Source organism: Notechis scutatus, chromosome 13, assembly GCF_049901735.1.
Source record: "Notechis scutatus isolate UNSWTSFEM ecotype Mainland chromosome 13, rNotScu1.2, whole genome shotgun sequence".
NCBI lineage: Eukaryota > Metazoa > Chordata > Lepidosauria > Squamata > Elapidae > Notechis > Notechis scutatus.
In genome coordinates, this window is record NC_142021.1 from 9,947,223 (window position 1) to 10,008,170 (window position 60,948).

Here is a 60,948-nt window from a genome sequence, read left to right on the forward strand (position 1 = left end):
CATAGCCCTCTTTGTGGGCATGCACACCATCGCCAGCTGCTCTTCTGGTTTCCGGTGCTCCAGCGCATGCATGCACGTGCATGTTCTGGTTCCAGCGCTCAGTGCCAAAAAGGTTCACCATCACTGGTATAGGGTTTCCTGCCTGAATAGGGGAATGGACTAGAAGACCTCCAAGGTTATTCTGTTATTCTGTTCTATTGCATTGCATTGCATTGCATTGCATTGCATTGCATTGCATTGCATTGCATTCTATTCTATTCTATTCTATTCTATTCTATTCTATTCTACTCTACTCTACTCTACGCTACGCTATTCTATTCTATTCTACTCTACTCTACTCTACTCTACTCTACTCTACTCTACTCTACTCTGTTCTGTTCTGTTCTAATTCTATTCTATTCTATTCTATTCTATTCTAATTCTATTCTATTCTCTCTTCTCTTCTAATTACATTCCATATATTCTATTCTATTCTATTCTATTCTATTCTATTCTATTTTCTATTCTTATTCTTATTCATTTTTATTCCATTCTAATTCTAATTCTTAATCTTAATCTATTCTATTCTAGTGAATGCATGCATCTTAGGAGGAAGAATACCTGGTGAAATGAAGCTTGCTGCCCACTTCTTGGACGTGTGGTGATTGAAGAGTTCCACGGAGCCTTTGTGTTCACCGAAGAAGACTTTAAATCTATTAGAAAGCACCTGATCCCCATAGGCCGGGACAGGCTTCAGCTGATACCCTTGAGTCTTCCAGAAAAAGGAAAAAGTCACGCCTAATAGAAACAAAAGACACAGAACAAGAGTTGTAAGATGCATTTTTTAGACCTGGAGAAGTGGATGGATGGATGGATGGATGGATGGATGGGTGGAGAGAGAGAGAGAGAGAGAAAGAGAAAGAAAGAAAGAAAGAAAGAAAGAGAGAGAGAGAGAGAGAGAGAGAGAGAGAGAGAGAGAGAGAGAGAGAGAGAGAGAGAAAGAAAGAAAGAAAGAAAGAAAGAAAGAAAGAAAGAAAGAAAGAAAGAAAGAAAGAAAGAAAGAAAGAAAGAAAGAAAGAAAGAAAGAAAGAAAGAAAGAAAGAAAGAAAGAAAGAAAGAAAGAGAAATACATACAGGTAGTTCTTGACTTACAACCACAAGTGAACTCAACATTTCTCTTGCTACGTGAGACATTTGTTAAGTGAGCTTGGCACACCCAGATTGTTGGGGGCAAGAGGCTGACTCTGTAAACCACTTAGAGAAGGCTATAAAAGCACTTTAAAGGGGTATATAAGTTTAAGTGTTATTGCTATTGCCCTTCCTTCCTTCCTTCCTTCCTTCCTTCCTTCCTTCCTTCCTTCCTTCCTTCCTTCCTTTCCTTCCTTCCTTCCTTCCATCCTTCCTTTCCTTCCTTCCTTCCGCCTACTGCCAGCAGTTCGAATCTCACCAGGCTCACGGGTGACTCAGCCTTCCCTCCTTCCGAGATGAGTAAAATGAAGACCCAGGTCGTTGGGGGAAATATGCTGACTCTGTAAACCGCTTAGAGAGGGCTGTAAAGCACTGTGAAGCGGTGTATAAGTCTAAGGGCTAAGTTCTATTATAAGGTTTTGATTGGAGAAAAACTCCCTCCTTCGTCATCTTGGGAAGAACACCCTGGATTAACAAAGCCATTCTAACTTTAAAAGCAAATTTACGGGATGTTAGCCTGGATCTTGACAGAAGCAAATAGATGCAGATCCTTAGAGATATCTCATGCTCAGAGCCAGCCCTGTTCTTATCCAGCAAAGTTAATAACTTGGCCCATAAACAAGCTAAGATAGTCCTAAGGGGAAACGCCTTGATGATACATTAAGACAGATCCAAGGGGAAGAGATTACAATCCACAGAGGAAACTGCTAAACCAAACCATTAGCTGTAAACTCTTGATGGACTCTGTCTAGGGAATTCCCAATCCTAGGGCCATTATTTTAAGCCCGTGGTTAGTTACAGTCATAAACAATTATGCATAATTTATTCAGCAGGCTGCTTTGCCATTTCCTAAGCAAATAATTTGGATGTAAACCCGTACCAACAATTTGCATAAGCGCTAATGCCTGAAAGAGATTTTACGATTCCCTTAAAATGCAGCTCAGAGAAATGTCCTTCTGCCCCTTCCCCTTCCCTCCCCCCTTTCCAGTCACGTTGCTAGAATAAAATGAATAAAATAAAATAGGAATGTATATCAAAACCACGGCGGTGGGGATAAAGTCTGACTAACCTTCAGGCTCACAGAATTCTTGGTTAATAACGCAAGAATTTTGATAATTTCCAAAAAGGAGAAAGGTTGCTCCCTTGATGTTTGGGATATAGACACCTTTGTTTACAATCCCTTCTACGATATCTAAGGAAGAAAAGGGGAAGAAAAACATTGAGAGATACAGCTTTTAACATATTCTGGTTGGCCCTGCCACTTAGAAGGATGACCAGAAAAAAATTGTAATTTTTTTTTTCTCACCCAATACCAGGAATCCTGTCAAAGGTGTTTTTTTTTCAAAAGGCAACTGGACTGTTTTTTTCCGAGGAGGAGGAGGAGGAGGAGGAGGAGAGGTGGAGGAGGAGGAGCGGGGGGAGGAGGAGGAGGAGGAGGAGGAGGAGAGCAGGGAGGGGATGGGGAGGAGGAGGAGGAGGAGCAGGGAGGGGGAGGAGGAGGAGGAACGGGGAGGAGGAGGAGGAGGAGGAGGAGGAGGAGGAGGCAGGGAGGGTGAGGAGGAGGAGGAGGAGGAGGAAGAGAGTGGACAGCCGCTTGTCTGAAATAGTATGGGGTCTTCTGCTTGACTAGCAGACCTCCAAGGTCCCTTCCAGTTCTATTCTGAAGAAGATGTTTCATTTCTCATCCAAGAAGCTCCTCCAGTTCTGAATGAAAGTGAAGAAGAATTGATGAAGCTTCTTGGATGAGTATCAAAACTTCTTCCTCAAGGAAAAAGCAGTCCAGTTGCCTTTTGGGGGGCGGGGGGAAGCACCTTTGAGACAACTACGACCTGGATGACTAAGAATCTTCATAGGCACCAGGAATCATCCTTCTTCTTCCAGCCATTCATGAGAAGCCATTCCCAAATTGAGGGGGCAGGGTTTCCCCTAAATTTAGCAGAAAGATACAAGGAAACATGGTCTCTAACAAGAAACAGGCTGGCTGAAAGGAGAATGAAAGACTGTGGACTTCTGGTGTTGAATTAATATAGGTCTATTTCCAATCAAATCAAAGTTGGCTTTTTTTTTTTTTTTTTTTTGAGGCTGAGGTTCTTGAAGGACCCATGCTGGCTTGACTTGTGCATCACTTTAAAGCATAAATCAGGAACACAAAACAAATAAGGGTTGTGTTTTTTCATTTTACAGGATTTTGACAAGCCAGAACTGCAGCAGCTATGACAATACCAGATCATCAAACAGATCATCAAACAAAGGATCTTCTGTAGCTTTCCCTTGGATTGTTTAGTTTCTGTTCTCTAAGAACTGCCCCGAACCTTCTTTTAGCTCCATGTTAAAGAAAGAAAAGAAGTTTATCTCCCAACCAAACTGGATTTTAAGATCAAAAGGCTCTTCACAATGACGTGGAGAACACATCCTTAAGCCGAATGGCCAAGCTTGACAAATAGAAAAGGGTCGTGTAGAATTCTCACCTACGGTCGCAGAGAAGTTAGAGTAGGCAGAATCATTGGTATAAACAAAAGTAGAATTATGGTAGTGAAGCACAGTGAAGCTGTGGGATCTTAGCACTGCATGAGAGAAGAAAGAAAACAAACAAACATGGAATGGAAAAGCAACACCATGAATATATGCAAGACGGATATTAATCAACCAGATCATGTCTCTCAACCAACATCATTGCAAAACGTGCCAAAAATTCCACCTTCCTGGGTTATAGCTAGAAAAGAGCTAGCTCAAATGGAAAATTAAACTGGCCTATTTGAGAAACAATGGTTCATTCTTAAAAAAAGAACCCAAATAGAATCTCACACATAGGCAAGGAGAACATAGGCTTGAGACAACTGAATCCTTGGTGTCTGATTCTGGTTTAACTAGCTCCTCATGTGGGTGGGAGAGATGGTTGTTCTCCAACTCCTAAAGACTTGATTCTACCAAGCAAAGATTTCAAGATTACCCATGTTCGTATCATCTAAGCCTATTTTTGGTAGAAGGACTTTAAGTTAACAATTGAATATCTTTTGGGCATTAAAATCCCCCATATGACACCACATTGCTCCAGCAAGAGCTGGGAAACATCTGGAGACCAGGATCTGGGATCCAATAGTCTTCTGGGTGTTGTTGGACTAAAAAAAATCTAGGAGCCAATACCGTAGAAGATGCTATTCGACAACATACTGAGATTTCTTCATCTCCAATGGAGACAACAATTTTTCATCTCCAATGTAAGCAATACTGATCTAAAACCCACTGGGAATTGGATACATCCTAAAACTTCTTAAACTTTCTTCAGCCCCCTCCACAATCTTCAGTAATAATATTACAGGAAAGACACTTCCTGAAACATCTGTCTTACAAAAAGAAAATTACACATAGGTCTCTGAAGCTGAAGATTGACTTGGAAAGAAGGTCCGCTGGACCTTGATAAATGAAAACCAGGTTTAGTAAGTATGTGTGAAATGTTTGCATGTAGAAAAATAAACACGATGGCCACATAACCATCAGTACCCATCACTTAAACCATCTGAAATAGAAGGAATCGTTGCTAATAGATTCAGAATCTCCCATTTATGTTTCATGGTCTGTCACTATTAAAGCCTTTATGCTAACAAAAAAATTGCCAGTACATAATAAATTATGAGCTGGGATAGCCATAACAAGACGTAAGCCAATGGGAACTGTTTGGTGACTAAGAAGCAGCTCCTTAATAAATATAGCTTCTGTGATTATGATTTCTGGATTCTGAGTTCTGGTTCTGACTTCTGCTTCATGGGTATTGTATACATGCATCATACCGTATATTATTGTGTATAAAGAAATTTCTTCTATAAATGAATCCTGCTGAATTATTTACTTGTGTGCTGTTTGGATTGCTGCATACTCTTGACAAAATTCTAATTCTGCAATTGTTCTGCTGCAGCAAAAGGATTACATGAGTATCGTACGGGGATCTTGTCTGGAAGCCAAGCTGAAAATGCCAAAAAAAAAAAAGGCATGCCACTGAGAGAGAGACAGAACTGGAATTGGCTTCATGGAAGGTGCCAAATACAACCACACAAAACGGATAAACATGGCAGGCAAAGTTGATGATGGTTCAAAGATCGATGAGTGACAAAGGCAGCGTGAATGGCATGAATGCTTGATGGAAAGACATGACAAGGATGGGTAGAAATATCAATGGATGCTCTCTCCCCCAAAGATTGAGAAATGCACCATTTGGAGTGCAAGATCACAACCAGGGATGAGTAATCTCTGGTAACAATGGACCAAATCTGCTTCATCTTTGGGGTCCAGCTTTACTGCCAAAACAAGGCATACAGTCCAATTTCAAGATTGCTCAGAAATAACCCAAGTGGCTTGCATGGAGCAACAGTCTTGGGACCATCTGACTTAAAAGATACATCTACAGGAAAACGGTTACATGCAATACAACATATAGGTCTATAGAACACATAAATTGGAAACTAAATGGTCCCTGCTGTTTTTTTCCTCTCCACCAGCCAACTTCGACAGCATTTTCTATCATGAAGCAAACTAAAGCATTTCTTTTAGCCTGAGAGAAAGTTTTCACATCTGGAAAAGGGGGAAAGGAACAGTGGTTGAATCCCAATTCTCATTTTTCCACTGGATCAACAGCTCAAGGCAAAATGGTATTCCCACAGCCCCTGCTTTTCCATTTTCTGATGCTATGGCTTTCACAAAAATCATAACTTGTGAAATCCTCTGAGCGTAGTTGTTTTTCTTGCAGTTTCATTACCCAACTAGGCAACATCACCAATGCTCGAGTGGGAATTGTGGGGGGGAGAGGAGGAGGAGGAGGAGGAAGGGGAAGAAGATTATGTAATTCTTGGTGCTCTTTGAGCTTGGTGGGTTTTTTTGTTTCCCAGCTGAGTCATGAAACATCTGCAGGAAAACTTCCAAGCTCTGATAGCACCAAGGACCCCAAAGTTCAACCTTGAGCTACAAATATTCTTTTCTATTGTTATCATATCTTATTCTTGGAGACCATCCTTCTTCAGGCTACCTCCGTCTGTGTCCTTTAATTCGCGAATTCCTTCTACAGTCTCCAGAGGCCAATAATGCGATGCTTGAGCGAGAACACGGAAACCTATCAAGAAAATACAGCAGGACCAAGGTCATTCCCTTTGTGGGAACTCAAACGATATTGTTCTGTTTGTCTTCCCCTCCCCTCTGCTTTGATCTATTTTGGGTTTTCTTGAGTTAAACTTTAAATTGAAAAATGCTTGGGTCGTGGACCTGAAGATGGGAGAAAGTATCCTCCCTTCCTCCGTTTTTTACTCTGATACGATGTACAGTATCTTTTGAGAAGATTCTAAGCATATCCTATCCCACACAGAAAATTATTGAAAGTCTTTGGCCTTCCAAGAACCATTGGATAAAGCAAGGTGACAATTAAGGTTGGAGACTCTGGAAAAAGTGCAGAAAAAAGCAACAAAGATGATTGGGGGCCTAGAGGCTAATTGGATATATCTAGTATGAGCCATGGTGGCACAGTGGTTAGAAGGCAGTACTGCAGGCTACTTCTGCTGACTGCCTGTTGCCAGCAGTTCGGCAGTTCAAATCTCACCGGCTCAAGGTTGACTCAGCCTTCCATCCTTCTGAGGTCAGTAAAATGAGGATCCAGATCATTGGGGGTAAGAGGCTGACTCTGTTAACCGCTCAGAGAGGGCTGTAAAGTACTGTGAAGCAGTATATAAGTCTAAGCGCTATTGCTAGTGCTATAATGAAAAGGATTGGGGGTGACATGATAGCAGCGTTCCAATATCTAAGTCCTCCCTCCATGACCAGCCCATCTTTTGTCAAGCAACATCGCTGAGATGTTTTGGAAAATGCTGAGGTATTTAGGCTGGTGAAATCCCACACTCAGGGCAAACAGCCTTGAAGAAGCTTGGCACGAACCGGATTCCACACCGCTATGCTTTTCTTCAACTATTCCCCCCCTCCTCCCTAATTCCTACCTTTGAAGCACACAGATTTATTGCCCCTGTGTTCCCCCATTTTCCTCTCCTTTCCCCATTGCATTGATGGCAGAACAGCAGCGAGGCGCCGAGCCAAAGATGCTGGTTTTGAAATCAAGGCTAGATGTGATTTCAGTCACCCTAAATGAGGCTTCTCCTGAGCTGTGTATGCAGAATTTCCAACCAACATGGAAGTGGTCCTTAGTACAATACATTTGGAGACCATCAGGTTGGACAAAGGCGCATGTGTGAATACAGTAAGGATTGAACATGGGGACTTTGCCACGGGAGGCAAAAACGGATGAAGTTCAGATCTTCCCTGTCTCCTCCTGCTCTGCTACCAAGTTACAGTCCTTCTACTCAACACTGAAAGAACTCAACCCTAAGAAGCAGAGATTATACAAGCAGTAGCTATGTAAGCTGACTAAATACTTCCATGTGCAGTATAAACACTCAAGAACACAAGTGTTAAATCAACAACTAGTGAGGTAGAAATCTTGAGCTGGTAAAGAGAAGCAGAAAATAGTAAATCTTTGCTCTCAGGTGTTCAGTGAAGAACCCTGCATGGTTAGAATAACGGAATGCACTGCTCTCAGGAACAAGGAGGAGGGCGGTAGCACCCATCATCCCCCACCCTTGAACATCCTGGCTGGGGCTAATAGGAGTCAGAGTCCAGCACTATCCAGTTTGCTACAGGTTCCTCAACTTTGCCTAAAAACAGTCGGCTTCTTGCCATGAATATTTTTAGCATGCTCCTGAAACGATTGGCCTATGTAATAGATTCTCCTTAAATTTTGGCTTTATGGCTTGCTCACTTCCTGGCAACTCAGAAGGAAGCGTGGACAAGGATAGAAAGCTTGCTAAAAAAAATATATGGTTGTGGATTAAAAGGGGGAAAGAAAAAGAAAAAAAAAACCTTGTAAGCAAGTAGCAACAGCAATGGAGCCATGAAAGTGTGCTGCCAAAGCATTCCAGAAAGCTTGTAAAAATGTGAATCTCCAAGCTCTTAAAAACCATAATTTTATTTTCTCTGATGATTGGGCCCCTTCCTGTAATTTATGGAGGCTGGTGCCTATGAGGTAGGAAGTGAAATGGTGAGACAGATCCTCTTGCAATTAAAATAGGTGTAGGGACCATTAGTTTCTCCATTTTAGAATTAAACACCAAGGTAGCTTTATGCTTAGGAAGGGAGTAAAACAACAGAATAGCAGAGTTGGAAGGGATCTTGGAGGTCTTCTAGTCCAACCCCCTGCTTAAGCAGGAAACCCTAGACCATTTCAGACAAATGGCTGTCCAATCTCTTCTTAAAAACTCCCAGTGTTGGAGCATTTACAACTTCTGGAGGCAAGCTGTTCCACTGGTTAATTGTTCTCACTGTCAGGAAATTTCTCCTTAGTCCTAAGTTGCTTCTCTCCTGTATTAGTTTCCATCCGTTACTTTAGGCCAGCCTTCAGGTGCTTTGGGGAATAGGTTGACCCCTCTCTTCTTTGTGGCAGCCCCTCAAATATTAGAACATTGCTATCATGTCTCCCCTAGTCCTTCTTTTCATTAAACTAGCCAGGCCCAGTTCCTGTAACCATTCTTTTTATGTTTTAGCCTCCACTGCCATAAAAGCTACTTCAACATCTTGTAAGTGCTTATCGTGAACAAAAATAATCATTCTTGGTTTAGAGAAATTAGGACAGGGAGAAAAAGGCTAGTAATTTTCATGAGAAAATTCAGTATTACTGGACTCTAACATCATCCAATCTCAAAATTAGAAGCTCACATTACCTAACGGTTGAATTGGCCCCAAAATAAATCATTTTAATAAACCCGCATTCCCTTTTATTTATTGCAAAAATCAAACCGAGATAACAAGAGGAAGCAGACTTTCAGACAAGTCAGTTTAAAGCTTGAATTTGAAAGAAAAACCTTTAAAAATATTAATACTTGGTAATTTAGCATTGGGATCCAGGATAGAAAATTTAAAAATATCTCCATGGTGCCAAAATTGTTTGGCCAGGCACCAAAGATGGATCTCATTGTGAGACAGAAAAGGCAGGTACAGTTCAGGCACACCTGAAAAGGTACCAGTTCACAATTCCTGCTTTAAAATGGATTCTGGGATTTGTTTGCTAGCATTAATGGTTCCTTCATTTTTCTTGTGTTAGGACAGTTGCTTACTGTCCAATCTTTGCAGAGTTGCCTAACTTACACTGTGGTTCTGCGGAGAGTTGAACTCACAGCGCCCGGTAGATTAGCACTGCCAGCACATCCCTGTTTTTGGAGACCTTCTTGAGAACTTCCAAATTCCTCCTATACTGACTTTCAAGCCCTAAAAACAAAGCCCCTGTCTTGCTGAGACCCAACAACCTTCTCAGTGCTATTTCTTGTTGCATTTGATGTTCCTCAACAATATATCTAAGCATGCTTTTGTGAGAGATGGGGAAATCAAAGGAGAAGGATGCAGCAATCGTAAAGGTTTTCAAAGTTTCGAGATAGCAAAGATTCCTTACCAGGGTTTTTTTGTGGCCAAGTACGAGTCCTGTAAACCTGCACGTTAAAAAATATATAACAGATACGTGAATAGGATTCAGAGCAGTAAACATTTCCAAAAGAGGAGGGGGAGAATAATAAATGCCACAGGTTTTTGAGATCATTACCTGAAATAAAATCCACAAAAAGAGATAGCAAAGCTTCACCAGACAATTTGCCATGATCCTGTTGCAAACCAGAAAAAAACGACGCTGGGACGAAATCTCAGGTCACGGTATTCATAATATCAATAATAATAAAACTTCCAGTTTTCCATCATCATCTGGTCTTTTTTTTCTTTCAAAAGGGTGTCTTCTAATCATCCATACAACAAGACCATTCTGTCGATTGGTTTTTTGTGGGAAGGGGAAAAAAAAAAAAGGAAACGAAATCCAACTCTTCCCTGAGGTCTAAGAATTAAGGTTTCAAAACGTGGAGTTCTTCTGTGTCAGATAAATCCATTCCAGAAAGAAAAGGGGGGAAAAAAGGAAGAGGAATAATGAATACGGGGGAAAAAATAGTGAATAAACTGGGGATGATTGTAGATGCAAGCTTCTCTTCTCCAACTTTCGCTAACAGTTTTGCCTTTTTAGATTTGCTTTCAGATGTCACTGGGTGGAAATGGAATTTGGCTTGCTTTCACACACACCCAAAAAAAAAGAGAGAAAGAGAGAAGAAGGTGCCTTGGAGAGTAAAGATTTCAAATATTTCTTCTCTGGGGCAAACAGAGAGAGGGATTTTGTGGCGAGAGGTTGTTCATTCTTAGGAAAACCTGACAGCCTCGGGGATACACACCTCCACCCTTGTCCCGATGGAGTGTAGAGCAAAATCAAAGTGATGTCAGACTTTCTCCTCAAACTTTGTCCCATTTGGGTATTCTATTTATATCACATTACCAACAAGTGGCTTCCTCTTCTGGGTCCTAGAACGAGTCAGTTCAAAAGAATGAGATTCAGAATTGAAGAATGAAATTCTAGTGGTGGAAAAAGGAAGGTTCTACACTGAGGTAAGAAAAACAAAAATGCACAGGTTCGGTATATGTGGTGACTGTGAGTCCTAGTGGACAACCATTTAAATATGAGCCAGCCATGTGCAGCAGCTGCCAAAAAAAAAGTCAATACAGTTCTAGGCTGCATAAACAGAGGGATACTTTATAAGGCCTTGGTAAAGCCAGACTTAGAATACTGCATCCAGTTTTGGTCGCCACGGTGTAAAAAAGGATGTTGAGACTCTAGGAAAGAGGGCAGAGAAGAGCAACAAAGATGATTAGGGGACTGGAGGCTAAAACATACGAAGAACGGTTGCAGAATTGGGTATGTCTAGTTGGATAAAAAGGAGGACTAGGGGAGACATGAGAGCAGTCTTCCTATATTTGAGGGGCTGCCCCAAAGAAGAGGGAGTCAAGCTATTCTCCAAAGCTCCAGGAGGCAGGATAAGAAGAAATGACTGAAAACTAATCAAGGAGAGAAGCAACCTACTACTGTAGAACTAAGGAGAAATTTCCCAATGATGAGAACAACCGACCAGCGGAACGGCTTGCCTTGGGAGGTTATGGGTGCCCCATCACTGGAGGCTTTCAAGAAGAGATTGGACAGCCATTTGCCTGAAATGGGATAGATTCTTCTGCTTGATGAGGGGGTTGGACTATATGACCTCCAAGGTCCCTTCCAACTCTGTTATTCTATTCTATTCTATTCTATTCTATTCTATTCTATTCTATTCTATCCCTTATTCTATTCTATACTATCCCTTATTCTATTCTATCCCTTATTCTATCCCTTATTCTATTCTATTCTCATTCTATTCTATCCCTTATTCTATTCTATCCCTTATTCTACTCTACTCTATTCTATTCTATTCTAATTCTATTCTATCCCTTATTCTATTCTATCCCTTATTCTATTCTATTCTATTCTATTCTATTCTATTCTAATTATATTCTATTCTAATTCTATTCTATCCCTTATTCTATTCTATCCCTTATTCTATTCTATCCCTTATTCTATTCTATTCTATTCTATTCTATTCTATTCTATTCTATTCTATTCTATTCTATTCTATTCTATTCTATTCTAATTCTAATTCTATTTCTATTTCTATTTCTATTTCTATTCTATCCTATTCTATTCTAAAGTTGTGAAGATAACCAGGGAAGCAAAAAGACACAGGCAGAGGACAAAAGAACTAAGAGGAAACCTTCAGGTTTTATACATCGATGACTTAGAAGTGAGTTAATATCATGTCTTTGATATGTAAAAAAAGACGCTGAGGCTCTAGAAAGAGTGCAGAGAAGAGCAACAAAGATTATTTTTGTGGGGGGTGGAGTCTAAAACATAACAATGAATAGTTTTGGAAACTGGGGGTGTCTTGTGTAATGAAGAGAAGGGCTAAGGGTGACACCATCGTCATCTTCCAATACTTGAGGGGGGCTGTCACCGAGAAGAGAGGGTGCATTTCTTTTCCAAAGCACTAGAGGGCATGACCAGAAACAATGGGTGGAAATTCTTCAGAGGTAAGTCCAACCTTGAACTTAGGAGAAACTTCCTGACAGTGAGAACAATGAATCAATGGAATTCCAGAGGTTTTGGGCGCTCCATCACTGGAGGTTTTTAAGAAAAGATTGGACAGCTATTGGTCTGGAATGGATTAGGATCTCTTGCTTCTGTAGGGGGTTGGAGTAGAAGACCTCCAATGTCCCTCTCTGTTTTTGTTTAAGGAATTTTATTTATTTTCTATTGTTTACATTTTGTTAGTGCTTAACAAACATCGTGTTGTCTGGGTTATTCAATTTGCTTAACAATACAGATTTGATTAATCACCTTTTTTTCCCCAAACACTGGTAAAATAAAGTCCACGTTTGATAATATTCTGTGTCTTCTGTTTAATCTTCAGCGTAAGCCTGCACCATCTAATCTTTTCCTAATTATCTCTTTGTCTTGTCGTGTTTCTTCATTTTTCCAATACTGTGCAAATATAATCCTCGCTGCTATTAAGACGTGCAATATTAAATATAGTCTGCTTATCATGTTTTTCTGATATTATACCTAATAAAAACAATTCAAGGTTTAAAATCTACATGTTTTCCTATCATCTTTTCTAACCACTTATGTATTTTTGCCCAATTTTTTTTTGGTTTTGTTTTTACCCAAATCCACTACATAGGATAATAAATGCCGTCCAATGTCTCTTCTAACTCTGTTAGTCTAACCAAAAGAAGGACTGGGGTGACATGATAGCAGTCTTCCAATATTTGATGGCTTATGACACAGAAGAGAGGCTCACCCTACTCTTCAAAGCACCCGAGGGCAGGACAAGAAATAACAGGTGAAGATCATTTAAAGAGAGATCCAGCAAGGAGCTAAGGAGAAATTTCCTGACAGGGAATACCAATAATGACTGGGACAACTTGCCTCCAGAAGTTGTGGTTGCTTCATCACTGGACATTTTCAAGAAGAAGTATAACTTTTAGCTATACAATTTGGGATGGACATCCTTTGAATGGTGTGGGAGTAGCAATGGATTCCCAGAGGAAAAAAAATTGCAGACTACAGGAACCATTTGTACCACTCAGGTGACCCTGAGGACACAGATGAACCTCCAAGTGCAAATACTTGGTGTGGCTAGTCTAGGGAAGAGAAGGACCAGGGGAGACAGGAGAGAAGTCTTCCAATATTTGAGGGGCTGCCAAAGAGAGAAAGGGGTCAAGCTATTTTCCAAAGCACCTGAAGGCCAGACAAGGAACAACGGATGGAAACTGAACAAGGAGAGATTCAACCTGGAAATAAGGAGGAATTTTCTGACTGTGGAATTTTCAACCTGTGGAACAGAAGTTGCCTTTGGAAGTTGTGGGAGCTTCATCACTGAAGGCCTTCAAGAAGAGACTGGAGTGCCCTCTGCCAGAAATGGGGCAGGGTCTCCTTGGGCGGGAGGTTGGATTAGATGACCTACAAGATCTCTTCCAACTCTGTTAATCTGTATCTGTATGACCTGGATAACTGAGAATCTCTGTAAACGTTTAGCTATCCAATTTGGGATGAACACCCTTCGAATGGTGTTGGAGTAGGAATGGATTTCCAGAGGAAAATTTGCAGACTACATGAGCCATTTGTACTGCTCAGGTGACCCTGAGGATACAGATAAACCTCCAAAGTGCTTCAAAGACCCTCTGAAAGGATGCAAATGACCAGCTGTCTGAAAGGAATATAAATCCTTCCATTCCCCACCATCCAGCCAGAGCCGAAGAAGCTTCTTGGGGGAGAAGCAAAACATCTTCAAAAGGAAGATGTTTTGTCTCCTGAAAAAAAAAGCACCTTTGGGTGACTCTAGAGATTACACCTGCAGGTTTTTCTGTTGTAAATGACCCCAAAATCCCAACTACCTGAAAAGCAGCATGGCCCCCGGTTTCTTGATTTGCATTAGGACCAACATCCTTGAAGTTTCGCTGCGTGCATATTATGCATAAAGCTTGTTTAGCATCTGAACGTTTGCCAGCTGGGGCGAATGATCCAAATTGTGTCTGCTTCATTAGTTGCTCAAGTGCACCACCTTCAGGCAGAATCGTGTAGGTACAGATTAAGGAAAGTTGGGGGGCGAACAGAACCAAAATAGAAGTTTATTTTGCTTTCATTATCCGGACAGGAAACCTAAGGAGTTAGTAAATAACAGAATAACGGAATTGGAAGGGACCTCGGAGGTCTACTAGTCCAACCCCTTGCTCAAGCAGCAAATCCTACATCATATTTCAGATAGTTGTGTCCAATTAATTCTATGTTTGTCTCAAGACCTACAGGGGCACAAGGTGTTTCTTATTTCCAATATGCACCAGTCAGCTCTCAAAGGAGTATTCAGGAGCAAGCAGAAACAGGAAGCTGCTAAACTAATGGATAGTGCAGCGACGATTCATGGTGAATAGAACTCACCATTGAGTTAGGTATAGTACCAGAAAATTTCTGTTTAATATTGCATGTTTTGATGGCAGCAAGAATTGTATTTGCACAGTATTGGAAAAATGAGGAAATGCCCAGAGATGATGATGTAATTTTAAAAAAATATTAGATTGCACAGAAATGAATAGATTGACATTAAAGGTAAAAGAGAAGGAAAATGAGAATACTTTCAAATATGGGATTTGTTTTATAAACAGTTGGATAATAGAAGTAGAAATGAGGAGGTGGGAAAGCATTAATATGCAAGCAATTGACCAGACAATGCTCTATTCACAAAGCACTTAGGTATGTTAAATGAAAATGTACAAATAAACTATTTTTTTTAAAAAAGAACTCACCATTAATACTTGGAAACTTCCAAAAGAGATTTTTTTTTTCATCCTGGTTGCAGGAAAACCAGTGCAACATACCATATTTTAAATACGGAATATTTACAATGAAGCTCAGAAACGTGGATTTTTTTTTTTTTAAAGGGTAGCTTGCTTCCAGATCCAAGGTGCACAGGCTACTTTAAGGCAAACAGATGTGCATTAGAGAACCTGAGAGGTTTTATATATTGATGACTTAGAGATGAGGTAATATCATTTCTTTGATACGAAAAAGATGCTGAGACTCTAGAAAGAGTGCAGGGAAGAGCAACCAGGATGATGAGGGGACTGGAGGCTAAAACCTATGATGAACGGTTGCAGGAACTGGGCCTGGCTAGTCTATGGAAGAGAAGGACCAGGGGAGACAGGATAGCAGTCTTCCAATATTTGAGGGGCTGCCCCAGAGAGGAGGAAGGGGTCAAGCTATTCTCCAAAGCACCTGAAGGCCAGATGAGGAATAATGGATGGAAACTGAACAAGGAGAGATTCAACCTGGAAATAAGGAGGAATTTTTCTGACAGTGAGAGCAATCAACCCACGGAACAGAAGTTGCCTCCCGAAGTTGTGGGAGCTTCATCAATGGAGGCTTTCAAGAAGAGACTGGACTGCAATCAGTCAGAAATGGTGTTGTAGGGTCTCCTGCTTGGGTGGTGGTGGGGGGGTTGGACTAGATGACCTACAAGGTCCCTTCCAACTCTGTTAATCTGTAAAGGTTCCCTGAAGATGGGCTCCAGCACGAGTCTGAAACCTTGAAAGACAAAACCACTGGTTACAGCGACCGACCCAGATTGGACCCTCCATTAAAGAGCCCGTTTGGTGCAGTGATTAAAAGCAGCAAGCTAGAAACTTGGGAGGCTGTGAATTCTAGTCCCGTTTTGGGCACAGAGTGAAGGGCGTGACCTTGGGCCAGTCCTCCTCTCTCAGTTTTTGGAAGAAGGAAGCCAGGGCAAGCCACTTCCAAAAATAAACTTTGCCAAGGAAACAGCTGGGACTTGTGGAAGTGATCAGTAGGAGTCCACAGAACTGGTAATCATTCTTTTTTGAATCCCACCACTGCATCCATCTTCAAGTTGTTTGAAAAGCACTCTGTTCGAAGATGGTCAAGACCCTGTGAAACTTTATAGTCTATGATTTCAAAAGTCTTTTGGGAATAATCCAGCTGAGATGTTCTTGCGTTCTGAGAAAATCCATGAGGTTTGTGCAACTAAGAAGTTAGTAACTTCTAGAGGCTTTGGCAACACAGCCTGTTGGGTTTCGGAGAGAAATTGACAGTCACGGTGAGTGGTGTTTCCTGTTTATTTCTAAGAAAAGAAATGCAGGAAGCAAACCTTGGTTGTTGTGTTAAGATTCTCTAGAACGCACCCCTCCCATTAGTCTTTTCCTCCACGTCACATTATGTCATCACCCTGGGAAGGAACATGAAGACACTGAGAACTAGACCAAAATTGGGTTCTTTTTTAGGATATGTATTCTGTCACTGAGATCCAGCCCTTCCTCCTGCAAACATATGAAGAATGGTTGCAGGAATTGGGTGTGTCTAGTCCAGTGAAAAGAATTAGAATTAAAGTAGAGTAGAGCTGGAAGGGACCTTGGAGGTCTTCTAGTCTATGATACTGCTGTCCAGTCTTTTCTTAAAAACCTCCATTTTAGAGTATTCACAACTTCTTGGAGGGAAGATTATTCCACTGATTAATTGTCATCACTGTTAGGAAATTTCTCCTTAATTCCAGATTGCTTCTCTCCTTGATTAGTTTCCTTCTCTTCTTTTCTCATTTCCAGGTGGAATCTCTCCTTGATCAGTTTCCATCCCTTATTCCTTGTCTGGCCTTTGGGAGCTTTGGAGAATAACTTGACCCCTTCCTCCTCTCTACGGCAGCCTCTCAAATATTGGAAGACTGCTCTCCTGTCTCCCCTGGTCCTTCTCTTCCCTAGACTAGCCAGGCCCAGTTCCTGCAACCGTTCTTCATGTGTTTTAGTCTTCAGTCCCCTCATCATCCTGGTTGCTCTTCTCTGCCCTCTTTCCAGAGTCTCAACATCTTTTTTATAGTGTGGGGACCAAAACTGGATGCATGTCATGGTTGTCCCAAGGGTGCTTTTTCAGGAGGCAACTGGACTTTCTTGTTTTTTCCTTTTGAAGACCTTCACTTCTCACCCCAGAAGCTTCTTCAGCTCTTGAAGAAGTTTCCTAAAAGTTCGGCCTCTTAGCATTTCTGGTTCGCTCTACTGGGATGGGAAGAATCCGCTCGCATCGCGCTTTCCCTTGTGAATATGCACAAGGCCGTCTTTCTAGCTCGTACAGATTCTCTTCCCTCAAAACGACACTATAGAGCACTGCACACCAGAACAACTAGACACAAGAACTGTTTTTTCCCAAATGGCATCACTCTGCTAAACAAATAATTCCCTCAACACTGTCCAACTATTTACTAAGTCTGGATTACTATTACTATTAATCTTCTCATCCTTCCTTTCACCCATCTCCTCCCACTTGTGACTGTATGACTATAATTTTGTTACTTGTATCCTTACGATTTATATTGACTGTTTCCTACTATGATTTGATTGCTTATTGTACCCTATGATTGTCATTAAGTGTTGTACCTTATGATTTTTGACTCTGACTAATGTATCTTTTCTTTGATGTACACTGAGAGCATTTGCACCAAGACAAATTCCCTATGTTTCCAGTCACACTTTGGCCAATAAAGAATTCTATTCTATTCTATTCTATTCTATTCTATTCTATTCTATTCTATTCTATTCTATTCTAATTCTATTCTATTCTATTCCCATTCCCTATTCTATATTCTATGATATTCCTTATTCTATTCTATCCCCATTCTCCTGTTCTGTTCTGTTCTAGTCTGTTCTGTTCTAGTCTAGTCTAGCCTGTTCCTGTTCCTGTTCCTGTTCCTGTTCCTGTTCCTATTCCTATTCTATTCTATAGGACAATGCTGCATTTTGGAACTGGAAACTGCTGTGTTTAAAGCAGCTCTCCCCCAACCCACACTCCAGGAATTGCAGGGAGCAAAGCTCATCTGATGTGACACCCAGGGCCTCCTTAGAAAAATTGTGTTCTGCCACGAGAGGAGGAAAAACTCATCTCCTTGCCGTTATTCAGATCGGCTCAGGTCCCATCAAATGGAAAGAAGCTAACTCCATCGGGGGCCGTTGCTAATTAAAATGGTCCGTTGTTTTTGCATTAAAGAGGTGGGGACCATGGCAAGGCTCATTGCAGGAGGCAGCCCAAGTCAAGTTTCACAACCATCGGCAAAAGGCTGCCCAAGCTCTGCACATCTCCAATTATCTCCAGCCAATATGGCAAATGGGGTTCCTTAATTCGAAACATGGAGAGGTCAACGGGACGGCGAGGCTGATGGCTGTTTTTTCCTCTTAAATGCCCCCTTGTCACCAATAAGAGTTGCATTCCTTTTTTCCCCCCTTCGTAGTCTTCCTTCTGTCTGTCGTTGACGTTTCCAATCGAGCTCTTTTTTATTCAATGCGATCACGCGCAATTGATTCTGCTAATTCTTCGCTGGAGGGCAGCCCGTTAATTGCAAGGCAGATCGAATTTCTCCTGGGCCGTTTCCTATGTTTTGGGGTCTGATGGGATAATGGAACTGGAGAAGTTGAGAACGGGCATTCAAGTTGCGATTAGTGTCCCTCCTTCAACGGCCAGGGATGGGCCGTTTTATTACTAGTATTGGCAAACATCTTTTTGACAGCATTAAGTGTTAAAGGAAAGCTGCCCGATGTGTTTATCACAGACGTAGGCAGAATAACAAGAGTTGGAAGGGACCTTGGAGGTCTTCTAGTCCAACCCCTTGGACTAGACCTTATGTTATTTTGGACAAATGGTTGTCCAGGTTCTTTTTGAAAGCCTTCAGTGATGGAGCAGCCACAACTTCTGAAAGCAAGTTGTTTCACTGGTTGATTGCTCTCACCGTTAAGAAATTTCTCCTCATTTCTAGGTTGGTTCTCACCTTGGTTAGCTTCCATCCTTTGTTTCTTGTCTTTTTTTTTTTTGTGCTTTGGAAAATAATTTGATTCTCTCGTCTTTGTAGGAGCCCCTCAAATATTGGAACACTGCTATCATGCCCCCCCCAGTCCTTCTTTTCATTGGACTTCTCATACTCAGTTCCTGTTTAGCCTCGTCTCCTAATAAACTTTGTTGTTCTTCTCTCCACTCTTTCCAACATCTTTTTTATATTGTGGTACCCAAAATTGGATGCAGTATTCCAAGTGTGGTCTTTGTAAAGCAGAACTAGAACTTCATGTGATCGTGGTCCTTTCCCTCTATTAATCATAAGACAGGAGGTAAAATTTATTGGCATGCTGCTGTGTGATAAGCCCTGGCTGGTGTAATCTTCTGTTTAATAATACTGTGCCTTTTGCTGTTGGTGTTCTTAATGATTAATCTATGCTAATTGCTTATACGCCAGACTTCGTTAAGAAGAATCTGTATTAATTGGATGCTTTTATCTCATGTTCCCAGCCAGTTTTAAACATTTTCACAATGTTTTGCACAGCAAGAAATTTGGAATTTATTGATTTTTTTTTGCTCTGGTTGAACACCAGATTTACCCAGCTGTGTGAATACATTCACCATGGTCTGCAAGCTAGGACTGATATGATAGGCCAGATGTGGCTTGTTCAACCAATGTACTGAGTAAATCCTGTCCTGGAGTACAAGGGATATAGATTGCTGGTAAAAAGCTGATGAGGGGTTCAATTCTCCATAAAAGTATTGTCTAGAAGCATTGGGCCCATAGATGTAAACCAGTGGTGGGATTACAAAAATTTTACCGTACTACCGGTTCCGTGGGCATGGCTTGGTGGGCATGGCAGGGGAAGGATACTGCAAAATCCCCATTCCCTCCCCACCTCACTAGCCTGCTTTCCAGCTCTGTTCTCCTGTGCAGAGCAACCAAAGAAGACCCAGCCGATCAGCTGGGACTCAATGGGAGACAGAGAATAGATGGGGTTGGCAGGGCCAGTCACAGGCAGTATTGGCCGGTTCTCCAAACTACTCCAAATTTCCGCTACTGGTTCTCCAGAACTGGTCAGAACCGGCTGAATCCCATCTCATATGCAAGCATTAAAAGCAGCGGTCTGGTGCATGAAATGTTACCTATTAGACTTGGGGGAGGGAGATTTTGGGATGGAAGGAGGGAAATGCTTTTGGCAAACCAATTTGGAAAGAGAAATTTCTTTTTCAGATATGCAGAGTAAAGAGAATAGCAATAGCTCTTAGTCTTATATATCGCTTTATAGTGCCTTCCAGCCCTCTCTAAGCGGTTTACAGAGTCAGCATATTGCCCCCAACAATCTGGGTCCTCGTTTTACCCACCTCGGAAGGAGGGAAGGCTGAGTCAACCTTGAGCCTGGTGGGATTCGATCTGCCAAATTGCAGTAGGAGTAGCTCACAGTACTGCACTCTAACCACTGCACCACCAAGGCTTGATAAGAGAAGATAGGCTTAACGAAGAAAGATCCAATCGAGAATTAAGGGGAAATTTCCAGACAGTGAGAACAATCAGAGGGACTGGTTCCCTTCAGAAATTATGGGTGCTCCATCCCTGGAGGTTTTCAAGATACTGGACAGCCAGGATAATAGAAGTCCAGGATAATAGAAGGCCTCCTGCTTGAGCGAAAAGATTGGCCTGGAAGAGCTCCAAGGTTTTTTCCAATTGTTAATTCTGTAATTCTACATTTTAGCTTGGACGTTATCAGCTACTCTCAGCTCTGAACTCAAATGAGCTCAAAGTGCTTGTGCTGCAGCAAAGAGCATAATGCTTGAATGGAAGCAGAGCACCACCGTGTGGTCTTTACACTATTTGTGAAGACGAAAGCCACAGAAGTCTCTCCTCCTCTTAGTTGATCCAGGCAGTCATGCAAGCAGAGCCAAAGGGAGGAAAAATAATTGGCTTCTACGACGAATACAATGATTTAACAGAGATGCTCAGGGTCCATTAGCTCAAAAAGAATGATTCACTTCCAATTCCATGATGTTAAAAAAAAAAAAATTAAAATCCCAGAATCCAAAGGGAAGTTGGTCACGAGGAAGCTGAATCACCAATGAGTAAGTTGGTGACTCCAACTTGAGACTCCAAAATTGAAATATTAGAAGAGGTGAAAGCCATCAAGGAACTGTTATACAGTAGATGGTGGAGAGCAGACTTCAAAATTTGGGAGACTTCTGGATAAGAGTTTTCTTTTTATTTGGACATTTGTGACGTTGAGATTGGGGTGTCCTTATGGACTGACTTCAGTAGACAGTTTAGACCAGGGCTTCTCAACCGCAGAGCAACTCAGGGCAACGCTCAGAATTTCCCATCTAACATGGATGGGCCTCAACTTCCAAATTTCCCAGCCAGCATGCTAGTTGGGAAATTATGGGGATTGAAGTTCACCCATCTTCAAGTAGCCAAGGTCGAGAAATGTTGGTTTAGACATTACAAGTGGGCTCAAATGGGCCTTAGGTCCTTGTGATGCATGGAATCTTTACACAGATGAAACATATATAATGGATTTTGTACAAACGCGTACATGGATCTCTGGGATATCAATGTCCAATTCACATTTCTTCTTGGTTGGATTCGTATTTTGGAACAAACGACATGAAGCAAACATTTTACTGTTTAGGAAGTGGCTCAAAAACTTATTTCCCAAGCCTTTTAAATGCTGTTCTGGTTTATTTTATTGGAAGGTATATTTTTATTTGGCTCTTAAGCTGCCTGGAACCACTAGGAGTAATTTAGATCCTCCCAAGTAAATAACTCTATTCCACCATCTCCCTTTGAGTAATGTTGTGCTTTTAACTGACAGAACTATGAGCCACTTCACAAATTATAGGTTGCCATCTCGATTGGTTGAAATGCAAGTCCCATTTTCAAGACACAAAAAGTAACCGTTTCAACTTTGTTAAGAGATAAGGTGCCTTTTCAATTTTTTTTCGTCCCCATCTTTAAAAACATATCATTTACCTGAAATTTTACTCCATTTCTGAGATTTAAGACCAATTTATGAGTGAACAATAACCATCAGGGGGGACAAGTTTCAATCCCCACCCTTAAAACAGGATCCGCCATAAATTTGATGAGTGTGCAATGCTTCTTCTCTGCTTCTGTAATTGAGCAATTTTTTTTCCTGAACATTCTCCTAGTTGAGACCATTTTTCCCCAAGCTTATGTTTTGTGTAGTTTTTGTTTTCTAAAGAAATATTTATATCCTGTTGTTTCACCAATGACAGCATTTCAGGTAGCTCAAGATGCAGCACGATGCAGACCCTAACTTGGTTAGGCGTTCCGTTTTGTGGATTAAAAGATTCAAAGACTGAAATTGTATCAGGTTGAGGTGGAACATAAAGGTTCAAGCCTAGCCAGGCTGGGATCCCGTTGCCTGTGGTATTTAAACATAGAACACGTTTACCAATTCTCTTGAAGGCGAGACGAATCAGAATCAAGTCAGACTTGCTTTCTTCTGCCTCAGTTCAGTTCAAATATGCTGCTGCTGTTTTTTCACCTACAACCAGAATCCCAACCAACAGCTGTTCAACTAAGGCAACTGGGTTGCTATTATAGGCAGCCCTGCCCAGCGAAAGCCTGTCCCTCTTTAATAGAGGAAGTGTCTGGTCTCAAAACTGGATTTGCAGTCAGCGAGGACTGCTTGGATCATAAGCCAGGTGGTTTTCATGCCATCATACAGCAGGAAATGCACAAGACTCCTTGGCTTTGGTTGTGCCCACTCAACCTCCATATTTGCAACCCTTCTCTTACAAAAATATTAGGCGAGCAACTGGCCAAGAATAGGTTCCTCGTTCCTGCTCTAGAGGCTGAAGATGTGGTCCTAGCTGATCAGTTTAGCCAACCTTTACAGAAGACAATCATGTCAAACTCACAATGCTACACATCTGTCCTTTTTCTCCAGCACCAACAGTACCTACAGGTATCTACCTTGGTGCCCGTAAGGATCTCTGCTTTTTAAAATTGCTTGATATGAGATGAGATGCTTGCATGTTGAGGCACCAGTCCTCGGTAGGATCTCTAAATTTATTTCCAGGGCTGGCAGTAGCCTCTCTGGCCTGCAATGATGGTTTGTTATCCTCCCTTTAATCAGCTTCAAGAAAATGCACCCTTCCCCTTTAACCAGACATTAACAATTAGCAGCATGTCAGGTAGGGTTTAGTGGTTGCAGGCAGTCACCAAGATAGAAGAAATACACCTTCAGACCTAAGAATCATCCATTTTTAACGACCCCTTAATCCCTTGCGGGGTGGAGTCTGGGCAACTGAATGGAGCTAGCAGTGTTTTAATGCCCAGATGCCCTTCCTGTCGCCAATGCAGTTTTGTTCAGCAGATATATTCTCAATGTGCCCAGAGAGAAATATCTTCCTCTACCTAGGATCAAACTCACAGCCTCCTGACTGTGAGGCAAGAGCTCCACCTCTAGGCCACCGCATCACCCTTTAGACCCAAGAATGTTTCTCAAAAATTAATCTGACTGAAGCAGCCCTTTCATAATTTCATCTAGCATTCAATGATTTGCCTCAACTCTAGAAACCCAGAGGGTGGCATCTATTGTACACTTCGGATCTACCTGCAACAATTATTTAGGCCAAACCAAAATGAGACTTAGGCTCATAAATTCATTTAGGCCAGAAAACTAGCTTAAAATTTAGATGCTGAACTATGAGCTTGAGCTACTACCTGTGTGGAGAAATCTTTTAGAAGGGAAGTGGTTTATTTTTTTTTAATTTCCAAATCTTGCTCCAAATAATTATCCTTTGAAAGAGCCGCTTGATTGGGTACTTGAAATACAACTTTATTATGATCTAAACAAAAAGGAATGGGAATGACAGTAACAAACAAGATTTACCACTGAATACTGTGATGAGACTGCAGCAGTCAGATTTGTAACTCAAATGTGGAGTAAATTTGCAGTCCAAAACAGCTAAATATGCAGGTCCAAAAATGAAGGAATTTTATTTTAACTTCCACATTCACACACCAAACCCCATTCTCTCTTTCAGCATCCCAAAGATTGAAGCACATGTTCTGGTCAGCTAGAATAATAAAGTGGCAAACACGCTGCACCACTGACATCACAGGACAGTTGCCTATAAAACTAGACTTCTGACGCTGGGCTCCAGCTTCGTCTCCCTCACAGGTCGTCATCTTCGTCTGGCAGTGCGGTGGTCTGAGCAATCTGGAAGACGGGAAAAGAAAAGGGTCAAGAGCTCTGGGAAAAATGTCCAGGCCATAGGAAGGGGGCAAAGGCCTTTTTTCTTTTTTTAAAGGGCTACCTGTAAATCTTGCTCATACTGTGCTGCCAACGCTGGATCCATAACAACTTCTGGGGGTGCGAGAGCAGGCATGGCAACAAATTCGAGGTTGGGATCTCCAATGAGCTTTCTCGCCAGCCAAAGGAAGGGCTTCTCAAAGTTGTAGTTACTCTTGGCTGAAATGTCATAGTACTAAATACAAAAAAAAAGGTTACAGAGAGGGAGCTTGAGTTAGCAGAGATTAAGGTATCTGTTATCCTCTGCAGGTGACTTCTCTCACTTCTACGGTGCATTGGCGGTTTGTGTTCTGAGAAGATGCACTTCGCTCGTTTGACTTACTTTAAATCTTATCACCCTAAGATAGGTGCCCACTTTTATTGGAATTGAGAGTTCAGAGTAAGCAGAGTGGAAGAGAAAAATCACTTCAGGAATCATTGCCAACTCAATGAAAGATCGATAGAATATTTTTAGCTCAGGATTGAACTGGGGTGGGGTCTTTGATGTTCTCTGAGCTATTTTTCTTGCAAACCTTTCATTGTGAATTTCGTTCTATGTATACTGTGTATATACACGTACAATGACAATAAAGAATTCAATTACCAAAGTAGGTAACACTGATGCTTCCTAGTTGTGTAATGAAACGCCTGCATAAATCAATTATGGGTATTATTATTTTGCTTCAATGACATTACATAATCTATAAAAAGGAAAGAGGGCTTCCCCCCTCCCCAATACAAGAAGCACTTAACAAATGCTTGTTGAATTAAACTGCAGACCTTCCAGAATTAAAGCTGCAAAAGAGGCACCTTTGGCAAGGGTGTGTGTGTGTGTGTCCCTGGTGCTTTCTGAGCTTAGCTGTTTTCTTGCAGACGTTTCCTTACCCAAACTAGCTCACATTAACATCTGTGAGCTAGAAGAGATTCTTCTTACCTGCAGGTTCTTCTTCCGGTGAAAGACAATGGATTTTGCTTTGACTTTCCTATCTTTAATGTCCACTTTATTACCGCACAAAACTATGGGGATGTTCTCGCACACTCGTACCAGATCTCTATGCCAGTTGGGTACGTTCTTGTATGTTACCCTTGATGTTACATCGAACATTATGATGGCACATTGAGCTAGAAGGTAAAGCCATGGGCAGTATTAGTCAATGGGATAGCAGCACAATTTACAGTTCTAATATTAAAGCAATTTTTATATAAAAGTGCATCCAAATGTTTGCATTGTTACTTCCACAGTATCTTAACCTTAATGCAGATTCATTTTGATGTAGTTTCTCACTAAGTTTCAAAATATAGGATACTCACAGGTAATAAATCTTGAATTACTATCATCTTTTAACATAAATATGAAAACACAATTCTAAAATTTTGATAGAAAACAGAAATGGGAACACTTAAGTTATTGAAGTTTCAGACTGAAGTAGCATAGTCTTTATTTCCTGTTCACAAATACTTGTTCAGATAACCTATTTATTTACTAAATGCATGACACTCCTGTCACTCTTGAACTGACCTTGAATGTAGTAACCATCCCGCAGACCTCCAAACTTTTCTTGACCAGCTGTGTCCCATACATTAAATTTAATGGGACCTCTGTTAGTGTGGAACACCAGAGGATGGACTTCAACTCCCAAAGTAGCTACAATAAAACAAAATGTTAGTTGCTATACTGCATGTGAAGGTACAACACAAAGCTTTCAAGGATTATTTCTAAGTTATTTATCTATCTTGGGCCTGTCTGCATCTTGTCTACAAATTGTTACTAAGCAACTTTTCTTTAAGTTATTTGCTTTTATTTTTAAGATGTTTTCCCCAGCAGTTTCACCCCTTTTTCTCTTTTCACTCACCCCACTCCCTGATCCACCAGATGAAAAAGCTAATTATGGCTCAGATGTCTTTTCAGCTCAAAAAAATATGAGACCCTAGACCCTTCGAATGTACAGACCATATAACTATATAGATATCTAGCATTTTACACTCCAGTTACAGTTTAGATCTGGTCCTCTGAAAGGTAAGACAGGTATCAAAATCATTTTAATGTGTCTAGATGACTTAAAACAGTTTACATACCTACATACTTCTTCTCAAATTCACCAGTCAAGTGGCGCTTCACAAATGTTGTTTTACCAGTGCCACCATCACCAACCAAAACAAGCTGGAAAAAAAAATGATTTTTAAGAAAATTGTCTTATGCTAATATTTTTTCTACCGGTATCAATCTTACAAAACAGAAATATATACCAACTCTGTATGCTGTAATTGTTACAGAATATAGCATAAAGATCTAGATGTAAATTTTTGTAGACATAAAATTGGCTAGGCTAGTAACTCTGATACTACAATTAACCAGATGTATCTACAAACTATTTACATAAGCCATCTCGTCCAAAACAGGATTATTTCAAAATAAAGCATTGATAATAAAAAACTAAAATATATTCAAAATTTCAGATATATACCTTGCAAGCTATTCAAGTTGTGGCAACAAATTAGCAGAAAAATGTTTCTTGAAATAAACAGTAGCTAATTGATTTATGTTATATATTTTCCCATCTTGATGTTTTATTGGCAAACATGTATTAATCTAAGAAAAATCTAAGCAAAAGAATGGTTTATATAGAGAGCTATTAACTTTGCTTTATTTCCATTTCTTTGTAATTATTCAAAAGGACTAGAAAACTCACATCTAAATATTTCTATGTACTTGAAATAAATTATAAAATTTATAAAATTTTACAATTAAAGGCACCCACCAGTTTGTAATAGAATAGTGAATAACCACTATTTGGAAAATATTAAATTATAGTACATATAGTATGTATAATCTTTCCTATATTTACAAATACAATTCAACTTTTAAAAAAGTTTACTAATCTACTAAAAGCACTACCTTCACTCTCCAATAGGAATGCATCAAAAGAAACTCCTTCAACATAAATAATCAGATAACATGATTCATTAAAAATTACAACATTTGGATAGCAATCTGACACTCTGTGAGTTGGGACTAAACTGTGTATTCCAGCATTAAAACCTACAAGTACATAATAAGAAAACAGGCATACAGTGTAGACCACAAGCCTATTTGGGAATCAGATTGGTCATATTTTACATATCTGTCTTCTAAGAAACCATATCAAATTTCTAACAGCCCTCAACAGAGTTAAAATAAATTTACGTTCCATCTAGAACAGGCATTTCTTTGAAGCAAAACAACAGCCCAAAAAGGAGCTCAGCATAAGCCAGAAAAGAATTCCTGTGGATTTGCAAACCAACAAAGAAAGTCTGGAGGCCCGGCTTGCTATGCAGGTTTCCCCCAGGCCAAAATCATTAGAAAAAACAGGGTGAAAAGGAGGCCGCTAAGCCCTACCTTAAACTGCACTTGGGGTTCTCCTTGTGGGGCGGCCATGCTGCGTCTGTGGGAAAGAGCAAAGCATGAGTGGGGAGGCGGCAATAGACACTCTGAAGCGCATGGCTGGCTCCGCTCTCCATCCGGGTCGAGGAGGAGGAAGCAGCAGTAAATGGCGGCAGGCAGGAAGGGAGAGGGCTGGCCAGGTTTTTGCACGCATTTCCTCCCCCACACACACCTTCCAGCCCTTATAAAAACAACACACACAGCCACATTCCACACAAAACTGCACAACCAGGGCCTTGTCAGAGATGATGAAAAACAGACTGAAAAAATGACTGGACTAAGGAGAGAGAAAAGGGGAAAAAAGGGGGAGAATGGGCCCAGCTGCAAAATCAAATCACCTGTTTTCCTTTTATAGGAATATGCACCTCCTCCCCTCTTCCAGGCACCCCAAGTCTGAAGGCAAAAGAGAGAGTGCCCTTAGAAAAGGACCCCCTCCCACCTTTCTTGGCACCCCACCCAAGGCAAAAGTCTGGGGGGCAGAAAAGAGTCCCCCTTTCCCCTTTCTTGGCATATCCCCCAAAGGAAAGTCAGGAGAGAAGGAATTTTACAAGGGAGCCCCCTCCCACCTTAATGGGATCCCCTGAAGGGGCATCTCCCCCTAAAGACAAAACTGCGGAGGACACAAGGGAGCCCCATAAAGGGCCGGCTCCCTTTCTTGGCATTCCCCCCCCCAAGGTAAAAATCTGAAAGGTAGAAGAACCCCGCTTTCTTGGGATCTCCCCAAAGTAAAGTCTGGGGGATTAGAAGAGAGATTTCCCTTATTGGGGGGGGGTGTCCCCATCTTTCAAGGCAAAATGCCGAGGGAGGGGGCAGAAGAGAGAGTTCCCCCAAAGGCAGCTCCCCCACCTTTCTTGGGACCCGTTGAATGAAGAAGTCGGGACTGGGAGGGGGGAGGCAAAACAGAGACACCCCCCCTCCAGAAGTAGGGCGCCTCCTCCCACCTTTCTTGGTATTCTCCCCCAAGTAAAAAGTCTGGGGGGAATCAATAAATAAAGAGCCCCCGCCTCAAAAAGAGCACCTTCTTCCACCATATAAGGAAACAGTCTGGAAGGGGTAGAAGAGACCCCCAAAAAAGCGCCCCTCCTCATCTTTTAGGCCTCTCCCCTTAAAGGGGGGAGAAAACCACATGGAGGCTGAAGACTCCCCCCTCCCCGAAAGGCGCGCCCTTTTTCCCCAGCATCCCCTCCATCCACCCCCGACCCCTTTTTCGACTCACCTCCGAAGAAAGAGAGCGAGCTGCGTTTGGGCGCCCATTTCCTTCCCACTCCCCGCGCATGCGCACAACGCCCTCTTCGCGTTCTCTCTCCCCCCCCCCAGCCGCCGCCAACGGCCTCCCGCCAACCGCCGTCTTTCGCCCACCCGCCCCGCGCGTGCGCCTCAGGGGCCCCCTCCCTTCTTTCCTCGCGGCCGTGTGGGGGGTTATCCGGAAGGCCTTTCCCGCCCTTTTGGGGGGGGCGGGTGGAGTTGGGGGGGGGGGGGTGAGGAAAAGAAATGAGGAGAGGCAGGCCTCGCCGTTCCCCGCGAGGTGGGCGAGCCCGGCCGCGGCCTTCCTTATTCCTCGCTTTCGCCCGGCAACCCACCTTCTCGGGGCGTCTCGTTTGCTTGCTTTGCCTTCCCTTCCCTTCTTTCTCCGCTGGCGGTTGTCGCTGTTACTGAGGGGGAAGCGGGCGGGCGGGCGGGCTGCGAGGGAAGATGGCGGAAGCGCGCTAGTTCAAATCGCCCTGAAAGAACCACCACCAGCAGCAGCGGAGGACCGGGAGCGAGCACGCCGGTCACGTTAGTCGCGCGTGGAATTAACCAATCAGAGGGAGGGGCTTAGCGTCACGCCTGCGCAGTGGGAATGCCTCAGAAACTTGGCCCAGGCTCACTTTTTTCCTTTTGCTCTCTCGCTGCGCAGACCCGACCCGCTTTTCTCGACTGAGAGAGTGAATGCGCGCGCCTTCTTCGATAACTCCGCCCACCCGTGTTGGGGTGCGCCTGCGCGGTGGCGCGCGGGCGTTCTGGCGCGAAAAGGGAACGTTTCCCCCCCCCCCGCCCTGAGCGCGCTACTATTTTAGATTTAAAATGCTACCCAAAAGGAGGAAAATAATCGTAATATAATATTTTTTTAAAAAAAACCAGCAATGCAAAGGGCGATGCAAAAAGCTTTGGGCATCAGCATGGTGCTTCTTTCTTGCCACCTTGTCTGATTGCAAAATGAGGCTTAGCTTGCCTTGGGATGGAAGATGGGCTATGTAGTCCAGCATTGCAAAGTTGGGAAACAGAGGGACTTCGGGGAGGGGCTGCTTTTTTCCCATTCGTGGGGTCTTTTCCCCATTCATGGGGCCTGGGAACCAATCCCAGGTGGGTGTCTGAAAACAACACCTTTTTTTAAAATAATTTTATTTGTAATTTTTTTCTTTAACATCCATAAGTGCTTAGTGGACAGTCAATATATTTTGCATACAATTCCATAGGGATATTACCATTTAGATATACATAATACTTTTTCAGCTGCTAACATTTGTGTATACATAGTAATCATAGCCTGTGCTATTATAATTCACTATACATAATATTTCCCCAATTTCTACTTTCTACTTCTTTTTTTCTAACACTTATTAGAATAACCGCCATGTTAAAAAGTATTCTTATGTCAGGACAAGAAGCAGTGGGTGGAAACTAATAAAGGAGAGAAGCAACTTAGAACTAAGGAGAAGTGAGAACAATTAACCAGTGGAAAAACTTGCCTCCAGAACTCCATCACTGGAAGTTTTTAAGAAAAGGTTGGACAACCATTGGCCTGAAATAATAGAAGGTTTCCTGCCTAAACGGGGTTGGACTAGAAGACCTCCAAGGTCCCTTCCATTTCTGTTATTTTATTCAATTCTATCCATCATCTCTTGCCCTGGGGGAACTGAGGATGGGTACTCTAGAGATCCAACAGCAAGAGACAGATGCTGTGGCAAGGGAAATATTTAGATTAAATAAAAATGACAAAAGGAATTACAAGATACCAGAGGGAAAGCAGGACAGATTCACCAAAAAGCTAATAAGAGTTGAAATTCTAAAAAAGGCAAAACTCTCAATCTGTTGGCACCCAAGATCATAATTTATTCTCAACAATTAAAATGTTTCTTTCTGGGAATGCCTCAGTTGGCCTCTAGAGGTCAGAAAGGAAGTTTGCATTTTATTTCATCCCATCATTTCTGTACATTGTTCTGAAAGCCTTCGAATCATTTATGTTTCTCTTCTAACTTTGTCCTCTTAGGATCAGTCCATTAAAATGTAAATATTTTCTGCTGTGGCAAGGCACCAATCCTGTTACAGGTAGTCCTCGACTTAACAACAGATCATTTAGAGACCAAAGTTACAACGGCACTGAAAATAAATGACTTATGACCACTTTTCACAGTTACAACCATTGCAGCATCCCTATAATCATCATCATCTTTTAATGACCCCATAATCCATTGTGGAGTGGAGTCTGGGCAATTGAATGGAGCTAGAAGAAATTTTAATGGCCGGATGCCCTTCCTGTCACCAATGAGGAGTTTTGTTCAGCAGATAAATTCTCAGTTTGCCCAGAGAGAGAAATGTCCACCCTACCTAGGATCGCACTCACAGCCTCCTGATTGTGAGGCGAGAGCTCCACTTCTAGGCCACTGCCACCACTCTGCAGCATCCCTGTAATAATGGGATCAAAATTCAGACACTTGGCAACTGATTCATTCTTATGACGGTTGCAGAATCCTGGGGTCACGTTGATCCCCTTTTGCGACCTTCTGACAAGCAAAGTCAGTGGAGCAGTCAGATCACTTAACAACAGTGCTCCTAACTTCACAACTGCAGTAATTCATTTAACAACTGTGGCAAGAAAGGTCGTAAAATGGGGCAAAACTCACTTAACAACTGTCTCACTTAACAATGGAAATTTTGGGCTTCATTGTCGTATGTCGAGAACTACCTTTACTTGATTTTTTTTTCTTTCGGCAATAAAGATGCAGTTTCAAAAAGAGCAACTTTCATGGGTAGCCTTATTTTTTCCCTCACTGCTTCTGATTTCTTTACTAGAAATGAGGAAAGAAACATTCATTGAAAGCATCTGTTTGGCTTTGCAAAATGAACAAGTCAACTCCAATCTATGTTGAATAAAGAGATAGAAAAGGAAGTTTAAAAAAATGCAAAGAGTGGAGAAGGGGTGAAAAAAACCCACACACCTAAGTCATAACATGAATATTTTTATTTATTCAGTTTTTATGCCACCTATCTCACTGATAGCAGCCACTCTGGTTGTCTTACAACATGATAAAAAAATTAAAAGCCTCCTACAAGATGATTAAAATTAGAGGAATTAAAATAGAAAAGCTAAAAAATAATAAAATGAGCATTCCATGTTTTTTAAATTTGAAATGTTGAATTTTTTAAAAAGCATCTCTAATATTCTACTAAGGATTTTAATGTAGTCTCTTAGCCACACCCTCTTGGCCTGGACTAAATAATAAATTTGCATAGCTCCGCCTTTCTAGTGTAGGCGGCCACGCCCCATCCGTTGGTCTCTACATCTCTATAGCATTTCACAATTGATATGAGCTTCGCCTGGATAGAACACATATTTGCATAGCTCCGCCCTTTCTTTTTTTTAAATGCCACAGCCCCACCCTTGGTCCCTGTTGTAATATTCTGCATAGGATCTTCATTCTCCCTCCCCCCTCCCGCTTAACTTGGACCAGACGTCAAATTTGCATAGCTCCGCCCTTCCTTTGTAAGTGGCCCCACCCCTTCCCTTTGGTCCCTCAGTGATATTCCACCAAGCACTAGCTCTGTTGCCCCTCCCTCTTCGCTTGGACACAGACTCCAAATTTGCATAGCTCCGCCCTTCCTTTGTAAAGCGGCCTCACCCCTCCCTCGGTCCCTCTGCCCGCTGGGTTCTTCGGCTTTCTAACGGGAGGAGACGCCTGCGCCTGCGCACTGGGCGGCGGCCGGGCAGTGGTTGCCCTGGCATCGGCGAGCGGGGAGGCGGCGGCCGCGCTGTGCCGCCGCTAGAGCCTCCCGGAGCCGGGAGCCGCCTGCGGTGGGCAAGGAGCAGCAGAAACGCCCGGGGAGAACCGGCTGGAGAAGCCCCGCCAGGATGAGGGACCGTCTGGCCGAGCTGACATCGGTGAGAGGCTGAGGAGGAGGAGGAGGAGGAGGAGGAGGCGGAGGGAGGGTGACCCCTGGGCAGAAACAGCCCCCACGGGGGGGGGAGGCCAATTAAAGGATGCGCGACAGCATCCCTGCCTCCTTCTGCAACCAGGCGCCCGTTGCAAAGGAGATGGGCTCCGTCTCCCGGAGGATGGAGAAGACAGGACGATGGAGGTGCTAGTCGCACGCCTTCAGAAGAAGAGCCGCTTTCTACAACCCCATCGCCTTTATTTTATTTATAAATTAAATTTATATGCCGCCCATCCCGATCCCTAGGTGGCATGACGTTATCTAGCCCAGGTGTGTTTTTGTGCCAGTGAAGCTTTCTGAATTTTTTTAAAATTTATCTCCCAAAGGCGTTCGTCGCCCTCAGCTCAGAGCAGCCTTTCGTTAAAATCAAATCAAATCAAATAATAATAACTTAAAAAAAAAAAAAACAGCTGGGCAAAGCAAACACCCCCCATTTCAAGGTTGAGGAATTTTGCTAGAGGTGCCTTTTTTACCTGAGGGTTGATTTCGGCAATCACCTTCCCTCTTGTTAACCCTTTTCCTAAAAAAAAAAAAAAAAAATCTAAATTTTTGGCATGAAGTGTTTGCCTTTTTTTTTTTTTTTGAAGCATTGTTTTCTGCTCCTAAAAGAAGACATTCGTTTGCTTTATTTTAAAATGGAGCAAAGCAAAGTTGCCTAACAAAATGCAAGTGTTTTGTGTCACATTAAGAGGCAATCTGTCCTTTCAGCAAAAAATTTGTGTAAAGTGAACCAATGTTTTGAAAACATTGCATTTTATTTTGCTACTTGCTGGGAAGATACAAAGAATCAGGGTGAACAAACAACTCAGAACAAAATATCAACACCTTTTCTGTCCTTTACAGCTGTGTTAGACTGATGGAAATTAGCAGTTTTAAAACCTTGGCTGTGATAGAGATTGGGCACCAATGGTGTGTATGTTATTTTAAAGAAAGCCTCTTGCTTCAGTGGTGTGCAGATATTGGTCTGTGCCTGTATTTAATATGTCCACATTGCCAATTAATATTTCAATTGCAGTTTCAAACTTCTTTACCGGCTTTGAGTTCTCAAAAGAAGGAGAGATTGTGCCTTTAAAAGAATATTTATTTGAAGCTGTTCCTGCATGTATATACAGGTAGTCCTTAACTTAAGACCACAATGGAGCCCAAGATTTCTGTTAAGCAAGACATTTAAGTGAGTTTTGCTCCATTTTACGACCTTTCCTGCCACAGTTGTTAAGTGAATCTCTGCCAAAAGGGGATCACATGACCCCTGGGATTTTGCAACCATCATAAATACGAGTCCGTTGCCAAGCATCTGAATTTTGATCACGTGACCATAGGGATGCTGCAACGGTCATAAGTGTGAAAAACAGTCATGTCGCTTTTTTTCAATGCCTTTGTAACTTTGAACCGTCACTAAACAAACTGTTGTAAGTCAAGCACTACGATACAGTACATTTGTGCATACATTTGAATCCCTGCATCTATATGTAATACAGCCTCGTTTCTGCATAATGTTTTGGGTTTTTTTGAGGATGTGAGAAATTTCCCTGCCTTCCTTTTCCCAAGCCGTAATGAGAAAAAGATGACACGCACACCCTGAAAACACTGGCAATTAGATTTTTTTCCCTTTATTGAAAAAAAACTTAACGTGTCAAAATTTTATCAAAACATAAAATACAAAAATATAAAGAAAAATAAAAAATAATGGTAAAATGGGGAGGAAAAGGAAGAAGAGAGAGAAAAGTGTAGAATAAAGGGGGGCGGGGAGAAAAAAAAGGCATTGATTCCTTTTGGTGTAATAAAATAAGGTAAAAAGCATGAAACCTCAACTGTTTAACTTTTATGTAAGCAAAAGAATTCTCTGCAGAAATGTGGGCTATCCAGAAAGATTGTATTTTTAAAATTACTGTTTTAACTTTTTATGCGTGATAGGCGGCTTGTAGTTTTGTTGGAATGTTTACGTTGCTTTCATTTTGTGCTGTCCAAGGTAATTTTCAAGAATAACACCATCAGTATTCCTCTGACTTTTTTTTTTTTTTTTTTGGTATCGTCACAACTGGACATTTGAGTGTGTCTGTGTGCTTGTGATATGTTTTTCCTTCCTCTCATTCTTATCTCTTCCTGAGGCAACAAAGAAGCTTTAAAAGGAAAAGGAAGGTGGTGGGAATAAAGAGCCTTTTGCTTAACCTCTTTCAACACAAGAAAAATGGGTTATTATATTTGATTCCACAATGTATTAACAATTAACACACCTTGAGCTGTATTCAATGTTCAGAATTTCACCGCGAGTTGGTCGCGCTTGCTTTAAAAAAAACATATATGGGAAAAATAAGAAAACACTTTCTGTGTTTTTTTCCTTTGAAGACATTTCGTTTCTCATCCAAGAAGCTTCTCCAGTTCTGACTGAAAGTGAAGAAGAACTGAAGAAGCTTCCTGGATGAGAAGCGAAATGTCTTCAAGGAAAAACAAATTCCAGTTGGCTTTTGACAAAGCACTTTTGGGACAGCCATGACCTGCATGACAGAGAATCTCCATAAATAAATCCCAGATTCACTTTCTCGGGTCATTGAGAAAGATGGGAGGACTTGTTGGGGTTTAGATAAGTTTTTTCTTCTAATTGATGTTCTTCTAAAGCAAACGTGTCCAGCTCAAAGTGAAATTCTGGACAAGGTGTGCAATTGTGAAAGCATCCCACCGATTTTAGCAAGTTTTGTCTCCCAGCAGGCATGCGTCAGGTTTGAACTTTTAACGAAATAGCTAGGAAAGGTTTCTTTAATTGATGGGGGAGAAAGCTTAATTTATTCTCCGAGGATCACTTAGGAAAGTTTTTGGTGCACAAATATTTCCATTGTGTGTCTGTTCCTACTTGAAAAGCTTCTCCTTTGTCTTATGAATGAGTCATAAGAATGAGAAGACGCAGAGGACAGCGAATTCATGAATGACATTTTTGTCACCAATATTTTAACGGGAGGAAAAGGCCTCAATTATAATTTTATTAGGGAAACAAGCTGTTAGTGCAAAGGAGAAAAGATGGTGTTGAGCTGAGCTCCCAATCTTTACTAGGCTAGCTTGTGTTACAAGCCATAACCGTGAATCATTTACCAGAATAGAGTTGGAAGGGACCTTGGAGGTCTTCTAGTCCAGCCCCCTGCTCAAGCAGGAGACCCTACATACCATTTCAGACAAGTGGCTGTCCAGTCTTTTCTTAAAAACCTCCAGTGATGAAGCACCCACAACTTCTGAAGGCAACTTCTGTTCCACTGGTTAATTGTCCTCACATTTAGGAAGTTTCTCTCTTAATTCTAGGTTGCTTCTCTTTTTGATTAGTTTGCATCTATTGTTTCTCGTCCTGCTTTCTGGTGCTTTGGAGACTAAGTTGACCCCCTCTTCTTTGGGGCAGCCCCTCAAATACTGAAATACTTCTATCAGGTCCCCCTTAGTCCTTCTTTTCTCTAGCCATACCCAATTCCTGCAACCGTTCTTCCTATGTTTTTGTCTCCAGGCCCTTAATCACCTCAGCTGCTCTTCTTTGCCCTTTTCCCAAAGTCTCAACAACTTTTTTTGTAATGTGGTGACCAAAACTGGATGCTGTGTTCCAGACGTGGCCTTACTAAGGCTTTGCACGGTGGCTCAGTGGCTTAAGACGCTGAGCTTGTCAATCAGAAAGGTCGGCAGCTTGGCAGTTCGAATGAGCTCCCGTTACTTGTCGCAGCTTCTGCCAACCTAGCAGTTCGAAAACACGTTAAAAAAATGCAAGTAGAAAAATAGGGACCCCTTTGGTGGGAAGGTCACAGCGTTCCGTCCACCTTCGGCATTTAGTCATGCCGGCCACATGACCACGGAGACGTCTTCAGACAGCGCTGGCTCTTTGGCTTTGTAACGGAGATGAGCACCGCCCCCTAGAGCCAGAAACGACTAGCACGCACCTTTACCTTTTACTAATACTTCATGTGATTTTGATTCTATGCCAGGGTTGTTAGGAATATGAGTCACCTAACAGCTATTTGGGTTAGAAATATATAAACCAGGATAAACATTTCAAAACTGTAACTTTAAGAAAATGCAAAACTGTAATTAGGTGTGGTTTCTCAAACGGCCATAAGGTGGAGCCAGAAACCTGGTTTGTTTAGTCTGAGTCTCAGAAGAGAGTGTGAGTGTATCTCTGTTTCCTTCTGTTGGAAAGTGTTGCTGTTCCTCCATTTCTTCTAATTGACTGATATTACTGGATTTAATGTAAGTCTGTTACTGAACTGTTTTTTGACACTGGACTTTGATATTTGGATTATGCCTGGATTGAAAACTGGCTGATTTAACTTGTGAATGACTTTGGATTGCTTATTTTGGACTTTGCTTAAACCTTTCTGAAAGTAAAAACCTACCTTTACTGTACAGTGTATCTGTGTATCTGTGTGTGTATTATTCAAACACTTCTCTCTATACGTCTCCCTGTATGCTCTCATTCTCCTAAAGGGGAATTACCTTAACAAAGGTTGTATTTGCTTTTTTGGCTGCTGCTGCGCACGGCTGGCTCGTGTTTAAGGGATCGTCCACTAGGGCTCCAAGGTCCCTCTCACAGTTACTGTTTTGGAGCTCGGTTTCTCCCCTAACCTGCACTTGTAGCTTTTGAAAGGGGTCACTCCCACAGTTAAAATGTTTCTGCTTCTTTTAGCGCACTCAAAACGAAGATGGAGAAGCCACAGTTGTCGTTGAAAGCGACCATTACATGGAAGACTTCTTCCTACAGGTAAAAAAATCTACACCGGAAGCAACTTTCTTAGTGCAATCCCCGACATGCGGCCACAACTGAGCCCCACACGGGACAACCTTTCTCACCCCAGTTGTTAACCACTGCAGGCATTAAGCGAGTGACCCAGTTGCCAAGCGAATCGGGCTTCCCATTTTAACTCGGCTTGTCGGAAGGTCGCAAAAGAGGAATCACGCGACCTCCCGGGGACACAGCGACCGTCATAAATACAAGTCAGTTGCCAAAGGTCCAAATTTTGATCACCTGACTGTGGGGGGGAGGCTGCAACGGTGGTGAGCGTGAAAAATGGTCCTAAGTTACTATTTTTTTTCAGTGCTGATGTAACTTAGAACGGTCACTAAATGGAAATTGAGGACTTCCTGCAATTTTTACTCTTTTTGTGGTCTAGTTGGCCTCCAAAACATTCGGTTTCTTCCAAACATGCACCTATTCTCAGGAAAATAGGAGAAATACAGGTGGTCCTCAATGATCACATTCGAGCCCAGAATTTCTGCTGCTTAAGTGAGATATTTGTTGTTAAGTGAGTTTTGCCCCGTTCTACGACTTTTCCTGCCACTGTCAGGGCTCCGGCAGTGACCCCCATTTTAAATCATGAGTCTCTAGCCAGATTTTCAAAGCTGAAAGAAGATTTATTAGGAGTAAACATGCCAATGCTGCCTGGGTGTAGCCGACTGTGAAACACATCATTCATGGTCACCCTTGACCCTGGTTTTCCCTCCGCCCTCTGGGTGTATCGTAATTCATATTCTCCAATGGGACACATCCATAGCCAAGAGCCAGCAATCAGGCAATTTTGCTCGGCAGAAACTTCAGTCGCCTAGTCTACTATCTTTGAAAACATTTGTGGAATGCAGTTTCGGGTTCCAAGCTGCCGCACTGCTCCCCCTTTCTCTCTTTCTGTTGGCCACTCTTAAAAAGACCAGAGAAATATTTTATGAGTTGACAGCCACATTGGTTACGCGAATCCCTGCAGTTCTTAAGTTAATAAGACGGCTGAGAAATGAATCTGGTCTCCCCCCAGGTCGCAAAAGGGGGGATCGCGTAACTCTGGGACACTGCGACCATCCTAAAAGTGAGTCAGTTGTCAAGCGTCCGAATTTAAAGGTCGTAAGTGCGAAAAAGGATCCTACGTCCCTTTTTTTTTCCGGCGTCGTCGTAGCCTCAAACGGTCACTAAATGAACTGTTGTAAGTCAAGGACTACCCTGTAGTAGCTTTGCCTTGGATTTTCCTAGAGACAAATTTAGGGACTGTCCGCAATGTTTGTCTGCCCCCAAGAAATTGCTCTCTATGCTTGGTGATACGACAGGGTTGCCATCCAACTTTTCTCCACCTTAAGTACAGAATCGTGTTTGCTATGGGCTAGTCCTCGACTTATGACCACAATTGAGCCCCAAAGTTCTGTGTTTTTCCCCCAGAGGCAATTGGACTTCCTTGTTTTGTCTTTGAAGACGTTTTGCTTCTCCTCCAAGAAGCTTCTTCAGCTCTGACCTGGATGGTGGGGAAATGGAAGACAGCCGCTCATTTGCATCCTTTTGGAGGGTCGTCGAGGCCACTTGAAACACCAACGGCCCTCTAAAAGGAGGCAAATGACCAGCTGTCTGCAAGGAATATCAATCCTTCAGTGCCCCACTATCCTATCAGAACTGAAGAAGCTTCTTGGATAGGAAGCGAAACATCTTCAAACAAAGGAAAAACATGAAAGCCCAATTGCCTCCTGAAAAAGCACCTTTGGGACAACCATGACCTGGAAGGCTGAGAATCTCTATAGACCAACAGTTCTGTGGTTAAGCGAGCCAGTTGTTAAGCGAATTTTTGCCCCGTTTTGTGACCTTCCTCGGTGTGGCTGCTAAGTGAATCACTGCAGTTGTTTAAGTTAGTGACACGGTTGTTGTGAAGGCTTCGCCGCTGCCTTTGCTTAGCGGTGTCATGGGGACACTGCCGCCGTCATAAATACAAGCCAGTTGCCAAGCATCTGAATTTTTTGATCTGGGGATGTGGCAAGGGTTGTAAGTGTGGAAAAAAGCCCCTTTTTTTCAGCGCCGTTGTAACTTTGAACGGTCACTAAATGAAGTGTTGCATGTCAAGGACTGCCTGCATTTATGATTGATTGGTTGAGTCTCCTTGGATGCCACCTACCCTTTATAACAGAGTCCTAACAACCTGTACATTTAAACCTATTGCTGTCTTCTCCTCTTCCAAAGGTTGAGGAAGTTCGGAAGTATATCTCAAAAATCTCAGATGTTGTAGAAGAAGTGAGGAAGAAACACAGTGTTATCCTCTCGGCCACGCATCCAAAAGATAGTAAGTTTTTCCATCTCTGTGCAACTTTTCAAATATGGGTGGCTGAGGTTACAGAATGACAGAATAACAGAGTTGGCGGGGACCTCAGAGGTTTTCTAGTCCAACCCCCTTTTCAAGCAGGAGGCCCTTTACAATTCCAGACCAAATGGCTGTACAACCTCTTCTTTAAAAGTTCCAGTTTTTTAAAAAAACACTTTTTAAAAACCTCCACATTGCATGGAAAGTCACAGTGAGTGGCTTATAGCATCTGTTAGAGCTAGCGTCTTTTTTTGTTGTTGTTGTTAATCATCACAATTGTCATAATTTTACCAGTGGTGGGATTCAAAAAACTTTTACTACCAGTTCTGTGGGCGTGGCCATGTGACTGGGAGGGCGTGGCTTTTTTGTCTTTTTTGCAGCCCCCACCCGTTTTTGGGGAGCTTCCTAGCCTCAGAGGAGGCTAGGAAGAAAGACTCAGGAAGAAAAGGAACTGAGCACGGGAGGGGCACGCAACACGCCTCCAATCTCCATTTTAGGAGCTTCCTAGCCTCGGAGAAGCCTCTGGGGGGCGTTTTTGCTCCCCTAAGGCTCCTCTGGGGCTCTGGAAGGCAAAAAATGGAGGGGGAGCTGAGCTCCTCCCTCCATTTTTTGCCTTCCTGGGCCTCAGCAAGGGGAATATCGGCACAGCTGATCGTATCTACAGCTGATTGTCAGGAGGGGGGGGGAGAAAGAAATGCCTTAGGCGAATGTCAGGCGGGAGGGCGGGGTGCGTGAGCATCAGGTGGGAGGGTGACCGGGTGGGGGGCACGGCCAGCCAAAACTTACTACCGGTTCAGCGACCCACACCAAACTCTTGCTACCGGTTCGCCCGATCCGGTGTAAACCGGCTGAATACCACCACTGAATTTTACCGTAGACAACACATTCACTTTGCTACTTAGGATTCAGTTCTGTTGGCTTTGTAGTCTGGTTTATTTCTTGCCAGTTCCTAGTGCTGCATAATTTTCCATTCACACAATATTCATATGCTTGGCGTCCAAAGGATATCCAAGGGATATATCCAAAAGATCCAAAGGATATCCCATTGGCTAAAAGAAGAATAACTGCAAAGAATGGTGTGAAAAGCAGCAAAACCACAATTGAGCAGATCACAATGCAATGAGCATCAAAGGCAACAGATGAAATTGGTGTTGCGTTGACATAAAGTCACTATCAATGACGTAAAATGACCAGTGGATAACATACTGTGCATTGAACAGATAATTGGGAGTAAACAACACCCACTCTCTTAACTGGGCTATTAAACTGAGATTTTGCTATATTTTTTTTGGGGGGGGGTTGTCTCTGATGAGTATATGCCCCCCACCCCCCACCCAAAAAATCAAAATTTTGAACTATTTCTATACTATTCCACTCAAAGTCTTGAAGGATGGTTCCTGATTCCGAGGGAGAGATTGAGCAGCTGACAGGGAGTGGGAGTGTGGCTCTGGTGGCTGTGGAAGAAACTGGGGAAGGGCACAGTCCGGCTGGGCATTCAGAGGAAGATCAAGGCCCACCCCCTCTTCATCCTAGGGCATGCAGGGAGGAACGGAGAAGGGAGCAACGTGAGTTACGTGGGTTACGGGGGAGAAAAGGGCCCTGATTCCCTTCATTAGCTGCAGCTGGAGAAACAGGATTTAAAAAGGGCGTTTGCGCACAGCACCTTGCTGGAAGCAAAGCATGCATTATCTTTGTATGTCAAGCCCTATCTGGGTTCTGGCATCCTCCCAACTGTGTGTGCTTCGTTATCTTTTGAAATCTTCAATTTCTTATCCTGCCCTGTCTGGTTTGTGTTGGTTTTTATTTATAATTTATATGTACTTTGGGTTCGACTGAATTTCTTCCCTTGGAAGACTGTTCTTGGGAGAGTTTTTTCTCCAGCCAAAGATAACTGGACATTGGGGGACAAGTTGGAGGAATTAAAGGGACTTTACCTACTTTTGTGACTTCTTTGTTGCTTTTGTGCCACGCCCTGAGTCATCACAGAATGGAAGAATGGCGTTCCATTAAAATCGCTAAGTCTTACTTCCAAGAAAAGAATTGGGAAGAATTAAAACATGGTATACCGAGGCTGCATCCCGCTAACTTGAGCCTTTAAAAATCCTCTTTGAAAATCCAATCCAAAAATTGTTTTCTCTAGCACTTATAATTGTCGGCTAATTTTAGCTCTCTGCTCTTGGATTCATGTATAATAAAATGAGCTAAATACAGTATACAGAGGTCTCCAGAGCCATGCCAGCCGTGCTTGGTACGGCTGTTTGACTGAGGGTTGTGAAGGGACAAACATAGTTTTTTTTAAAAAAAAAACGAACAGCTTCAACATTAAAATGGATGTTTGTGCTTCTTTTAAGTGTAATAGCACTGCTGTTGTTCTCCTGTTTAGTGAATTGAAATTATAATTACCACATATAAAGCACTTTAAAATTTTGAAGGACTGTGTAGGGGTTGCATGTTCAAATACTTTCTGTTTCGCCCTGAGGACAGAGGGAAAAGTCAGCACTGGGGATCTGTGCTGCTGAATTGATGAGTGGCTCAGTAGAGGAATCTACAATATTGGGAATATTTTATGTCTCTATTTATTTGTATTCCTGCCTTTATTATTTTTACAAATAAATCAAGGCGGTGAATATATCCAACCCATCCTCCTCCTCCTCTTATTTTCCTCATCACAACAATCCTGTTAGGTGGGTTGAGCTGATAGAGGGAGTGGGCCAAAGTCACCCAGCTGGCTTTCATGCCTAAGGCAAAACTAGAACTCACAGTCTCCTAGTTGATTGGCCCAAAATCACCCAATCATCTTTCATGCCTAGGGTGGGACTAGAACTCACAGTCTCCTGCTGATTGGCCCAAAGCCATCCATCTGGGTTTCATGCATAAGGCAGGACTAGAACTCACAGTCTCCCATTTTCTAGCCTGGTGCCTTAACCACTAAATCAAACTGACTCTAATAATCAGTCAAAGAGTAAAAAAATAAATAAATTGCAGTTCTGTTTCAGGATATGTAATACTCAGAGATATCCTTGCCTGTAAATTCTTGCTTTTGGTCAACTAATCGATGGCTGGAGTATAGAGTATGCATCATGTGAACTCTAGTCGAAGAATGCTGGGAGATAAAAAAAGCTGAATTCTTTCAGACAGGAAAAAGGAAACAGGTTTTTTTGAGTTGCAAGAGCTGGTGGGTGGAAATCCTTTCTTTGATTTGTTTGTACTGGTGTCGAGAGCACCGGAAGATTATTATGAAATCCATGCAGGATTTCAAGCAGTTTACAGAGGCAGCGTCCAAAGTTAATTTATTGATCAGGGCACAACCAGGATAACCCTTTTCAACTTCAGAATTTCGGACTCTTTGTCCTTCAATGGCAGAAGGAAAAGGAGATCAGAACTGAATGTGGGACATGGGACAAAATTTGGGTAGGGTCATCATTTGCTCTTCACCCATGGAAGATAGTCTGGTGCGAGCTTGGGTGACATGTATAAGGGAAGGACAGACAGAGCCTGGTGGAGGAGTCAAGAGAGTCATCAGCCTAGAGTTGTTACATTCCCACAAATGTTCTAGGGTCCAATTCTTCTTGAATTCCGTTGACTTATCTAGCGCCAATTTCAGGTTGACCAGATTCTTGTGTGGACTCTTGACTCCTGATGTTGTCCATCCTAGTTCAGACATTCCCTAATTCCAGGATCTTATATAAGAAAATCGTTGAGTGGTGTGGTGGCCTAGAGGTGGAACTCTCACCTCACAATTAGGAGGCTGCGAGTTTGATCCTAGGCAGAGGCAAATATTTCTCTCTGGGCATAATGAGAATTTATCTGCTGAATAAAATTCCGCATTGGTGACAAGAAGGGCATCAGGCCAGTAAACACAAGGGATTATGGGGTTGTTAAAAGATGATGATGATCACTGCATATTAAATAGGAGGAGGACATCCACATGGGTAATGTTTTGTTTGGGCAACATTCTCTATCATACTGAAGCAGAGTTCCCATTTCTCCTTTTGTTAAAGAAACGAAGGAAGAACTCGAAGAACTGAACAAAGAAATCAGAAAAACAGCCAATATCATCCGTGCTAAATTGAAATGTGAGCATACCCTAACTGTGAGTTAAAATAAAAATGCCAAAGCAGTGGAGCATAACACCGTATAGAAATTTTTACAAAGATGCCAGAAAAAAAAGATCTTTGCTACAGTTCTGTGTAGATTGTTCTGTGGACCACCTTCTGTGTGCTTGTACTGTGTGAAAGTTTGAAAAAAAAATCTTAATTGTCATTATTAATGCAAGACTATCAGTGGGGCTAGTTAATTTATATGTAATTAAGTGACTTGGTTTGGAGGATAAGGTCAACATTTACCAAGAATGTAAATGTCCAAGTACAATCTGGGCTCCTGGTGGTTTCATACAGGCATCCTTCTTGCTGACAGCATAAAAGTTCGTTGTTGTATTCTGGATTTTTTTTTAAAAAAAAAATTGATAGTCTAGTCTTTAGCTGTACTATTGGCTGGTGCCTCCCATCCCATTGTGTTGAATTGATATTTACAGACAAAGAAATAAAGGGAGACTAGTATAGATCTATTTCAAGCTATTTAACTCTCGTCAGCGAGCCATACCCTTTCTGGGACTCAAACCCAGGCTGCTTGTCTATTAGGTAGATGTATTAACCCCAGGGTCTTCAAACTTGGCAAGTTTAAGACTTGTGGATGTCAACTCCCAGAATTCCTGGGCTAACATGCCTGGAGGAGGAATTCTGAGAGTTGAAGTCTACAAGTCTTAAAAGTTGTCAAGTTTGGAGACCCCTGTATTAACCTCTAAGCCACGGGCTCTCCTCACTTTGTCGGCTATATCAGGGGAGATATTAAGTGTTTTTTTCCAGTGATAGACCGGTCTGTCAGGGCAACCTGGTCTACCCAACTATGGGATGGAGCATACTGCTTCCACTTTTACCTCCCAGCACCAATCCCAATTTATCACCAATTTATGCAGGCAATCGCTTTCCCCTCCCCTCCCATTATTAACCAGGCCCAACCCTGCTTATCCTCTAACCCCAGGCAAGTGGTGAGTAGACCCTTCCCCCTAAAGGGGCATTTGCTTTCATATTTGATCTAATACAGTGTTTCTCAACCTTGGCCCAAACTTTATGTTGTGCGCACTTCCACTTTCAGACCTGCAAGATTCTGTCAGTGTAGTTTTACAGCTAAGTAGCATTAGCTCACCTGCCTGTGATTCCTGTCTGATTGACCCTACAATGTTGACCCCAATCTTGAAAGTACAATTCTTCCCACCCCCTACGGCCAGAGAAACTAAGGAGGGTCCCTTCTGAGCTTAAGGCCCTACCCGTTGTCCAGCTGCGGTCTGACCATTTGCTTGGAGCATCTCTTCATTCTAGTCTTTCAAGGCCTTTCCTGCATTCCATTATGCCAGGGATGTCAAACTCAAGGCCCAGGATCCGGATCCGGCCCGGGGTGGGGTGCTTAAATCTGGCCCATGGGGTTGCCCTGGAAACACTGCCTCTGCTAGTGAAAACGGAACTTGGGAGGACTGACCGCGGCCCTTCTGAGCTCCATTTTCGCTGGCAGAGGGTTGCAGAAGGAGACTGACGCAGCTGAAAACAGAGTCCATTTTCACTGGCAGAGTGCTTGGTGCCCCCAACATGAGTGACATGGAGCTGGCCATGCCCACTCCAGCCCCCCCGAGGTCAAACACAACCCTGGTGCGACCCTCCATGATGTAAAATATATCTCATATGTCATGAAGATATTTTCTTGGCTTCAATGGAAGAAAGTACAGGGGCTTCCTTTAGTTACTTGCGGTAAAGGAGTTGGAAAGAATTCTTGTTCTGTGTACCAAATATTCATTTTGTATGCATGTATTTGTATATAAATGTATGTATGTGCCCTGTTTCCCCGAAAATACGACCTACCCTGAAAGTAAGTCCTAGCTTGATTTTTACACGTCCGCTCAATATAAGCCCTACCCCCCAAAATAAACCCTAATTAAGATCCCGCCCACTCCAGAGTGGACGGGTAAAAATTAAGCTAGGGTGGGGATGGGGAAGTGGAGCTGCCCTACTGCTTACCTTTGGACAGTTGTAGCCAGGCCTCACACACCCCAACACCTGCCTTGCCGGCCCGTTTCTTCTGCAGCCGGCAAGGCTGGCAAGGCTTTCCTGAAGGCCTCTGGAGCTGGTAACAAAGCTCTGGATCGATCCAAAGGTCCGTTATCCGCTGCAGAGGTTTTCGGGAAAGCCTTGCTGGACGCAGAAGAAGTTGCTGAAGGCCTCTGACAGCGAAAAGGAGGCCGCGGGCGAAGCACCCAAGTGAAGTGGATGACATCCCCCCAAAATAAGACCTGGTGCCGTTTTGGTGGCAAAAAATATATATAAGACAGGGTCTTATTTTCGGGGAAACACTGGATGGACGGATGGATGGATGAGGAGTAACAACTATCATCTCTGAGATGATTTTATCTGTTTCACAGCCATGGAACAAAATTTAGCTCGAGAGGAGAACATCAATCGAACTTCAGCAGATGTCCGAATACGAAAATCACAGGTACCTGGAGCAAATGAAAACCAGTCTTGGCAAACCACCATCAAAGATGAAAGAGTCCCAGCTGGGGAAAGGGGTATTGTTTAGAAATTCCTTGGGTGAAGAAAGGAAACTCGTGAGATGCCTTTTGTTTGGTTTCAAAGAGAAGGACGCAGAAGAGAATTGCAGGCTGCGTCTTGAATTTGCTTATCTTCCCACGAGGAAGGGCATTGTAAGCCATTTTTGTTTCCTCCGCTTCTGCAGTGGCCGGCGTGCCATTGAAAAGGGTGGCTAAGCTCTGATTAAAAAGTAAACAATGGTCTTGCTGAATTGTCTAAACAAGAAGCCTTGTTGGATATAGGCCATCATTGACCTATTGTTATGGGGAAGACTAAAAACTAGAGTGGGTGCTGAAAAGGCACTTATATAAATGAGATAGGTAGACTGGTAGACAGACAGGCAGGCAGAGAATAGACTTAGAATAACTTCATTGTCACTAAGCGGCATACATGAAAATGAAATTTGGAGCTCTTAAAGCAGGGGTCCCCAAACTTGGCAACTTTAAGACTTACGGATTTCAACTCTCAGAATTCTGGGAGTTGAAGTCCACAAGTCTTAAAATTGCCAAGTTTGGAGACCCCTGTCTTAAAGGGTCACCACCTCCAATATACATCACACAAACATGACAGATAAGTAAATAAATACAAAATTATGTATATACCCACATATATGACAGAGAAAAAACATAGCCTAGTTCGGATGTATACATGTACGTGAGGAGAAAAATGAATCTTGTGAGTTTATCAGACAATAAACACATTACGCAGTGGCTTAATGGTGACTTAATGTTAACATGGTGGCTCAATGGCCAAGGCGCTGAGCTTGTCGATCAGAAGGGTCGGCAGTTCAGCGGTTCGAATCCCTAGCGCCGCGTAACTGAGTGAGCTCTTGTCACTTGTCCCAGATTCTGCCAACCTAGCAGTTCAAAAGCATGTAAAAAGTGCAAGTAGAAAAATAGGGACCCCTTTGGTGGGAAGGCAACAGCATTCCATGTGCCTTCAGCATTTAGTCATGTGAGCCACATGACCACAGAGACATCTTGAGACAGTGCTGGCTCTTCAGCTTAGAAACAGAGGTGAGCACCACCCACTAGAGCCAGAAATGACTAGCACGGATGTGCGAGGGGAACCTTTACCTTTTAAACATAGTTTTGAAGGTTTGGCTGCTGTTCCTCCCCTCCCTCTCTTTATCTTCATGAACAAGGGGGAGGCCAGTCATGTGTGAGACGTTTTCTCAGATTACATTTCTGTCCTGGACTGCGGTTTCCTTTATCCAGCTGTTGCCTTGGTAGAGGCTCTTTCTTCTGTTCCTCAAGGTCATTCCTTCTACCCATTGGATCTCTCCTTTCAATAAACATTTGCAACCCTGTGTCAGACTTATCAGTTTCAGTAATGTCTGCAGCCTTTGCTACAAAAGGGAACTCTCAAACTAACATGTGCAAAATCCCCTTTCCAGCATTCGGTGTTGACCCGGAAGTTTGTGGACGTGATGACGATGTATAACGGAACTCAAACCGTCTTCCGGGAACGTACGAAAGACCAGATACGGCGTCAGTTGGAAATAAGTGAGTGGTCCTTCCTTGCTCATTTTCTCCTACTCTGAAGAACTGGCCCCATCTTGCCAATGAGTTATAGCATTGAAAAATATGCCAGGGAAAGGGGGATGATGACGTGCCTTACAAAAACACTCTCGTCCTTTTTCACTAGCTGGAAAAACCACCACGGACGAAGAACTGGAAGACATGTTGGAAAGCGGCAATCTTTCCATTTTCACTTCGGACGTACGTATTTCCAATCTGCATTTGTTGGCTTCCGTGTTTCGTTTAGTTTGCTTTGTTGATTAGCCCACGGGCCCTTATCAAAGTGGCTTCGAGGTAGGTTTTATCTTTTGGGTCTCAAGGAGCAATATAAGCAAATTGAATTAAAACCCAAATGCCTACAAGTTCTCTTCTGTCGAAAGAAAATGAATAAGCATACTTATTTTGTGTCCCTTCCTTCCTCCGGCATCGCAAAGATCATTTTGGACACCAAACTGACCAGAGCAGCCGTCGATGAAATCGAGTCGCGTCATAAAGATATTATAAAACTGGAATCGAGCATACAGGAATTGCATGAAATGTTCATGGACATGGCGATGCTGGTGGAGGTTCAGGTGAGTCTTTAAATCCTGTAGTATAACATGGGTGGTGCTTTGTAGGTAGAACTGTGCTGGAATAATGACTGTTCTTATTAAAAGACTGGCCTCGCCGTGCAGGAAATGGCCTTAGAATCCCAGTTCTAAGCAAATCTACTAGCTTAGTAGCTATGGAGATCACATATACAATAGGATATACTGGTGTGGCACCCTTCCCGGTTCTGTAGTCAGTAGAAAACAGCAATAGCTGGTAATTTTAGTAAAAGACCTTGAATCATGGATGCAGTGGGCTCGTCACATTTATGACATTTGTGTCATTTGTGAAACATTGCAAAACATTTCTACTTATATCTTATCTGACCTTATACCTTACCCTACCCTACCTTAATCAATCTGTCTGTTTCATCTACCTCATCTATATATCATTCTACTGTTCTACCATTCTATCTAAATCTATATCTCGATCTCATCTATGCCTGCCTGCCTGCCTGCCTGCCTGCCTGCCTGCCTGCCTGCCTGCCTGCCTACCTATCTATCTATCTATCTATCTATCTATCTATCTATCTATCTATCTATCCATCCAACATCCATTCATCCATCTGTCTACCTACCTACCGTCTATATCTGTCTATATCTAACATCCATTCATCTATCTACCTACCTACTTGTCTTGTCTGTCTGTCTATCTACCTACCTACTGTCTGTCTACCTACTTACCTACCATCTGTCTGTCTCTACCTACCTACCTACCTACCTACCATCTGTCTGTCTGTCTATCTCTATCTATCTATCTATCTAACATCCATTCATCTATCTACTTACCTACCTACCTACCATCTGTCTGTCTGTCTATCTACCTACTTTCTGTCTGTCTGTCTGTCTATCTACTACTGTCTGTCTGTCTATCTACCTACTGTCTGTCGTCTGTCTATCTATCTGTCTGTCTGTCTATCTAATTTTCCTGCAATTGAGTCCTTCTGTCTCTCATAGCTGAGTATGGACAAAATAACCATTTTATGCGGCTTGTCAAGGTAAGAATGGGGGGGACTTAGAAATCAAAGACAGTGTGATTGGTTTGTTTCATTTCCTGGTTTCACTAAAAGCATTTAAAACAAAAAATCCAACCTGTTCTTGTTCATTATTGGGTGGTTTTAATTTTTAATTTTTGTTCTGTTTATTTGGTAATATCCATTTTGTGTTTTCAGTGTAAACTATCAAGATACTTTGATAGTTACAGGTATAAAAGTCAAGTGCCTGAATGATATTTACTGGGGCAGGCGGGTCTTTGTTATAAAGCCAAGAGCAATTGAGAGGACTTTCCATCCAGCCAATCGGGACAATGACCTTTCTTCTTTTGATGTTTTTTCTCCCTTCCCAAATGCATTAGGTGGCGATCAATCAGATAAAAATCCCATATAGTATTTTCTGGTTGAAAAACATTTATCAGGAGTGCTCATGGCTATGACTATTTCTTGGGAAACCATTATATGGGTGTTAAGATCAGTTTCGAATTCTCTTCTCCCAGGACGCTTCCCTTCAAACGTTATCTCAATTTTCCCCTGCGCTTACTTTAGCACAGGATGAAATTAGTTTCCATACGGGTCACGCTGCTCTTCTGGATTTTCATGAGTGACCCTTTTAAGTTTCTTTCTTGAAAAAGGTGTGGGAGTGAATGTTTATAATGAGCTTTTTAAACGTTTTGCTGTTTGTTGCTGCCTAACCATGTCTGCTGATGGATAGGACAACCCAGATAAACTCTCTTCTGTTGATATGTTCATCATTTCCCATGCCATTCACCAAATTGCTTCATCAAACCCACATTCATGGCATTTTAATAGAGGTAGATTTCAATATTGTTAGTCAAATGGGCTTCATTTTAGTTCCTGCTGTTCTCATCAAGCAAGTGGGGAATTTATGTAGACTGGTTTTTTTTTTCCCCAACCGTGACAATGTGAAGATGTATGGACTTCCACTCCCTATTAGAATGTCTGCATTGAGCAAGCTCTACAAAAATAAAATAACTTTTCATCTTTGCAATCCAGCTTTCTGTTTTTCCTCTCTTTTGTTTTTCCTCTCTCCTGCTTGTGGATGTGATTTCTGGGGATCCCAGTTAAACTTCCTGTCAGGAATCCAGCAATCGCTCTAATTAAATCATGATTCTCGAACCAAACTTCAAAAGATTCATTAGAGGGGACATGCTGGCACTGCCCTGTGTGAAGCCAACTCTGGCATACTCAGTCATTTACAGTCCCCTGTGACCCTTTTCCCCCCTTCCCCCTGGGTGTCTCATAAACCAGATTCTCCAATTGAGCATGTTCACGGGCTGGATGCCATCATTCACGTTCTCCAATTAAATATATTCCCGAGCAGAAGCTCTGGTAGTTTAGTTACAATCTTTTAAAGATAAAGAGTTGGAATGTACTTTCGCTTTTAAACTGCTGCACTTGCTCTTCCAGATTTCCTTCCTCCCCTCCACTTTTTTTTAATGGCAACTACTAAAACAGGCATAGGAATGTTTTACGAGTTGACATTTCTATCATTTAAACCAGTGATCCCCAACCTTTTTACACCGTGGCCCGGTATCCCCAACCTTTTTTATGGTGCGGCCCGGTACCGACATCAGCTGGGCGCCGCATCTTGTTTTGATGAAAAAGTGCTTCCGGTGAGCTTTCACCCGGAAAAGCTCACCGGAAGCACTTTTCATCAAAACAGATGGCGGCGCCAGCAAGCCAGTGACCGGTAGGACTTGTTCCATCGGACCGGGACCGGTCCACGGACTGGTGGTTGGGAACCCCTGATTTAAACGAATAAATAAAGCCCGCCTAACATTTCCATCTCGGTTTCTGCGCATGCCCTCATAACCGTTGGTCATCCTCATGTAATCATCCCATCGTTTTGACTTGATTCGAACGGGGGAGGGGGGGCATCATCTCCATTCTGCTGTTCGTCACAAGGTGACATTCATGGCCAAATTCTGCTTTTTTCTTGTTCGTTGTGTGTGTTTCTCTGGTTTTCACCCGAAGGGCGAAATGGTCAACAGCATCGAGAAGAACGTGATGAACGCGGTGGATTACGTAGAACACGCCAAGGAGGAGACCAAGAAGGCCGTCAAATATCAAAGTAAAGCTCGTAGAGTAAGTTTTTCCCCGTAGGGAAAAAAAAACCCCGATCAGTGTTTTCTGAATGTTTTTTATATCATGTGTTGTCTGTCCGGGCTCCGGTAGTCACCTTCATTTAAATCACGAGTCTCTAGCCGGTTCTTTCAGACAACTTAAAGAAGATTTGTTAGGAGTGAACATGCCAGCGCTACCTGGGTGCAGCCGACTCTGAGACACATCATTCATTTCACCCTTGACCCTGGTCTTCCCCCCCACCCCCTGTGTGTATCTGTTCTGACCCAAGCCTCCTTCAAAGCAAACAAACACCAAACAGAGATAAAAGCAAAACCTTTTTAATGCTTCTCTGTGAATTCCGTTCATTCACAGTAAAACGCTATTAAAAACTAATTGTCCCAGATAAGGACAAGCCTTGCCAAGGTTGTGCAGGGCTGCCAAGAACACTAGATTAAATTGCAAGGAAATAGTCAAAACCCAAAAGTCTCCAAACACAAACCAGGATAGTCCGAACTTCCACAAGACTTGAAGTGCAAGAACTTCTTTGCTTCCTGCAAAGAATCCCACCGCTGAGGGCTGGCTTTTATCCCTTAAGGGAGGGGACATCACCTTGCAGCCTTACTCCCGAGTCGCCCGTGCTGCTGCAGCTGCTTTTTCCTCCGAGCAGCCCTGCGCACACACGCCCTGGGCAGAGGCTCCTCGGGGGCCTCTTCATCACTGCTGCCAGCCTCCACAAGCTCCAAAGGCAGCACTGCACTCTCCGATAGCCCTGGCCCCATCCCTGCATCACCCGCAGACCCCTCAGCCGAGTCCTTGCTGTCAGAGACCTCCACCACCCACACCTGCTGCCGGCAAACCACAACAGTATCATAATTCATATTCTCCAATGGGACACATCCATAGCCAAGAGTCATCAATCATGCTCTCCAGTAATAATCTTGTGCGCCAGAAGCTTTGGTCGCCTAGAAATTATCTATGAAAACGCCCTTTCTGCCTGGCAACTCTAAAAGACCAGAGAAATATTTTTGAGTTGACATTGTCTTGCTTACCCACCGCAGTCCTTCCAGAGAATCCTCGACTTTTACAACTTCAATGGGAACCAGAATTTCTGTCGCTAAGCACGGCGGTCGAGTCGTGCCTGGTTTTATGACCTTTTGGCCACCGTTAGCAAGCGAATCTCTACAGCTGTTAAGCGAATCATGCAATCGATACACGGATCCAGCTTCCCCCATGGGCTTTGCTTGCCGGAAGCCAGCCGGGAAAGTTGCAAATAGTGATCACGTGACCTCCTGGGTGTCAGGGTTCCGAGTAACACACCCACCATAGCGAACAAAACTCCGAGGCAGGTAGATTCCTGAAAAAAATAGTTCTATTTGGATATAACAGATTGGCACAGTTCAGGTGAAAACCGACTCTGAAGGTTCCCACGGTTTTCCCCAAGTTAAAAGTAAATATTTTCCCTTCTCCCCAAACAATCAGTCACAGGGTCCAATCAAGGTGCTGTCCGGTTGACCGGTAATCAGGGGTGGGCTGCTATGGGTTCGCCCAGGTTCGGGCGGACCTGTTGATAACATTAGGGCTGGTTCGGCAAACCACCAAATCCCAGGCCTGCGCGGACGGGGAATAACGGGCCTCCCGGAAGTTCGGGAAGGCTGGAAACGGGCCTGTTTCCGGCCTCCAGGGGGCCTCCAGAGCCCATGGGAGGCAGTTTTCGCCCTCCCAGAGGCTTGAGGAGAGCCTCTGGAACCTGAGGAGGGTGAAAAACGGGCCTCCTAGAAACGGGCCTGTTTCCGGTCTCCAAGGGGGCCTTGGGAACCTAGAAGAGGCAGTTTTTGCCCCCCCAGAGGCTCGAGGAGAGCTTTGGAGCCTGGGGAGAGGAAAAAATGGGCCTCCCAGAAGTTCTGGAAGTCCAAAAACGGGCCTGTTTGCGGCCTCCAGGGGGCCTCCAGAGCCCATGGGAGGCAGTTTTCGCCCTCACAGAGGCTCGAGGAAAGCCTCCGGATCCTGGGGAAGGCAAAAACGCGGCCCCCTCCCGCTGTGATGCAGAAGGCCGACTAGGCCACGCCCACCTTGGCCACGCCCACCCAGCAACCAGGCAGAGAACCGGTTGCTGAAATGTTTGAAGCCCCGCCCTTGCCTGGTAACGTCACTCCTCCTCCCTCCGACCAGGTGTGAGCATGTCCTTGGTTCCCCAGAGAAAGTATTTTGTTTTGACTACAAAACCCCAGCTATCTCTACTCCCTATCCCGTCAGCTCCAGGGTTGACACTGGGACGATGCCACGGTCATAAATACACCCTGGTTGCCAAGCGCCCAAAATTTTGATTGGGTGAACCTGGGCATGCGGTGATGGTCCTAACGGCAAGGACCGGCCTTAAGTCTCTTCTCCCCCCCAGTGCTGTTGTAACTTTGAGCCGTCACTAAACGAATGGCTGTAAGTCGAGGGATGCCTACCAATGTTGAGGCCCAGCCGCCGTATCCGGGTTCCCCTGTGCCTGTTGAGAACTGACTCCATTTCCATTTAGAAAAACTCAAATAAAACCCTTAACAGAGGCAATCGCCTTGTTTTCCTTTGGCAGAAAAAATGGATTATTGTCACCATTGTGCTGGTGCTGTTAGCTCTACTGGCTCTAATAATTGGCTTGTCTGTTGGGGTGCCGTGATGCTTAGATAACTGCCCACGAGCAACTGCCCCTACTACCTTCTCAGTAAGTACTAATCGACTGGCTGGCCTCGCCTGTTAATCTTTTCTAAAACTGTAATCTCTGTATTCTCACTGCGATGTTGTGCGTACGCTTGCTTTCTTCCCAGCCTGTCTGAGAGCAAAAAAAAAAAAAAGGCAGATTTTAACTTAGACCTCCAGTGGCTAATTGTCACTTAAATATTTTGTTTTGCATGCCAATATTTCTAAGTCTAAAACCCAATTGGTTTTGCCCTGCTTTCCTGGGGCCCGTTGGGTTTTTTGTTTTTGTTTTTTGGAGGCTAGGAAGGTGGACATTTGAGGTTTTTACATCAGTTTATAGAAGAGGGGAATGGGATGAAGGGAGATTGAGGATTAAGATCACAGTCGGTAATCTCCTCCTGATCTAGGTGTGCTTGATTTCTGCAGATCTTTTGGGGAGGGGAGGACTCTTTAGGTCGGTTGCACCCCATTCCACCTCACTTTGAAAATGCCAAAATAGAAAGGGTGCAGAGAAGAGCAACAAAGAAGCGGACTGGAGGTCAAAAGATACGAAGAAGGGTTGCAGGAATTGGGTATGTCTAGCTTAATGAAGAGAAGGACTAGGGGGGGGACATGATAGCAGTGTTTCAATATCTAAGGGGCTGCCACAAAAGAAGAGGGAGGAGTTCAAACTCTTCTCCGAGGCACATGAGGCAGGACAAGAAGAAACAAGAATGGAAACTAATCAAGGAGAGAAGCAACTTAGAACTAAGGAGGAATTTCCTGACGGTTAGAACAATTAATCAGTAGAACAAATTGCCTCCAGAAATTGTGGATGCTCCAACACTGGAAATTTTTAATTTTTAATTTTCCAAAGCAGCTGAAGGCAGGACAAGGAGGGGAACTAACTAAGGAGAGAACCAACCTGACAATTAAAGAGAAAGTTCCTGACAATTAGAACAATTAAACAGTAAAATGACTTGGTATCACAAGTTGTGGGTGCTCCATCACTGGAAGTTTTAAAGAAGAGATTGGGTAACCATTTGTCTGAAATGGTATATAGGGCTTCTTGCCTGAGCAGGGGGTTGGACTAAAAGACCTCCAAAGTTCCCTCCAACTCTGTTATTCTGTTAATTCACTTCTTTGGTTTTTATACATCTGTGCATCACTGTTTGGGGCTGAGCTAATCCTAGTTTCCCCTCTCTTTGCAGAAACTGATGTTCATTCTAATTTGTGTCACTCTCTTGACTGTTATCCTTGGAATTATCCTAGCTGCACACTTCTCCTAACCTTTATTTGGAGGTTGGGAGTCTCCTGAAACGCTTCCAAGTTCTCATCAAGATGCCTTTTTCTTGCCATAACGAGGATTTTCTGTTTTCCAAGATGGCAAAAAAAAATTAAGTAGTTGTTTAAGGATCTTGTAGGACTCTTTTAAAGTTTTGATATCTGCAGACCTGAACCAAACATGAAAGAAGCTGGAACACCCTCTGATGTGGACTCGTTTAAAGGCTGCTTTGATTACATACATGCAAATATATATATGATGAGTTGCAAAACTCCCAGCACATCAGTGTTACCAGTTGGAAATGGGTAGATTCATCACCCAGAAACCAGAGATCTTGAAATTTGTATTGTTTGAAACTAAAGCAGCCCTATTTGCAATTTGACTGTAGTCCTAAATGCTATGTTTCAGAGGTTACGTTTCACGATAATAATTGCATTTTATTTTTAAGCAAAGGTGGTTGAGATTGGGGGGCATAAAGTTGCTTTCTCTTCTCTCCGGTTTTCATGTGTTTTTAAATCATCTTAAAACCACTGCATAATAAACAAAATGTTTTTTTAATGTTTTAATCGCTTCAAGGCCACAGAGTGGGAATCTTAAGTGCCTCCTTTTTTTAACGGGCGAATCTGCAAACTGTTTTTGAGAAACGTCAGCGACCTTGTTAAATAATGTGATTTTACTGGTGGTCCTAGATGACCTGGTTCACACATAAAGCTGGCTGGGGCAAAATCAGGGCTGGAATTCGGTCTTCATACTCAACTGTCCCCTGACTGAGCAAAAACATTGTTTCTTTTTATACAGAAGGTAGTTTGGCATTACATTTGAGCCAGCGATCCTAGTTTAGGATCTTAAACAGAGTAACAAACTAGCCCAGGGCTTGAAATTGACACGACTTGACATTGACTGAAAGTGAGTTTGAAACCATTTTGTCCGCTGAAGTTCACAGTAAGCCAGTTTAGTTGCGTCATAAAATGAAATTAACCTTGACTTGTGAGCCTTCAGAGGACAAAGAAAGCGTGCAAGATTCCAATTCTCAGCTCTGTGCAAAGCTAACACTAAACCCAGCTTTAGTGTCATGTGTGAACTGAAGCCTTCCTTGCCTTAAAGATGTATTTCACTGTGAAGTTTATTAAGCTATTTTGCTTTGTTTTAATTTCAGATTATTTCTTTCTAAACACTCAGAAAGCATGGCATTGTTGAGATGGGGGGGAGATTTGCACCTGATTTTTAGGCTGCCTTTGAGAATGGCCTTTGTTGCATTTGTGAATCCCTTCAGTCAAAGAACTTGAGAAAGCCCTATTTTGTGTGAAACAGTCCTCATGTGGGATGTGAGTTTGCAAAGCTGCTTCTTGCAACTCTCCATCAATTTAGCAAGGCAGCTGCCGAAAATGAATTTTTAGGTTGCACACACAGAAGTCTAATAAGGGAGAGTGAAGATGCCTTCAAGTTGAATTTTAGGAAGGGGCTTACTTACTAATGGAGTAAAATTGGGATTGCATTATAGATTTGTCCAAAGTGCATTCAGTCCTTACGTTCTTGTTGCCAACTAGTTGAGGAATTATGACGAACAAAAGCCTTTGGTCATTATCTTTTCAAGGCTTTCGTCTTAAAACAAACCCTTATTTTGTCAGGAGAGGTGACTCCAAAAGTTGATGTGGTTTGTGTTGTGATCTCAGTTTATTGGTGGTTAGTTGCACTGAAGTCCCGCAAATGTTTAATGGGGTGACATATTTCCCTCTAGATCTGAACCTGAAATGTCCAGCTGTTAAGAATTTTTAAAACAATTCAGAGGCAACCAAAACGAGTTGTGTCTTAACTTTGCTTTACTTTTTTTTTTTTTGGTATGGTATTATTCCTGTAAATATATGTACATGCAACTGTGTTTTGCTTTCTTATTGTTAAAATATATATGTAGCTATTTATGCTCAGAATGAAATAAACTGTGATAGGTGCCTTATTTGTTTTTTAACAAACCTGCTTTGACATACTTCTTTCGGTGTTTTGATTCAAGCATAATGTCAGGTTTATTTTACCATGCAAGCTAATCTGTTTCCTAGAACTTACCATTTTATTGGGCACATTGTTGAGGGCATATTTTGTATGCGTATAATAATGCCCTTGATGCTAATTTTAGGAATTGGCTTTTTGAAATATCAGTTCTTCCGAGGTGAGTAATGCCTAGAAAAGTTTTTAAATGGGACAGCTCGGCATTAGACATTGACTTCACTTGTCAATGGGTTTGGTTTTGCTCATAAAGATACGCTATGGAAGGATAATTGATTGGTTTATGGCTTTTTTTTAAAAAAAAAAATTAACTGCCTTTTACTCTTCACAGAGAGAGGTTTGGAAATAAATTGGGAAGAGGGAAAAACTTCTCAGACTATTTAAGCTTTAAGTCCACTTTAAGACCAAAGAATTTCAACTCCCAGAATTCCCAAGTCCACAAGTCTTAAAAGTTGCCAAGGTTGGAGACCTTTGCCTTAAGGCTGTGAAGTTTATTTTTATTGTCTTTTTAAAATGGGAGCTTGACATCCTCAGTATAGGGGGAAAAAACGGTTTGGATATACACAGACTTCCTAAAAATGCAATCCTTGCTGGTTTCTCTTTTTCATGCATTTCTTTTCATGATGCTACAGCAACAGCTTTCAGGAATCTCCTACAGGCAGCTCTGAACAGGGTTTTTGCACTGGCTAAAAAGAGGGAGGTTTGGTTAGCTGGGATTGATCAGGATTACAGCCAGCCTGGTTGTGAGGACCCACCTTCCCCCTTTCATCTGTGCCCAGGCCTTTGCAATATCGGCAGTCTCTCTGCTTCCTGATATTAAAACAATAACATAGTGAGAATTACAAGAAACATTTTTTAAAAAAATCAGCACTATATTCCCAGGCACTGCAGGCATGCGAAATCCTAGCTCTTTTCTAATCATTTTTTAGTTCATGTCAGAGCTTCCTACAAAAATAAATGCAAGGTGTTCAAGAGAGTTATTTATTTTCCTGACCGGCTCAAAGTTGACTCAACCTTCCATCCTTCCGAGGTCAGTAAAAGGAGGACCCAGATTGTTGGGGGCAAAATGCTGACTGTAAATCACTTAGAGAGGGCTGTAAAACACTCTGAAGCGGTATATAAATCTAAGTGCTATAGATATTTTCCTTCCTTCCTTCCTTCCTTCCTTCCTTCCTTCCTTCCTTCCTTCCTTCCTTCCATCCATCCATCCATCCATCCATCCATCCATCCATCCATCCATAGTGTTCACTGATTAAACTGCAATATTGCAGGCTAATTCTGCCCTCTGCCAGCAGTTTGATCCTGAGCAGCTCAAGGTTGACTCAGCCTTCCCTCCTTCCATGGTTGAGGAACCAGATTGTCGGGGGCGATAGGCTGACTCTGTAAACTGCTTAGAGAGGTCTGTAAACTCTGTGAAGTGGTATACAAGTCTAAGTGCTATTGTTATTTTTTGCAAAAGAGGGGAAAATAAAGATCAAATGTAGCGACGTTTTCTGCCTGCACTTTGCCTGGGATGCAACCCCGATGATTCAGAGCTTGCTAAATATAACCGGGGAACCCTTATTAAAGGATCAATCTCTACACCTGTGAAAGAACGTAAGCCCTCAAGCCCTAATCAGTATCTTGGTTTACGCGTGCGGTTGGTCTGTTTTATGCCCCTATTTGGGGGCAGGATCCAAGTCACTAGAGGGGTGCATCTCTCAATCCATAGGAAGGCCAAGTTCTAGACCTCGTTTTGTACCAAGACACCAAAAGAATTCTCAGCTCACCTTGGCTAGGCTGGGAACAGAAATGGTAAGTGAATCAGTCCTGCCAATTTTGATTGGGAGGTGAGAAATCACACATGCTCGAACCTTTTTTTACAGGATTGAGAAAGGCCCTGCATTTTTGAACGGCGAGACTCATGCCAGTTTGAGCATCAGGGCACGAATTTGATGCGAAAGAAAAATTACCTTGTAGAAAAATGAAGTACCAGAGCAACCTCAAAGTTATTCCTCCATCCATCATTCTCATGTTTCTCTGGTTTCTGTTTCTAATTATGATTTGGGGTTACTTGACTCCCCTTTCTCAGCTGTCAGAATTCAGCGAGTTCTCGAGAGGCAGGGATCTCCTGCGAAATGAAGAAAGTGGGAGAAAAGCCAGCGAAGTTTGCATTAAAATAATGCATGGTGTTTTGCTTGCTTTTCGAGGTATCGGAAAACATACATTTGACAATGGAGTTCCCGCTTTGGGATGACCTGGGGCGTGGCACACAAGCAACACAGTCAAATAGGCAAGAATACCTCCAACTTTGCCCCCAATATCCAGGTTACCTTCAGCTGGAGAAAAAAACTCCCAAGAACAGTCTTTGAATGGAGGAAATTCAGTCCGAAAACAAAGTACATCCAAACTGTAACTAATAATCCACACAAACCACACTGCAGCAATTAACTGGACAGGGCAGGAGAAGGAACTACAGACTTGAAAGGCCAGCAAAACACACACAGTTGGGGAGACGCCAGGAACCCAGATAAGCCTTGACAATAACAGATAGCTCACGATTTGCTTCCAACTTTGCTGTGCGTAGCTTCCCTTGTTAAACACTGTTCCCAGCTGCAGCTAATGAAGGGAATCAGGGCCCCTTTCTCCCCCGTAAGCCACACAACCCACGTTGCTCTCTTCTCCGTTCCTCCCTACGTGCCCTAGGATGAAGAGGGGGTGGGCCTGGGTCTTCCTCCAAATTCCCTCTCCCTTGTCCTACCTCTGCCCTGCTCTGCACAGCTGGACTTTGTCCTTCCCCAGTTTCTTCCACAGACGATGGAGCCACACACCTGTCAACTGCTCAGCCTCCCCCTCAGAATCCGGGGCATGACACGCTTAGTTCTTTGTCTGAGATTCAGTGGAGAAGCATAAGTCAGCCTGTAGAAGTTGCTATTAACCTGGCAAACCTAATTTCTTTTGTTCTCTCCAAGTCATTTGGAAATGCATTTTAGGTAGCAAGTTACTTTTCTGCTGTCCTGGGTCCCTCGTGAACTCCAGCTCCCATTAGTCCTACACCTTAGCAATCAATAAACATCTTAAGTTTAATGTGTGATGTCTTTGGCTTTGTCATTTGTGTGGCATGTTGCTGTTTGATAAGAAACCTTGTTTGCATCACATCAACCATCGTTGATTCGGGTTTTGGAATTCTGGAAAGCAGTGAAAAAAACTGACGCAGCATTTCCTTGAGGTACAAGGTGATTTTCTCCAGATTTTTAACTTTTATTT

General features: G+C 42.8%; 3 protein-coding genes across 5 annotated transcripts in view; 1 reads left to right on the forward strand and 2 right to left on the reverse strand.

Moving 5' to 3' along the window:
- ADGRD1 (adhesion G protein-coupled receptor D1) overlaps nt 1-10,476 on the reverse strand; it is a 139,688-nt gene extending 129,212 nt beyond the window's left edge. The window contains exons 1-6 of one of the 2 annotated variants that reach the window (XM_087942962.1): nt 9,785-9,964; nt 9,638-9,674; nt 6,185-6,268; nt 3,636-3,731; nt 2,237-2,359; nt 601-777 (exon numbers count right to left, since the gene is read on the reverse strand). In XM_087942962.1, coding sequence (XP_087799088.1) covers nt 601-777; nt 2,237-2,359; nt 3,636-3,731; nt 6,185-6,268; nt 9,638-9,674; nt 9,785-9,838 — 571 coding nt within the window. In that variant the 5' untranslated portion in view covers nt 9,839-9,964. Of the gene's footprint in view, nt 1-600; nt 778-2,236; nt 2,360-3,635; nt 3,732-6,184; nt 6,269-9,637; nt 9,675-9,784 lie in introns of both variants that reach the window. The other variant, XM_087942963.1, reaches the window with a different exon arrangement.
- Nucleotides 10,477-23,772: 13,296 nt separating this feature from the next.
- On the reverse strand, nt 23,773-29,398 carry RAN (RAN, member RAS oncogene family). Its single transcript, XM_026689337.2, has 7 exons — nt 29,251-29,398; nt 27,626-27,671; nt 26,326-26,410; nt 25,769-25,894; nt 25,184-25,371; nt 24,275-24,445; nt 23,773-24,177 (listed from the first exon to the last, which is right to left on the reverse strand). Exons 2-7 carry the CDS (start codon nt 27,662-27,664, stop codon nt 24,133-24,135), a joined length of 654 nt encoding a protein of 217 aa, XP_026545122.1. The 5' UTR covers nt 27,665-27,671; nt 29,251-29,398; the 3' UTR covers nt 23,773-24,132.
- A 3,126-nt stretch (nt 29,399-32,524) lies between these two features.
- Nucleotides 32,525-57,671, forward strand: STX2 (syntaxin 2). 2 transcript variants are annotated; one of them, XM_026689341.2, is made up of 10 exons: nt 32,525-32,810; nt 37,515-37,589; nt 39,813-39,912; nt 43,932-44,006; nt 46,400-46,473; nt 47,965-48,073; nt 48,216-48,289; nt 48,523-48,660; nt 51,666-51,776; nt 55,628-57,671. In XM_026689341.2, the coding sequence occupies exons 1-10, from the start codon at nt 32,781-32,783 to the stop codon at nt 55,703-55,705; spliced, it is 864 nt and encodes a 287-aa protein (XP_026545126.1). In that variant the 5' UTR covers nt 32,525-32,780; the 3' UTR covers nt 55,706-57,671. The 2 variants fall into 2 exon arrangements, with proteins under 2 accessions (XP_026545126.1, XP_087799090.1); XM_087942964.1 differs by lacking the exon at nt 55,628-57,671 and adding an exon at nt 54,334-54,491 and having other exon boundaries at nt 32,576-32,810.
- The last annotated feature ends 3,277 nt before the right edge of the window (nt 57,672-60,948 follow it).

What these genes read in the sequence shown, in the direction of transcription:
- RAN (XM_026689337.2), bottom strand. Translation starts at nt 27,664, where the DNA reads ATGGCCGCCCCACAAGGAGAACCCCAAGTGCAGTTTAAG. An exon ending in AACCCCAAGTGCAGTTTAAG is followed by an intron (nt 26,411 to 27,625) that starts GTAGGGCTTAGC and finishes TTTTTTTTCCAG; the next exon opens with CTTGTTTTGGTTGGTGATGG. An exon ending in ACCGGAAGAAGAACCTGCAG is followed by an intron (nt 24,446 to 25,183) that starts GTAAGAAGAATC and finishes TTTTGTATTTAG; the next exon opens with TACTATGACATTTCAGCCAA.
- STX2 (XM_087942964.1), top strand. Translation starts at nt 32,781, where the DNA reads ATGAGGGACCGTCTGGCCGAGCTGACATCG. An exon ending in CATCCGTGCTAAATTGAAAT is followed by an intron (nt 44,007 to 46,399) that starts GTGAGCATACCC and finishes TCTGTTTCACAG; the next exon opens with CCATGGAACAAAATTTAGCT. An exon ending in TCCGAATACGAAAATCACAG is followed by an intron (nt 46,474 to 47,964) that starts GTACCTGGAGCA and finishes TCCCCTTTCCAG; the next exon opens with CATTCGGTGTTGACCCGGAA.